The sequence below is a fragment of the Phyllostomus discolor genome, chromosome 4 (genome assembly GCF_004126475.2).
Source record: "Phyllostomus discolor isolate MPI-MPIP mPhyDis1 chromosome 4, mPhyDis1.pri.v3, whole genome shotgun sequence".
Lineage (NCBI taxonomy): Eukaryota > Metazoa > Chordata > Mammalia > Chiroptera > Phyllostomidae > Phyllostomus > Phyllostomus discolor.
Window position 1 is genome coordinate 132,754,980 of NC_040906.2, and position 72,089 is coordinate 132,827,068.

General features: G+C 35.7%; 1 protein-coding gene and 2 pseudogenes across 1 annotated transcript; all 3 read left to right on the top strand.

Moving 5' to 3' along the window:
• Positions 1 to 22,986: 22,986 nt before the first annotated feature.
• Positions 22,987 to 23,476, top strand: LOC118500235 (intersectin-1-like). The gene has a single exon (XM_036024313.1). The coding sequence runs from the start codon at positions 23,054 to 23,056 to the stop codon at positions 23,405 to 23,407; it is 354 nt and encodes a 117-aa protein (XP_035880206.1). The 5' UTR covers positions 22,987 to 23,053; the 3' UTR covers positions 23,408 to 23,476.
• Positions 23,477 to 23,756: 280 nt separating this feature from the next.
• LOC114495013 lies at positions 23,757 to 24,616 on the top strand (annotated as a pseudogene).
• A 130-nt stretch (positions 24,617 to 24,746) lies between these two features.
• LOC114495014 lies at positions 24,747 to 45,757 on the top strand (annotated as a pseudogene).
• Positions 45,758 to 72,089: the final 26,332 nt, after the last annotated feature.

The following is a 72,089-nucleotide window of genomic DNA, read 5'->3' on the forward strand; positions in this document are numbered from 1 at the left end:
TGTTTGCATTTTGGATAGTTTTTTTTTTCTTTTTCTTTTCTAATTGCTCTGGCTAAGGCTTCTAATATTACTTATCTCCTCCCACAAAGATATAAGCTTCAAGGGGTAGAGATATTTTTTCTCTATATTTAAGCACCTAGAAATGTTCAGTGAACAGACTAATCTTTTTGAAGTTATGATCCCTAATTATTCAATCTTGTTTTTCAATCAATGTGTAGATTTCCCCTTGAGAATGATGAAGGTCTAATTACCATGGACCAGAGAAAGACCAATTCTTTTCTGAATCTCTTATGGTCCATGTGAGACTCAAGTGCTAGAAGATTAAAAGAATGTTCAAGAGGAGAGATTCTTAGAGGTATGTATTAATAAGCTGAATGATGACTGAAACTAATGTACCCTTTGTGACACCATGGATAGAACTGGAACGCATTATGCTAAGCAAAATAAGCCAGGCAGTGAAAGACAAATACTATATGATCTCACCTTTAACAGGAACCTAAACAAAACAAAGAAACAAGCAAAATGTAACCAAAGACACTGAAATAGAGAATGGGCTGACAGTGACCAGAGGGGAGAGGAGAGGGAATTTCAGGGGAAAAGGGGAAGGGTTTACAGGAATAAGTATAAAGGACATGGACAAAAACTAGCAGGGGTGGCAATGGGAGGGAGGTGGGGAGGGCTGGTGGTAAAAGACAGAAAACCGTACTTGAACAACAATTGAAAAAAAAGAAATCTGAAAATATATCTAAAATTCCTATCAGTAGTATAATTTTTTTAAGTAAGACTACAACAATGTTTTATATCAAAGGAAATCCTCAGTACATACATGATTATCTTTGGAAATCTCAGGGAAAAAAAAGAAAATGTGACTTATAAAATATAGCATATACTCCACACTCATGAACACATTTATATGATAAGGATATTGATCAGCATCACCTTGGTGAGTGAAGAATTTATACAACCACAGCTAAGTGATAATGATAATAGCCACAAATAAACAACTTATATCATATTTACATATTAAGCAAATTCAGAGTTATATTATACATGAAGACTTCCTTATTTTTATTAATTTTATTAAAGTGCATTAATTTACATTTTTTTTCATTTCAGACAAAGTATTACCAGTTATAAAAGGAATAATTGGCTTAAGGAAACAAAACACAAAAACACACATATTTTCAAATCAAATCTATATTTTAGGCAGAAATATAACTGTATTTTATATTCTAAATGCTTCCAAATGTTTTTTATGAGATGCTACTTCAGTGACAAAAGGCACAGATAAAAGGACTTCATTAGACTCCTAGACTTCCAAAGAGAGTCAGTCTTGGTAGGAAGCTATAAACCTTGTATTGAATGTTACAGCAGGACAAGTGTTATTCTGAATTACATTTTCAAAAGCTGACAAAAATCTAATGCTGTCTCTTTGATCCAGAGTCACTCTTATAATTCTCACAAATATTTTCTGGATGGAAGATGATGTAGTGTGGTTAAAAATTTTGGACCAAGGACATAATGATTCCTCCCTGGCCTTCGGGTATTAAACATGAATTATAGAAAGTGATTATCCTTGTCACCTTGCCTGAAGTAATGATGTTTTGTCTTTTACAAAGCTATCAGACACCTGCTGTGTCAGAAACGAGGACTATTTCAGGTTATTATTAAGCACAGAAATGTAAGGTCTTGATTCAAATCATACTTTGAAGATCACTAAAAATGTATAAAGGTAATTTAGAATTTTATACAGCATGGTTTAGAATAAAAATAAAAAACAGAATGTTGTTTTTAGACATTTAATATGGCCTAGGGTCACTTTAGACAATGTCTAAGCAAATTATATTGCTGGCATGAGTCTACAAAAATAAAAAAAAGACTATAGTGACAAATTTAAATCATTTATACAATAAAAGGAAAAAATCTCTCAGTTTACTTAAAAAGGCTAATAGGAAACACAAGTAAGAAATATAACAAAAATTTGATATCATTGCTTTTATATTATTTATTTCTCTTTATATGAGAAATTACCTAAGAAAAGTGATGTTTGCATTCAATAAAAGATTTGTAGGGATTGGTGACTTGCAACTTACAATTATTTTTGGATATAAAATTGGCATGGCATTTCAATTCTTGTTTTTATTTTTTTCTTTTTTTAAAGATTTTATTTATTTGCTTTCAGAGAGAGAAGGGAGGGAGAAAGAGAGAGAGAGAGAGGAACATCAATGTGCGGTTGCTGGGGGCTGTGGCCTGCAACCTAGGTATGTGGCCTGGCTGGGAATTGAACCTGAGATGCTTTGTTTCGCAGTCTGTGCTCAATCCACTGAGCTACGCCAGCCAGGGCTTGTTTTGACTTACTTTCAACATTTCACTTAATTATTTTTCAATACCTTATGGAGATTCTATTGTATTATTCTGTTAAAAAAACAACTGTGGTATTTAAATGGGTTTCAAAATACCCCTAGATGAAAAAGGACAAATATCCTTTTAATAAAATCAATAAATACATGGTCATCCCTTACTGTGAAGAAGTATTTTTGCCTCATCCCCACAATGAAAAAAAAAGTTTTATGAAATGTCACAGTTTAGACTACCCATGTCTTGTTAAACATAAGAATTAAGTGATCCAGACACCATACATGAGTGTGGAATGATAAGGGACAATCCTGGGAAAGGAGAAATGAATATGTAATGCCTCCTAAATCTTTCTTTCTCTTCCAAGTGGAAATAGGTTTTGATATATGAAAATTTAGAAAATTATCACCAAGATTTTTTTCTGTTTTTTTTTCCTTTGAGAAATTAGCTGTTTCCATGATTAAAAGAATGATCCAAGAGAATTAATAAAACAAGAAATGTTTGCCCGAAACAGTATGACTCAGTTGTTTGGAGCTCTGTCATATAAACCAAAAGTTTTCAGCTTCGATTCCTGGTCAGGGCACATCTGTGTTACAGGTTCAATCACAGGTGGGGGCACCTAAGAGGCAACCAATAGGTGTTTCTCTTCCACATTGATGTTTAAGTATGTCTTTGGGTGAGGATCAAAAAAGAAATGTTCATTTTGAAACTGGACAATTAGTCATGAAAATGTTTCTTTCTTATAAATTGATCCATTTACTTGAAACCCTGTATTTTGAAATAAACAATACTTTATATGTGCAAAAGATGTAATTAAGTTAAGGATCTTTAGAGTAGGAAGTCATTATAGATTATCTGTGTGGACCCTCAGTACATTTATGTGTATCTTCATACGTGAGTGGCAAAGGGAGTGTTGAGACTGACATACAAAGGAGAAGACACATAGAGAGGAGAAGCTAAAGTTACCATGGAAACAAAAATGGGAGTGATGCAGCTGCACACCAAGAAACATCTATAATCACCAGAAACTTTAAGAACAATGGAATCTCCCTTAGAGCCTCCAGAGGGAGTGCAGCCTTGCTGACACCTTGATTTTGTACTTCCAACCTTCAGAACTATGAGAAATGCAATTTCTCGTACATTAAGGTATTCAATTGTGATAATTTTTAATGGTGATCCTGAAACTCTAATACACACTTTAGTGCCAGAAATGGGTTGCTGCTGCATAACAAGTACCTAAAAATGTGGAAGTGGCTTTGGATTGGATGTTAGAACTCACAAGGAAATGAAGAATATGGTAGATAAACTTTCATTTTAGAGAATGCCTATGTGATTAGAAACATAAGGTTGGTAAAATTATGAACAGAAAGGCTGTTTTGGTGGGAGGTCAGAAGGAAATGTGGAACATGTTATTGAAAAGTGGACAAAAGGTGATCCTTGTCATATAGAGGCAAAAAAACATGGCTGAATTGTGTCCTCTATTTGTGTGGAAATCACAACTTATAAGTGATAAACTTGACCATTCAATTGTGGAGATTCCCAGGCAGTGTTTAAGGTACAGCCTGGTTTAATATTGCTGCTTATAGCAAAATGCATGGAAAAAGAGGCAAACTGAGGAAGGAACTGTTAAGCAAAAAGTTGGTTAGGTTCCTAAAATCCTCCCAGGCTGAGAAGGAGTTGATGAAATTACTCACATGCAAATATGTGCAGCCATTCCGAGGGCAGAACATTAGGCATATAGGAGTGAGCTACAAAACAAGAGAAGCAAGCCACAGGACCAGAAGGAAGAATCTCAAGTTAAAGAGGATTATTGTTAGGTCCTGAAACCTAATGGAATTTGCCCTGCTGGATTTCAAAATTGGCTGGTACTGGTGATTCCTTTCTATCTTCCATTTTCTCTTTTGGAGTAAGGAAGTCTGTTATACTGTTATACTAGGCCTGTCCACCATTGTATTTTAGAAACAATTTATTTTCTAATTTCCCAGGTGCAATGAAGGAGAGGAATTTTAGCCCAAGATGGATAACATTTAGTATCTCACTCATACCTAATCTGGATGATTTAGATAATCAGATATGGATGATTAGATAATAGTTAAGGTTTGAATTGGTGTTACAATGATTGAGAACTTTGGGTATATTGGAATGGGATAAATATATTTTTACATGTAGGAGAGATGTGAATTTTGACAAGTAAGAGAGTGCACTGTGGTTTGCAAAAAAATATTTCATGTCCCAACCTTCAGAAACTTTGAATAATACCTTATGTGGTAAAATATGTGATTTTTGTTAAGGGTATTTAGAGGAAATCACCCTGGACTATCCCTATGGACCCTATACTTAATTAAATGTATTTCTATAGGAAATAGGCAGAGGGAGTTTCAGGACTAGACAGAAAAGAGGAGGCAATGGAACATTGGGGGCAAAGATTAGAGTGTCATGGCCACAGCCAAGGAAAGCCTGTGGTCACTGGAAACTGAGAAAGGACAGGGGCAGAATCTCCAAAGAGCCTCTGGTGGAAGTGCAATCACGTTAACATCATGATTTTAGTTTTCTGGATTTAAGGACCATGCAGGGGGTGGGATGGGCAGAGAAGGGCAAAGGGGGGAAAATTGGGACAACTGTAACAGAATAACAATAAAAATGATTTAATAAACAAAGAACCATGAGAGAACAATTTCCTGTTGCTGTAAGCCACTCTTTTGTAATAATTTGTCAAGGCATCCCTTAGAAAAATGGTCCAGATTTTATTGATCTCCGTGCTTGTGGGGCTGGCTAGACGAGTCTGACATTTCTGGGGCAGGTTGTCAAGAAAGGCAGCCTGGACATTCTGGGGCACGAGCTGGTGCTGCCATCCGCAGGAGGAGCATCTCTCAGGGAAATCTCAGCGCTGCTCTTGAAGTCCTTCCACTGGTTGAACCGGCACTGCCAGATTATTGAGGATGGCCTCCTTTACTTAAAGTCAACTAATTGTAGGTGTTAATCACATTTTAAAAATATATTTATAGCAGCACCTAGATTAGTTTCTGTTCAAATAACTGAGTATTAAGCCAAGCCAAGCTGTCCCCTCAAAGTGACCATCACACAGATGGAAGAGGTATAGATACAAAGAAGATATTATAAGTAGACTAAGTTTCAGAGTTTAGATGTGTTGGATGTATAAATGAAAATGTTTCTTCCTAGAGGACAAAGGAAAAAATAGTATTATTCTGATATAGAAAACAGAGAAAGCATAATGAAAAAAAAGGATATCTAAAGTATAGTTTGATATTTTTTATCACTTATAGCTCAAGCTTTGGTGACCCTGTACAAAGAAGTAGAAATATGTATATCTATACATGTGTATATATACATATGTGTATATTTGCATATATATGTACACACATATGTATACACACATATTTGTATGTGTGTGAAATTGTAGTGTTGTTCTGATGGAAGTACATGTGAAAATTTTAACTTTCTCCACCTTCAAATCAGAAAAATATGCAAATGAGACTCAGAAAAAGATATGAGCAAATAAAAGCCTACACAAAGTTCTGACATAAAATGGTAAAAATAAAGAATGAATAAGGATGTACTTATTACTAGAGAAGGGTCACTTTTTAGCTGTTTTTTTAAAACAAATCTTAAATATTCCTGTAACACAGACAAGGCACAGAGACCACCCTCTTGCAGTGCTGCCTGTAGTACCATCATGGGACTCTCTCATAAAAGTGTGATAATTTTTAATAATAGCTGGTGTGTAGAAAAGGAAAGTTTAGTCTTCACTCCTTGTATATCACTTTGTAACATATCTGCAATCCAAATATCCAGAAATAAATTAATGTAGCCAGTTTCTAATTTTATATTTTGTCCTTAACACATACACATAAAAGCTTGAGAGAAAAACACAAGAGTTCCTAGAATATGTTCAGATTCCACGATTAATGAGGGTTCATCAAACAGTATGTTTGCATTTCAAACTCTGCTTTTGTTTAGCACCCGAACTTTTATTAACAACTAGGGCAAAGCACATAGTGAGACTTAGGATGAGTGAGAGGTATACTTTCTTTTGTAGAGCATGAGAAGCATGATTCTGAAAGGGAATGGGAAAAAAGAACCTGCATGATGCCTTGACAACAGGAGAATTCTGATGCAGTTCAGGTTCAGGAGAGACTACAAATGAAATTTAAGGAGCTATAAACTTATTGTCTTGAAACTATGCCAATGTGTCTTTTGGAATTACCCTGTGGTGTATTTATTCCTCAGTACAGGTTACTGATACAGAGGATAGCAGATGTGAGAATCATGGCAAATGAATACAAGAAGGAGCAAATAAAATAGACTAATTTATACAAGAAGCAGAAATACAGACAAATTCCTGAACTAAGGAGGTTACAAATGACCTAGCATAAGAGTATGAATGGACCGGGGCTTTGTCATAATCCTTTCCTTCTTTAGTGGGGGGCACGTGCATCTGGTGGAAGGCTGGGCAGATCTGGCCAAGTCCTGAGAGAAATACGGTTTTCTATCATTTCTATCTATCTATATCTATCTATCTATCTATCTATCTATCTATCTATTTATCTATCTATCTATATAATGACTAGTAGATTGGAGACTTTGACAAAGGTTAGGAAATATCCCTGATAGTTCATAGGATATATTATTGGCTCTTTTTTCCTATCTACTATAATCATTGACATCATGAAGAATGGGAAACATTTTTTATTCCTTTGTTTTGTGAAGTCTTCTAAAAGTCAAACACATGCCCATATCCTCTGTGATCATGGCAAATTATAAATTGGACTGAATACACAAAGATGAAGCTGGGGCTTTTCCAAGCATGTATCTGACCCCTCCATTTCCAACACCCAGTCTGATTCCCTGAGCCTGATTCCCAAGGAATTTAGTCTGACTTAGGTAAAACATACTAAGTAAGCAGAGATAAGTGTTATCAAGGCTTCCATAAAGACACACAAATATTACCTGTGATGGGATAGGTACTCTGTGAAAATATGCTCAAAAGCTACAGCCTAGGAAAATAAAATCGTAAAACAGTCTGAACATAAAGTTTTCCAGCAGAAATTGAAAACTCCACTCACACTTCAAGAAATAAACCCCTTGACTGAAGTTTTTAAGAACTACCTGAGGCATAAAGCTGTTTACTATCTTGAATCAATGAAAAAAAATATGTATATTGTCTTGCCTAGAGTTTCCTGGCCAAACAGAGCAGTGCTGAATGAAGATGATGCTGCACAGGGTACAGACCCAGCTAAGATCCAGGGCTTTGTTAGTGCCTGTAGCTGTGCCATTTCATCAAATGCCTCCACAGATGACCACAGTCCTTCAGAACATTCAGAACACAGTCCACAGGCATTGTGGTTAATTGGCAGGTAGCACAATTCTTTAATACATTATTTGTGTAATTAGCCACAGATCAAGATCAAGTTTGGGAGGCACTGAGGATAGTCAAAATTAATCTCAGTGACTCTTGAAAATTTCTCAAATCAGACTTTATTTCTGACCTGCAAAATTCAGTTGACCTGGTCTCTAACCATAGAATCTTTTAAATAAAATAACAGGTAAAATAATTTTGAATAGGATTTTATTCTGCATCTTCACATTCACTTTGTTTTGTTCATATAATTTAAATACTTGCTTTGTGCAAGATATTCTATACTCTAGTTATATAACAGCAATTATCAAAAGAGACAAACATTCTTTACCTCAAGAAGCTCAAATGCTACTTGGTGTGCAAAAAAAATGCAAAATAAATGTAAATCTTGTACTATTTTAGAAGATGATACTATATATCACATCATAACAAAGGATGTAAGTAATAAGTACATTTCAAGAAATTATAATATAAGACATATTCAATACCCCAAATTTGGAAACACAACTTGATATTTGGATAGGTAGTTCTTTACTATCTTGAAGCTGATTATTATTACTCTGATGTCTATAACATAGATTTACACAGCATCAAGCCACTAAGGCATCATATATGTTGGAAAGTTATTTAAAATATTTGGATCCCACATTGGTTTATATGTTTAGTCTCATGTATAATTCTAATATTAGAATAAAAATGGACAAATTATACAAATGAAAGCTCAAGTCTTCCTTAATCTCATATTAAGAATCTTATTGCCACATATTTGGTTTGTTTTAGGTAATTTGACAATGCAAGTAAAGAGCAGTCTTAGAAATAAATACCAATTCCTTATCAATCAACTAATGATTGGTTTTTAATAAATAGGAGCTTGTTCAATTTCTTCACTGTGTCTTAGCAACATGGTTTGTCTTTTCATGTGTGGTTGTAAGATTTCCTGACCCGTTACTCTATAATGCAGGTTTAGAAGTATTTCAGAAAACTTACATCCATTTCATGGTAATTTCTTATTCAATCTGCTTGTAAAATTTCTAGTTTAAATATAAGTCCACCGAATGTCAAAGCTTTTCTTGAGATGTTGAACACCTTAGTATTACAGACAACTCCAGGTAACTTCAGTGTCTAAGTAATTATGCTATTTCTCCCCTTAACTAACCTTGTCCACATCCTCTATGCTTTAAGGAATGTAGTTTAAATGAACATTGTTGACCACTTGAGTGGGAATCAATGTTTCATATGAACAGACAATGGGAAGGAAAGTTCTACATTTTTTGTCTTGGCCACCATGTCTTAGGAATGGCGTCAGAGAAACAGAACCATATTTTGAAACTTATGTTTGATTGAATGTGGATCTCTGGTGGATTCTCTTTTTTAAATTATTTTTTTCAATTATATTTCCCCTAAACTGTTGATAAAACTTTTCATATGTTTGAAGCATCTTTGTATAAGTTAGAGAGCAAATATATTGATAGATATATTAAAGATCAGCATTTTGGGAACTCATCCTTTTGAATTAATGCCATAACTTGTCCATTGTAACCTTCAATAACTCAATAATAATAACAAACTAATGAAAATAAAACCTGATTATAATCCTTACTAATATTAAATTTACCTTCACGTATTTTTAACATTCCAGTTAGTAATTTAAACCTCAAAGTTAAAACTTTAATTATTTAATTAATTTCAGCATTATTTATATAATTAATTAAAAGGTGTAGTAAATTACAAAATATTATAAGAAATTTTCATCAGGTTTTTTAAAAGGTATACTTATGTATTCAATATTGTATATATAATGTATTTGAAATGGGCATTTTAAAAATTTAAGACATTTACTGGTTTTACACTAAAGATTTGATAAAGACACAAAGTGATTACTGAATTGAGACAAATGTAAACTGCATTTATTTCCAAACTGTAACTGTGTATTTTAATAAGATGCAATTCTCACAAAAAGTGAAAAAAATATGCTAAAATTATTTGCTCCTTTGTTCCAAACATTTGAGACTTAAATATTGTATATGTGGTTCAGTAGAAACAGCTGAGGTTGTATATGCAGATAGATTCTTGATTTATAATTAATTGAGAAAAATACAGTGTGTCACAGAGGAAGAAATAATTATTTCAGGAAAATCTCTATGAAACACAATTTTGGAATGTAGAATAAGGAATAAAATTTAACTTAACATTGTTACTTTTCAAAGCTTGATAAACTATACATAAACTCTGCCATGTGAAATTATAAAGTTATTTAAAAAGAGTTGGGAATTATTTTTAAAATTCTCTGTGGATACTTATCTTTGTACAGATAAACCTTTGAGAGTAGACTTACCTAAATAGTTTACTCACTTTTTGTTTTATTTATTTATTTAAATTTTATTTTTTCAGTTAGAGTTTACATTCAATATTATTTTGTATTAATTTCAGGTGTACATCATAGTGGCTAGAAAATTATATACTTTACAAAGCAGTTCCCCTAATATTCCAAGTACCCACCTATCACCACACATAATTAATACAATATTGAATAATTCCCCATGCTGTACAAATTATACTTTTTAAACAGGCAATATATATTTCAAATATATTTTATCATTGCCAAATACTTGAATATTACATATATTAAAATGTTCTGTAAATATTACTTTTTCATCCTTTTCACTTGTTAAGCCATTTCCAATTTTCTTGGTCCGATGTTTTTAGAAACTTGTATTGCTTCCAAATTCAGCGTAAAATTACTCCAACCATTTGCCTTTGAGAACATATAGTTTTATTCTCTGGAGAACTGGAATAGTCTAATTATTTTTCCCTCATAGCTCAAAGAAGTAAAGAGAGAATATATACATTTGTTTTCTATTTAATATCTCAAAAGATAGAGATTTTGTTATTTCCACATTATTGATTATGTGTAAATTGTAAGCTGTTTGTACATTCAAATTGCGGTAAATGATTAAACTGTTTTCTAGATAATGGAAAGAGTGATTTCTTTTCTCAATTTTATGACCATACAAGTGAAAGCAAATTTTATGATATGAAATATCCAAATGATCATACTTTCTCCAATTATTTCTGCTAATTAATAACCTCACAGTCACATTTTTGTTGAGTTGTAAAATATTATTTCACTACACACAGTAATAAAAGACAGTTGAAGAAAACTAATTTGATAATGACTGGAATATTTTTTGTGTATATGTGCACACATGTGCATGCTTTAGAAAGAACAGGGAAATAGTCCAGGAGATAGTAGAAAATTTGTAGCTACAGCAGTTCTAATTATTAGGCAGTTTCTATCTTACTGTTGGCATGTAATTGGTATAGGATTTATATGACAAATGAATACTGTTTGGGGCTAAATGTTGTTCCCCTAAAATCCATCTATAAAAGCCCTAACCCCTAGTGCCTCAGAATATGACTATATTTGAATATAAGGTTTTTAAAAAGGTGATTAGGTTTAAATGATGCTATTAAGACAAGTCACTAAGGGTGACCAGTGTCCTTATAAGAAGAGGAAATTTAGACACAAAGACCAGGTATGGACACAGAAGGCTCAAGACAGACACCTCTAGGTAAATTATGAAGAAACAGACCTTGATTGCAATTTGTTCTTGGACCCTATCCTCCAGAATGTAGAAAAATAAAATCTGTTGTTTAAAATGAAATTTCATAAGTTTGATTCTGGTCAGGGCATATACCCACGTTACAGGTTTGGTCCCTGGTTGGTGTACATATAAGAGGCACCAATCAATACATCTCTCCCTCCCTCTTCTTTCTCCCTTTCCCTCTTCCCCCTCTCAAAAAATAAAAACAAATAAAAAACAAACAAACCAAAAACGTAACAAAACAAACAAGCCAAAAACACACACACACACTAAGTCTGTAGTACTTTTTTATGTCAACCCTAACAAACAATAGAAATGCTGATGGGAAGTAAGAGCAGATCTTGGTATCTATGTGCAAATTATTTTTCTTTGAGCAAAAATTGTATCTCCTCTACTGCCTAATCTACAACAAGAACAATCTATTTTACCCTTCAAAAAGTATAGAACAAAATAAAAGAAGATGCTTTCATAGTATTTCTTCAACATCAACCTCATTAAAAAACATAAACGGTACAGAGAATAAGAAGCATAAAAGGTAGGCACAAAATAGACAGGGAGGTTCAGAATAGCATAGGAAATGGAGAAGCCAAAGAATTTATATGTATGACCCATGTACATGAACTAAGGTCAGGGGGGGATGCTGGAGGGTGGTGAAGTGCAGGGTAGAGGGAAAAAAAAATGGGACAACTGTAATAGAATGATCAATAAGACACACTTAAAAACAACATAAAATTTGACTTCTGACTTTCTTGGAGCAAAAGAAAATAATCTAGATCTTTGGTCTCTAATAAGTTTTTTAAAATCTTAGTAATGTAGTTCCTCAAGTTCCTCAAGTAAAATCAAGTAGTTCCTCTTGATTTTAACATTAAATTATTAATTATTCAAAGTTTGTTTACTTGGATATTAACAATACATGAAGCTACTCAGTCTAGAATCAACCTGACCATTTCTCTTGTTTAGAAAAGTTACTAATTTACAAAAGAGAGAAAAAGAGAAGTAACAAAAAAAAAATACTCTGCCTTCCCACCCAGGGACAGTCATGAATTTGTTTTAAATCATTGTAATTATATTTCATATTTCTCTTCAGACTCTTATGTCATTAAATGTAGACAAACAACCAAGTTCTAGAAAGGCTTATTTGCTGAGGTGAGGTCTCACCTGCTTTTTAGTGTTTTCTCTGTCTCCATGCCCATGTGTCCTAAAAAGGGTCATGGGGCAACAGCATTGAAAATATTTTGGTTGATATTAGAAATTCTCTTGACTTTGATAAATGAAAACCAATATATATTGACAACTTTTCATTTTTGCTACTATTGTTGTTTTAAGATTCTTGAGTTGCAAACTTTTTCAGTTTCCTTTGTTTAGTTTTAAAAAACTAATAATGCAATAACATTTCCATGTTAATCATTATTTCTGTGAAATACAAATTTTTTAATGTAACAATTAACTTAATCTTTAGCTGGTGATAACTTTGGGTTACACGGTTTAGATATTTGTAAAACTCCATCAAATGATATACTTCATAAGATCAGTCAGTGTATGTAAATTTTACCTAAAAAAATATTGAACTCAAGTTAATAGTATTGTTTAGCGTTAAACGGTTAAACGTGTTGTTTAATGTTGAAATGTACTGATATTTGCAATATACCATACTTTGAAATGCAAAAAATAAGATGGATGGATAGGCCCCTCTGGCAATCCCTGTTAACATTCAGTTTGTGGCCTACATTTTTAGAATGTTGTGTTCGCACTCTCTTTGTACCCTCATGTCTGGAGATGATAACAGTTTTTAAATGTTTCAAGACCTTCTGTGCCACCATATGCATTGCTGTGTTTTATTTCGAAATTTCCACATGCCTCTTGCAATAGCCCTATATTAGAATAACAAATTCTATTTGTGTGTTTCATGATCTTTGCCAGTACCCTGACTGAAAAAGTCATTGGTATGAGGTAGTGTTTCAAGAAACTTCCCCTATAGATGGGATTTTCAGATTGGATTGTCCCACATTTAATGACCTGTAATTGAACTCCTTACCTAAGTGGGACACTCATAATGCATACATTCATCACCCTTGATTTACTGTGTTGGAGGACAGGAACAGAGTATGGCAAGTTGAAGGCAGAACAACTCTCTACAACTATTAATCACTGTGGTAGCCATGGCAATTACACAAATTGTGGGTGTTGTGGTCCTTTTGACTGAACTGAAAATCTTAAAGGAGGACAAAAATAGAGACTGAATGTTCATAGTTGATCCTTTGTTACTTTTTGTTTTGTCTTCACTAAACTTTAGTAAGGTTTCTGTCCTTCCTGCTGTCTCCTGAACTCTGTTCTCCCAAGCCTGAACAAGCTCATAAAAAATAAAAATAGAATATGCCCTTTTTATTAGTTTGTTCTGCGAATCAGTTCAACACAGGAGACCCTTTGCTTGTCACACCTGTGATCATCCCCTCTTGCTTGTCCAGCTGCCCTTGAGAAGATTCTGTAAATCTCTGCTTGCCTGTCTTTTACCCTATTGAAAAGGGGAAAAGGAAAGAAACAAGGGAAGGAAGGAAAGAAGGAAGGAAGGAAGGAAGGAAGGAAGGAAGAGAAGTAACAAACAAACAAACACAAACAAACTTACTGTTTCATTTGGAGATGCTTGTGAAGTTCTGAGATTTGAGCATTTTCCCTATTTCAATAGACTTCTCTGAATAAATCTAGTCTAACTCAATCGAAGTCCAGATTTATTTTAATTTGAGAGTTTCTGGTGGCATGACTTGAGCAGAGTGCCACACCCTATTGTCTTCACACAAGTATACATGCCAACTTCTTAGGCCTTTTTTGTGCTCCCTAGTAAGGAAAATGGAGGTACATGTTATTGACTCATAACTCCTAATCCAGTGCTGTGGATATTTGTCTGTACAGCATGATAGGGAGTTGCTTTAATTCTACTTAAAAAAGCTTTCCCGGTTCTTTTCTGTGGGATCGGTGTCTTTCTCGTTCTTTTCTGTTTGCACAGGACTTTTCCTGGCCCTTTGATATTGACTGAGAATTTTCCTGAATGGATGTATTCTTGCTTCTTTTGAGGGGAGGTTTAATCCCTGATTCTTTTTGTTGAACAAAAGGAGTACTCTTTCTAGATTTTTTCTGGTCAAGAGAGAAGTGTTCTTGATTCTCTTCCAGTGGGGATTTCCTCTTGACTCTGAAGGAGGCATACCCAGCTCTTTTTGTGAAGCCTTTCTGTTTTTCTTACTCCTTTTCCAGGGATTGTTCAAGTGAGACTTTCAGCTTTTTAATGGGGGTTGCACAAGAGGCCTGATGGAGGTTATAGAAGAAACTGCTTTTTCTTGTCTGGCTCTTTTCCTATTTGATCTCATTCCCTCATAGGTCCCTCTCTGTTACTGGGTAACCTCCTTCTACCCTCCAGCATAGTGCATGTTTCGCTATTATGTCACTAATTCTGCTCTATACCTTGAAGACGAGAGAAATCTTACCAAGGATAATTTTGAACTGCAATGGCTACTTTTGGGCTATTGCAACCTTCTCAAGATTTTTACCCTTGAAAAGTCATTCAGTCCAATGGGCCCAGAATTTTTTCTTAAAAAAAAATGACCTGCTTCCTTCACTTCACATGATGAAGACAAAAAAAATGCTTCTCCCAATCAGATTTCAAGCAGACTCTTCAAAAACCTCAACATACCTTATCTGCAGCTGTTCAGTCGTTTAAAGGCCATGTATCTTCCTCCACTACTACTCTTTTTTTCTTTTAAATCTAAACATTCTTACCCTAACATTTGTCTCTTTTTCCCTGTTGCTCTTTCACATATGTTTTTGTCTTCCTTACCGTAATGAGCTTTACTTAATAAGCTTTACGCTGTATTTGTTCTTCCTTCTCCTCACAAAAGGTGTTTCCTCTTTAATAATGCATCTATCCCTCCACAGACCCCAGAAACTGGCATTCCTTCACTCAGCTCATAGTACTCTCTCACAGTCCTAATTTAACTGCTGGCTCTGTGCTTCTTTTCATTTCCAAATGTCAAGTTGTCCCCAAATTTTTACATCTGTCACATTTTTAAGGGAATTCTTTGTGTTATCACTTGAAGACCACTTTACTTCTTATTCTGGACTTCAAAAAGAACCTTCTTCAAGTTCCATACTTTTCAAAAAAGACAATCTATGTTTATACCAGAATATAACTAATGAGCTATTTTATAGGCCTAAGTATTTACGATTATACCCACTAACACAAATACTGACACTATTTTTACAGGAGCCAAGATTATATATCCCTTGCTTTGTTAAATGCCTCTAATAGAGGAGATAATACTAAATATAATTTAACCTAGTATGCTTGGGACTGACAACCTATAAACAATAATTGATCATATCCTACTCCTAACTGAATCGAACAGTTATTACTGTGAACTGCGATTGCTCCCATAGAGACATTGTATTTTTCTTCACCGTGCTTATTAGTATCTGCCAACTAATTGGATGGAATCTTTTTATCTAACTAGTCTAATTATTTCTTATCAAAACTTTAGCCAGACTTCCTTATTTTCTTGCTTGAACCACTCTATTACCTCTGATTTGAGTTTTCCAGGCACTAGATGAGCCAAAATGTCAACTAAAACATGTTACAACTACAAGCTTAGGCTCAAAGTCTTAGCTCTGTAAGGAGGCCTACAGGCGTCCCTTTGTCACCAGGCTCTCAAGAAGAGTGTAGAATTAAGGGCAAATCAAAGCTACATGGATTAAAAATAATTTAAAAAAACATAATGTTAAGATATCTACAAATAGTACAATTAACAAATTTTTTTCTTGTATCTCATTGAATAAAATATTGTTAATATAGTATTTCAAAAGGACACAGAGAATACTATATCTGTAAGATATTACTTTTTAATGTAATAGTCATGAATCTTAATAGTTTATTTTATTTTATTTTTTTTTAAGATTTTATTTATTTATTCTTAGAAAGGGAAGGGAGGGAGATAGAGAGAGAGAGAGAAACATCAATGTTCAGTTGCTGAGGGTTATGGCCTGCAACCCAGGCATGTACCCTGGCTGGGAATTGAATCTGCGACACTTTGGTTCACAGCCCACACTCAATCCACTGAGCTATGCCAGCCAGGGAATCTTAATAGTTTAAAGGATACAATCTGAATTAAAATTAAGAAAATATTTTGCTTTGATTTTTTTCATGTTTCAATTAAAATATTACTACCTAAAAATAAAATTTTACTACATTCTTTCCAATTTGGGTGCCTTTTATTTCTTCTTCTTGTCTGATTGCTATGGCTAGGATTTCCAGTACCATGTTGAATAAGAGACGTGAAAGCAGATATAACTGTCTTGTTCTAAATCTTAAGGGGAATATTTGTAGTTTTTGCCCATTGAGAATGATGTTGGAAGTAGGTTTGTCATATATGGCCTTTATTATGTTATGGTGTATTTCCTTTACTCCTATTTTGCAGAACATTTTTATCATAAATGGGTACTGAATTTTATTAAATACTTTTTCTGCATCTATTGATATGCTCCTGTGGTTTTAATCATTTATTTTGTTTATGTGGTGAGTCACATTTATTGTTCCAATCTTGCATTCTTGGAATAAATCCCACTTGATCGTGGTATATGATCTTTTTGATGCATTACTCTACTCAGTTTGCTAATATTTTGTTGAGGATTTTAGTATCTATCTTCATCATTCATATTAGCCTGTAATTTTCTTTCTTTGTAATGTCTTCATTTAGTTTTGCAATTAGAATAATGCCAACCTCATAAAATGAATTTGGGAGCCTTCTCTCATCTTGAATTTTATGATAAAGTTTGGTAAAATGTTTCATAAAATTCACCTATGAGGCTATCTTGTCCAGAGCTTTTGGTTACTGCTTCAATTTCACTAGATGTAATCTGTCTATTCAGATTCTGATTCTTCCTGATTTAGTTTTGGAAGAATGCATGGTTCTACGAATTTATCCATATTGTCCTGATTGTCCAGTTTATTGACATATAGTTGCTCATAATATTTTCTTATAATCCTTTGTATTTCTTAGTGTCAGTTGTTATTTCTCCTCTTTCATTTCTGATTTTACTTATTTGGGTCCTTTCTCTTTTTTTCTTGATGAGTCTGATTAAAGGTTTGGCAATCTTGTTTATCTTTTCAAAGACGCAGATCTTGGATTCACTGATCTTTTGTTGGTTTTTTTTTTTACTCCATTTTGTTTATTTCTGCTCTTTGTTATTTCCTTCCTTCTACTCATTTTGGGCTTTGTAATTCTTTTCCAAGTTCCTTTAAGTGTAAAGTTATATTTTTTATCTGTGTTTTTTTGTTGTTGTTATTTTAAATAGGCCTGTAATGCTATGAATTTCCCTGTTAGAACTGCTTTCCCAAGTCCCACAGGTTTTGGATTGTTGTGTTCTTATTTTCATTTGTTTCAAGGTATATTTGATTTCATTTTTGATCATATAGTTGACCTGTTCATTGTTTAATAACATGTTATTTAACTTCTATGCCTTTCAATGGTCTTTGGTGTTCTTTTTGTTCATAGCATTGTGGTCATAGAACATGCTTGATATGATTTCATCTTAAATTTATTAAAACTTGTTTTGTGCACTAACATATGATAGCCTAGAAAACATTTTATATGCACTTGACCAGTATGTGTATTCTTACGCTTTGAGGTAAAATTCTCTGAAGATGTCAATTAAATCCATTTGATCTAGTATGTTGTTTAAGGATGTAGGCTCCTTGTTGATTTTCTGCATGGAATATCTATCCATTGAGTAAATGAGGTGTTAAAATCCCTAACTATGACTGTATTTCTATCAAGCTCTCCTTTTCACATCTCCTCGGTGTCAAGTTCATCAAGATTTGTAGATAGCATGATATTGTACATAGAGAACATCAAAGATTCCACCAAGAAACTACTAGAATTGATCAATGAACTCAGCAAAGTAGTAGGATACAAAATTAATATCCAGAAATCAGTTATATTATATATGCCATTAGTGAAATAACAGAAATGGAAATTAAGAAAACAATCTCATTCACAAGTACTTCAAAAGAAATCAAATGCCTAGGAATAAATCTAACCAAGGATCTAAAATACCATATTCAAAAAATTATAAGACACTGAAGTAAGAAATTGAAGAAGATACAAATAAGTGTAAGCACACAAAGTGTTCATGGATAGAAAGAATTAACATCATTAAAAAATGCCCTTTGACCCAGCAATTCCACAGCTAGGATTATATCCTAAGAACCCTGAAACACTAATCCAAAAGAACCTATGCACCCCAATGTTCATAGCAGCACAATTTACAATAGCCAAGTGTTGGAAGCAACCTAGGTACCCATCAGTAAATGAATGAATCAAAAAAACTATGGTACATTTACACAATGGAGTTCTATGCAGCAGAAAGAAAGAAGGAGCTCCTACCCTTTGCAACAACATGGATGGAGCTAGAAAACATGCTAAGCAAAATAAGCCAGGCAGTGAAAGATAAATACCATATGATCTCACCTTTAACAAGAACCTAAACAACAAAACAAACAAACAAGCAAAATATAACCAAAGACACTGAAATAAAGAACAGGCTGACAGTGACCAGAGGGGACAGGAAAGGAAATTTTAGGGGAAAAGGGAAACGGTTTGCAGGAACAAGTATAAAGGACACATGGACAAAAACAAGGCGGGGTGGAAATGGGAAGGAGGTGAGGAGGGCTGGGGGGTGGGCTGGGATGCGAGTAGGAGACAGAAAACTGTACTTGAACAACAATGAAAATAGTAAAATAAAATAAATAAAATAAAATAAAATAATAAAATAAATAAAATAAAAAGTTAATCTGAAAAAAAATGTCCATACTAAGCAAAGCAATCTATAGATTCAATGCAATTCCTATAAAGATTTCAATGAAGGCCCTAGCTGATGTGGCTCAGTGGATTGAGTGCCAATCTGTGAACCAAAGGGTCACTGGTTCAATTCCCAGTCAGTTCGCATGCTTAGGTTGCAGGTCAGGTTCCTAGTAGGCAGCAAGCAATAGGCAATCACACATTGATGTTTCTCTGCCTCTCTTTCTCCCTCCTTTCCCCTCTCTCTAAACATAAATAAATAAAATCTTAAAAAAAAAAAAGATTCCAATGATGTATTTCACAGAACTAGAACAAATATTTCAAAAATTTATATGGAACCACAGAAGTCCCCACATAACAACAGTGATCCTGAAAGAGAACAAAATTAGAACCATACTACCTAATATCAAACTATACTATAAGATCATGGTGATCAAAACAGCATGGTACTGGCATAAAAACAGACACATAGATAGATCAATGGAACAAAATATAGAGCCCAGAAATAAACCCACACCTTTAGAGTCAATTAATATTTGACAGAGGAAGCAAGCACATACAATGGGCTCAAAGTAGTTTATTTAATAAATCATGCTGGAAAAATCAGACAGATATGTGCAGGAAAATTAAACTAGACCACCTTCTTACACTATACACACAATAAATTCAAAATGGATCAAACATTTAAATATTATATGCAAAACCACAAAAATCCTAGAAGAAAATATAAGCAGCAAAATATCAGACATTGCTTGAAACAATTTTTTAACAAATATATTTCCCTGGGCAATGGCAACAAAAGAAAAAATAAACAAATTGGACTTCATCAAAGAGTTTTTGCATAGCAAAGGAAATCATCAAAAAAATGAAAAGACAACCCACAGAATGGGAGAACATATTTGCCAATACATCTGATAAGGGGTTAATATATAAAATTTATAAAGTACTTACAAAATTTAACACCAAAAAAAAGCCAAACAACCCAGTTACAAACAGGCAAAGAATCTGAAGACATTTCTCCAAAGAGGACATACGCACGGTCAATAGACATATGAAAAAGATCCTCAATGTCACTAATCATCAGAGAAATAAAAATTAAAACCACAGTGAGATGGTTTTCACAGAGAACATTTAGTGCTTTATGAGAAGATGCACTTATTTCAACACTTTGATATTATTTCATGTTTTTATACAGAAAGAACATTTTTTTTTCTAAATCTGTGTGTAGCATGTGCCAGCAGACAGCACAAATAGAGAACTCATTTCTCTCGAGGGTAACTATACTAAGGACATAACCTTCCACACTTTATGATGAACTGCAAGTTCACATTAAGAGGCAAATCTTTCATTTCAAAATGTTAATCCATATAGTACTTAATAATTGAAGCTTGTGTGATTTAGAGTTCAGAAATGAATTAAGTACAAAAATAGATTCTTTCCCTACTTTTCTTTGATTATGTCTTGGATTGATTGTTATTCATTTTACAATCTTTCCCTCTGGGAGTTTGTTCCAAGAGAGTCTGAGAATTATCAATAACTACTGGATTCAATAGCATTTCTCCTTACTTAAATTATTTTTTGTTGATTAAAATGTTATTAGTAAAATTGAGATTTATTTGTACTTTATATCTATGAAGATACTTTAAAATATGTTTAGAAATCTATACAACAAAATGTAATATATTCCCATAGTGGAGCTTGGATTTGAATGCAGGGAGTTGGCTCTACAAGTCCTGCTCTTAGATATTGAATTAGAAATTCTGCTATTATAGCAAGGCAAATGAGACTTGGTAAATTAGAGATGTACTGGAAATGTCAATATAAACCTATGGTCTTTATTTTTAGGAAGAGATAATTTCTCTTCTCTGTCCTTATAATAGTTAAAAACTTCTCATCTCTTTTATCATCTTTCTGGTTTCTAGTCATCATGTGGAACAAGGTAATGTTCAGCCTTCATCATCCAGTTTTGTTTTCTTAAACTTTTATATCCTAAAGAGGATCCTTAGTATGGTATCTGTTTCATTTGCTGGTCCACGTAAAACTCAGGATGATCTGAGGCACCTTGTTAAATAAAGCATGGGTGTATCTAGTGTTTTTGTGGGTAAATATAAAAAAGAATACTATTTCACCCAGGAATGCCATTTATAGTTATATTCCTGCAAAACTTTCATGCACACATGTACTAAAAGATGTATAAACAATGGCCACAACATTATTATTTTTATAGCCCCAAACTGGTCACACCAAACATCCATAGAAAGTAATATGAAAAATAATTGTTGGTTATAATAACTAGAATTAGAGTCTGGAGTTTACTCCGGGACTCACAGAGAGGCAGGCAGGTGGGATGGTGTGTGGCGGGCCATGGGCTCCTGTGTCTCTACTGGTGGCAAGAGAGTAGCATTGATATGTCACTGGGGTGGTAGCACGGACCTGCCTGGAGATGAGGCATTGATTAGCAAGGTAAAAGTAACAGAACCACGGCTCAGTTTCCAACACCTTTTGGTGATATCTGAGTTGGTGGTATCTGAGCCATAACTGTAGAAGAGGGAGGAAACACCATCAATGGTCCAATAGTTTATAGCCAATATCTGTATTTATTACTGGTGATCAAGCTAGAAGCTTCTTTTTCCAATCTGAGTTACCTCAACCTGTTTTAGCACAGATATGGGCCCTGGCCAATATGAATATTGATAGGATAGTGGATCAAGTGGAGTTTTCCATCTCCGTGAAACATCAAACTGAAGATGTGAGGATATCAGCGCCCCTCTGCACTTCCCCTGTCATGAAACAGCAGCCAGTAGCTATTCCCAGTGCACCAGTGTTTGGTATAGGAGGAATTTCTAGCATGCCACTGCTCCCAACTATTGCTCTAGTGCCGATGGGACCCATCCCTGGTGTCAGGATGTCCCCATCCCCCAGTACCTTCTCTCCCTTCAGGAGCAGTGTCTTTCCTGGCCAATAATGAGGACCCTATCATATAACCTTTGCCTGTATTTGCTCATCTTGCAGCCACATTACCAAAGAGTTCTTCTTTTAGTAAGTAGGTCTCATTGAGAGTCACAATTAAACTCTAAATACAGAAGGCACAATCATTTGATGTACCTAGTGCCCCGGAGCTGGCAGAATGGGCTATTCCCCAGTCATCCAGGCTGAAATACAGGCAGCTCTCTACCAGTCATGACAAAACTATGAGTGGACACTTAACAGATCCCCAAGCAAGAACTATTCTTATATAATCAAGTGTACCACAGGCACAGCTGGCTTCAGTATGGAATCTTTCTGACATTGATCAAGGTGGAAAAATGACAGCAAAAGAGTTTATCCTCGCTATGCACCTAATTGATATACCTTTGGCCAACCACTGCCACCTGTCCTGTCTCCAGAATATATTCCACGTTCTTTTAGAAGAGTCCGACCAGGCAGTGATGTATCTGTCAAAAGCTAAACCTTTGCAGACCAGAGGTTACCAGAGGAACCAGTTTTAGAAGATGAATAGCTAGAAAGAAATTACCTGTCACATCTGAAGATAAGAAGCATGAAAACTTTGAGCAGGGCAATCTGGAACTGGAGAAAGGAAAATAGGCACTCCTGGAGCAACAGCAGGAAGAGTAGAGTGCCTGGCCCAGCTGGAGCACCAGGAGCAGGAACACAAGCCACAGGTGGAGCTGGAGAAGCAACTGGAGAAGCAGTGAGAGATGGAGCAGCAGTGGGAGGAGAAATGGCGCAAGGATGTGAAACAGCAGGAGTGGGCAAAACAAGAACTTGAATGGCTATGACAGATTGAATGGGAATGAAATCAAAGACAAGGACTATCAAACCAAAGAAACAAAGAACAAGAAGACATAGTAATACTGAAAGCAAAGAAAAAGACTATGGAATTTGAATTAGAAGCTCTTAATGATAAAAAACATCAACATGAAGAAAAACTTCAAGATATCAGATGTCGACTGACTACCCAAAGGCAAGAAATTGAGAGTACAAATAAATCCAGAGAGCTGAGAATTGCTGAAATCACCCATCTACAGCAACAGTTACAGGAGTATCAGCAGATGCTGGGAAGGCTTATTCCAGAAAAGCAGATACTCAGTGACCAGTTAAAGCAAGGTGAGCAAAACAGTTTACACAGAGATTCACTCCTTACACTCAAAAAAGCCTTGGAAGCAAAAGAACTGGCTTGTTGGCAGCTCAGAGACCAACTGGATGAAGTTGAGAAAGAAAGTAGATAGAAACTATAGGAGATTGATATTTTCAGTAATCAGCTGAAGGAACTAAGAGAAATACATTATAATCAGCAGTTCTAGAAACAAAAGCCCATAGAGGCTGAATGACTGAAACAGAAAGAACAAGAGTGAAAGATCATTGAATTAGAAAAACAATAGCCCTGGCTGGCATAGTTCAGTGAATTGAGCGCAGACTGAGAACCAAAGGGTCCCAGGTTTGATTCCCAGCCAGGGTACATGCCTGGGTTGCAGGCCATAACCCCCAGCAACCGCACACTGATGTTTCTCTCTCTCTCTGTCTATCTCCCTCCCTTCCCCTCTAAAAATAAACAAATAAAATCTTTAAAAAAAAGAAAAAGAAAAAGAAGAAACCCAAAGGCAAGCTCAGAAGAGGGACTAGTAATGCCTCGAGCATGTACAGCAGGATGATGAACATCAGTGGCCAAGGAAATTCCATGAGGTAGAAAAAACTCAAAAGGGAAGAGTGCCAGAAAGAAAGACAGCAAAGACCTAGGCAAAGAGGAAGTGAGGAACAAGCTGGGCCAGCTTTTCCCACAACACCAAGAACCAGCTAAGCCAGCTGTCCAAGCACTCTGGTCCATTGCAGAAAAAGGCCTACTCACAATTTCTGCATAGGAGAATGTAAATGGTGCATTTTCAAGCACTGTGTGCCTTTGAGTCCAGAAATCACAATGAGATCACAATCTAGTTGAGAGATATAGTCGAGGTGGATGAAAGCCAGACTGGAGAATGGGATGGCTAGGAGGAGAATTGAGGGGAAAGACAGGGTTGTTTCCTGCAAACTATGCTGGGAAAATCCCAGAAAATAAGGTTCCTGCTCCAGTCAAACCAGTGACAGATCTGACCTTCACCCTTACACCCAACGTGGCTGTGAGGGAGACTCCTGTGCCTCTGGCAGTGACCTCTGCTGAGCCCTCCACGGCCCCCAACACCTGGGCCGACTTTAACTCCACGTAGTCCACCAGCAGGAATGAGAAACCAGAAACAGATCACTGGGATGCCTGGGTGGTCCAGCCCTTGCTCATAGTGCCAAGTGTTGGCCAGTTAAGGCAGAAATCGGCTCTCACTCCAGCCACGGCTGCTGGCACCTTTCAGTCTCCTGTTTTAGGCCAGGGTGAAAAGGTGGAGGGGCTACCGGCATAAGCCCTGTATCCTTGGAGAGCCAAGAAAGACAGACAACCATTTGAATTTTAATAAAAGTGATGTAATCACCATCCTGGAACAGCAAGACATGGGGTGGTTTGGAGAAGTTCAAGGTCAGAAGGGTTGATTTCGCAAGTCTTAGGTGAAACTCACTTTGGGGTCCATAAGGGAATCAACAAGCATGGATTCTGATTCCTCCCAAAGCCCTGCTAGCCTAAAGAGAGTAGTTTCCCCAGCAGGCAAGCCAGCTGACTCCGGAGAAGAATTTATTGCCATGTACACTGATGAGAGTTCTGAGCAAGGTGACTTAATATTTCAGCAAAAGGATGTGATTCTGGTTACCAAGAAAGACTGTGATTGGTGGACAGGAACAGTAGGACACAAGCCTGGAGTCTGCCCTTCTAACTATGTGAGGCTTAAAGATTCAGGAGGCTCTGGAACTACTGGGAAAACAGGGAGTTTAGAAAAAAAACCCTGAAATTGCACAGGTTATTGCCTCTGGAACACAGCCACCAGTCTCGAGCAGCTCACCCTGGCCAGTGGGCAGCTGATTTTGATCTGGAAAAAGAACAGGTAGAAAGTGGGAAGGAGAGCTGCAGGCACATGGGAAAAAGCACCAGATAGGCTGGTTCCTGGCGAATTATGTAAAACCTTTAATCCCTGGGACAAGCAAAATCACTCCAATTGAGCCACTTAAGTCTATGGTGTTCCCAGCAGTGTGCCAGGTGATTGGGATGTAAAACTACCCTGCCCAGAATGATGATGAGCTGGCCTTCGGCAATGGCCAGATCAACATCCTCAACAAGGAGAACACTGGTGGAGAGGGGAAATCAATGCATAAGCAAGGCTCTTCCCATCCAATAACATGAAGCTGACCGCAGACATAGACCCAAGCTAGCAATGTTGTCCATCCCTCCATTCAGGCTTGAAAGTCCTCAGAGACTTACTATCCCATGTCACTGCCCAGAGGGATGATGGGAGATGCAGCCTTGATCATAGGTAGAAGAACTCACTGCAAAGCAGTGTACCTCATTTTACTATAGTTGCATGTGATGGCAATGTTGAATTATTACTTGCAGAGATAGAAGCAAAAATTACAAAAATACACAGGGTAGTAGGTCCTTTTGTGGCTTTCCTAGTGACTCAAATTGACTTCCCCTCGCCTTTGCACAGATGCTTTCAATCGTTTTTAAATGATTTTTAAGTATATATTTTAGCCTTTTAATAAAATAATTAAAAAACTACTTTGCTATTTTGGTTTTGCAAAAAGACACACTATCAAGGAATGTTGCATGTGCTATTAAAAATGTTCTAATTATCCATAAAAAATAATAATTAGAATTAATGGACTATAGCTTTAAAAAAACTAGAGTTTAAAAAGCAAGATATGAAATAATGGATGCAGTTATATATAAATCAAATACAAATAATACTTAATGATATTACTTAGAAATGTATTCATGAAATACAAATAAAGAAAAGTGAAAAAGTTATTACCATAAAATGAGAAAATGGCCATTTCTAGAGGTAAGAGTGAAAGCTACAACTAGGTAAGGACACAACAGCAGATTCTAGGTCCTAGCAATTTTCTTTGCCCTATCTTGGGTTGATATGGGGTGGTTTGCTTTATAAATAACTTACCCATTTTTCACTTTACACATTAACTTACACAAAAAAGTGAGTTAAAATTCACTTACACATTTTTGCACTTTTATACATGTTTTCTGGCACCATAAAGAAAAACGCAAATTTAAATTGTGCCCAAATTACAAAGTAACCTGAAACTCAAAAACTGAAATTAGCCATCAAATGTTAGTAGAAACAAAATAACACTAAAACCGAAGACTTTTCCATTAGATAAGCAAAATTTTAAAGAGGTATACAATTTTAAAAAATGAAGTTAGGGTGCTTTAACACCCTGAGGGGGAAAACACCCTATCCTACCTTTCTAAAATCACACGATACCTACTTTCTTTCAGATAAAGATTTTTCAAAGCTGACTTATTCTGAAGGCTTATTCACTAATTAACTTTGACATTGCATCTACTTTGCTGCACTGCATATAGCTTGTGCTAGAGGTGACAGGACAAAGTACTACAAAATGAGTTGTTTAAAGAACAGATATGTATTGTCTCACAGCTCTGAAGACTGACTACCCAAGATGAAGATGTTAGTAAGTTTGGTTCCTTCGGAGAACTGTGAGAAACAATCTATCCCACCCTCTTCACCAGTTTCTGGCAATCTTTGTATCCTTTTACTTGTGAAAGCATCACCCTGATCTTTGCCTCCATCTTCACTTGGCATTCTCCCTGTATCTCTCTCCAAATTGCTCTTTTTTATGAATACATTGGATTAGAGTGCACCCTAATGACCTCATTTTACCTTCATGGATTTATTTTAACTTCATCATTTATCTCCAAATAAAGAGTGCATTCGGAAGTATTGGGGATAAGACTTCAACGTATAAATTTTGAGGGGAAACAGTTCATCTTCCTTTTTCTTTCCTTCCATGTCTTTCATCTAGAAATCCTTTCTTGTTTGATTCCAACCCAAATTTAATGTTTTTTTTTTAATATTATTTCTCCTGCTACCCACCTGTGTAATTATTAGCCTGATGCACCTGAGTAAAATTTTGTGCATGTTAATTAAAACAATTAGCGATATTTTTTACTCTCCACTAAATCTTTAGGGTTTTTTTTTAGCATTTACCACTACAAACTGGAAATTATTAAGGACTCTAACGTTTCTAGAAAAAAACAGATCTGTGGTTGAAGAAAGTGTACAAGCACTTTTGCAGGTAATTAACATCTTAAGCTGAACTCCCATTCTTCACTGTGATCTTGGTCTCACTTTGCTCTTGTCTACTCTTTTTAATGAATTTGTATATGCTTTCTAATTGAAATGTATCTATTGGATATCTTTATCTAGTGCATGTTTATGAAAATGTAAGAAACTGTACTGTTTGTGTTGGTGCTATTATTGTTTGAAAAAATGCTCATAAAACCTAAGGATTTACCTTGGAAAAGTAGATTTAATTACAAAGATCAGTGTATCATTATCAAAGACTGTTAACAAACTCTTCTTGTCAAGTCTTTATATTCATGTTAAATGGCAATAGGCTTCCACTGTTACATGTAATACTTCAATGCACTGTCAGGATTCCTTCTATTCCTTCTATAATTCCTTCTATATTTATAAGTAAACAAAAAATAAAGAAGTGGATTTTAATTACATATATTTAAACTCAGTTAGCACATCCACCACATCTTTGCAATAAACAATATTATCTCTTGTCTCAATGTGACTGGTTTCCATTTTGACTTGTTAGATGAAGCTAATTGTCCTTTTGGGTACTAAAAATTCCACCAAAGTTAAAGTTTTTATCACAGTTCTTATTAGTATTATTTAAACTAACATATGCTTAATTGTGAAATATATCAATAAACTGTCATATTTTAAATTCTATGCAATGCTTTATTTTCTCCCAGTGCATTCATGAAATATTTTTGATTTAGGTTAATATTGCAATTCAGAATCTTATTTAAATTACTGAAACTACATTAACTCTTGTGTAAAAGTCATATTAAAAAGATTTATTGTGCCCTGGCTGGTGTATCTCAGTGGACTGAGCACAGGCTGTGAACCAAAGTACCACAGGTTCGATTCCCAGCCAGGGCACATGCCTGGGTTGAAGGCCACAGTCCCCAGCAACCACACATTGATGTTTCTCTCTCTCTCTCTTTCTCCCTCCCTTCCATCTCTAAAAATAAATAAATAAATCTTTAAAAAAAGATTTATTGCTATGGGGTACCTTATTGCTCAGAAATCTTTTCAAATGGATTATATGAAAGTAAAAATTTATAATATATTTTGAATTCTGTAAAGATCAATATTGGGTCCATAGCTAAAATACAAGTGTTTGTTTTCCCAGTATTTCTCAAAATATATCTTGGGTTAATTAGTTGATAAAAGATGGATAAGAGTGGTCAGTAAAAAATTAGATTACTTAACAAAGGTCTGTGGCCTCCAGGTGACATTTATTACCTATCTGACAGGATATATTTCTTTCTTCATTTATATTCCCAAATAAAAATAATACAGACTTCTCTTCAGTTCATGCCTTCTATTATTGCAATACTTTAAGACAGGATGATAATATAAATGAATGTTGCTGTTTAAAATAAAATTTAAAGTTATTTTTAGATCTTATATAAAATATAATAAAACATCTTTCCCCCAAATTCCCATTTTGCTCATTATGCTTAAAATGCTCAACAAATGATGTAAGTTCTATTTGTTAGCTATAAATTTCTTAGTATGTTTCCTTAAAGTAAATTGTCCTCAACATAAACAGTAATGTGTAAAGTTTACTCTACTGAATCCTTGATTGATTTTAAAAGGCATCATTGAAAATACAAGTTTCTTTAGGTTATTTTCTGAAAGGATTTTTGTTAACCTGTTTTTTATTAATAAACATTATTCTATAATATTAAAAACCAGATCTAAAATATTTATAATCTCATTTAAACAGAAATTTTCTATTAAAATTATGCCTACAGATTCTTTTGAATCTAGTAATCATTTGCCTTATGCATTATGAGTCTATTTAATACTTCATAAAACGAGACAGAATCTAAACCATGATATGAGGAAGGCACTCAAGGTATTCTGGAGCAAAGAATTGAATTTATAGAGGTATATCCTATTTGGAATTTAATGTAACAGTAAGAAAATCTGCTAAGGAGATCAAGCAATAGAAATATAGCCTCTCCTATCCCTCCAGCCCCACTCCCCATTTTAAATTCTGTCACCTAATTAGATACTGGAATTACAAATATGAGTCTTCATAAAGTTATTACAGAGGCAAATCTTTAAGGTCAGTCACTGTAATACATTGGTTTTAAAGCATATTTAAACAATTAAAAAGAAGTTACAAATATTATTTTAGAAGATAAAAAGCTATATTTACTTTTTGTGCCTTTTGGGAAATAGTTTTCCTATGATCTATATCAGTAATTTTTAACTGGTGTGTCATAAGAATTTTTAAAACGTGCAATACCTGACTACACAGTTAGGAACACTGACCTCTCTTAGAGTGTTAAATAAAATAAAAATGACAACAGCCAACAAAACAATCACAGCCTGGTGTGAATAAATAAAATTATACCTATTTTTTGTCAGATCAGAAAAAATATATATTGTTTGGTGTGCTGCAAAATTTTAGTATTTAGTTTATATGTGCCATGAAATTTTTTAAAAAGAGGTTGAAAATTACTGATCTATAAGCACTAATTGACCTGAAAAATTAGTGTAATCCAAAGTGATTAATTAGTACTTGGACATGGTCTATTTTATTTTAATGTATATCATTCAAACATGTGACTTTCATCAAGTTATTTTTACTTTAATATATTTCTTAATCCTCACCCAAGGACATGTTTGTTGATTTTAGAGAGAGAGGGAGGGTGGAAAAAGAAAGACATTGATATGAGAGAGAAACATTGATCAGTTGCCTCTCATATGTTCCCTGACTGGGGACTGAACCCACAACCTAGGTATGTACCCTGACCAAAATTGAACCTGCAACCTTTTAGTGCATGGATGATGCCCCAATCAACTGAGTCACCTGGCCAGGGCTGGTTATTATCCTTCTATTACTTCACTTTCCTAAACATTCCTTGATGTTGTAAGGGACAAATATAATTGTAAAAATGCTTTATAAATTCCAAGTACTAGAGATAAAATTGCCATTATATTATCTGATGAAGATAGCAGTTTCTATCAGATTAAACTGTAATATAACACATTATCATGATATAATAAAATTGACTTCAGAGCAAGATAAAGCAAGTATTCTTATCCATTTTTTTGTATATTTAATCTAAATACAAGATCCTGAGCAATTAAATTCATGAACTTGATTGTGGGGATTATAATATCTAGGATTGTTGGTGTATAGAACAAATGAATATATAATATCCTGTTGGTTATGTTGAGAGAGTTTGATAAATACCCAGATTTTATATCTACCCTCCTGTATTTGTATCTATAACATTTAGGACAAAAGATCTTTTTTCTAAATATTGTTTAAGGTTTTTCATTACATATAACTTTGAGTCACTTTGATTGGTTCCTTTTTGTTCTTATTTTATTATTTTTAAAAATATTTTATTTAGTTAATTTTAGAGGAAGAGGAAGGGGAGGAGAAAGACAGGGAGAGAAAAATTAGTATGTGATTGCCTCTCCTGTGCCCCCTACTGGGGACCTGGCTCAAAACCCAAGCATGTGCCCTGACTGGGAATCAACCAGGGACCCTTTGGTATTCAGGCCTGCACTCAATCCACTGAGTTACACCAGCCAAGGCTGTTCTTACTTTATACTTATCTAAACTAAATTAACGTCTTTCTTATGCTAATGTGTACTAATGGCTTATTACAGTTTCTTCCTAAATGTATTTTTAAGTTTTGATTTTCCACTCCAATTAGGATTTTGAGTGATATTACCCTCAGACAAATATTGAGCTTCCAATTTTGATTCTGCTTTTGTTTAATAAAGTAATATCACAGGCATTTGTTTTTGTTGTTGTCGCAGCTATGTAATTAGGAAGCCTATTAGAAAATATCAATATTATATCCTTTAGTTCTACTTAACAGGATTCCTTTGTCAGCTATTGTGTTGTTTTCACTTCTCTTCATTTACTTCTCTTCAATATACCTTTGTTTGTGAATGCAAATCTAAAGAATATTTCATTGAAACAAGCTTTCCAATAATTCTGGGCGGACAATCAGGCATTTCAAGAAAATAAAAATGTTGTCCTATCCATCCCCAACTCCCACATTCAATCCTTCCACCCATTGTTTTTGTCCATAGGCCCTTAATACAGTTTCCTTGATTTGACCCTTCCCCTTCTTTCCCCATTATCCCTCTCCTTTTTCCTCTCCTGTTGGGTACTGCCCTGCCTGGTCTCAGGAAGCTGTAACCCCCAGTGACTTAGGCTGAGTGAAAGACCTCCGGACCAGGAGCCACTAAGGAGACAAAACTTATTTTGCTGGCATAAACACTGCCTGTTCTAATAATGCCTGTCTTCCCTTTTGCATGGTCAGCAGTCAATGACGGGTAGTAATTCTCTAAGAAAGAGGATGAATCTAAGACAGACTTGATCACATGGGAATGCTCTAAGAGAAGAGATTTGGGGATGTGGAAGTGAAGGGGTGATTGACATCAACACCTGCCCCCTCGACTTTGTCAAAGCCTGAGTCCTTGTGAGAAATCCAAGTCTCCTGGCTGCCTCTGTCTCCTGCCCTTCTCAGGCCTGCAGGGGCGATACAGCCCAGACCAGAAAAGGCGGACCCCTGGGCTAATCAGGCCTGGGACATAAAATGTACAAGATCCTGTGAGATCTGTTTGCTGGAGGATGTTATTAACTTGAAATTTAAAGGCACAGACAGGAAACCTTTGGAACCTGTAGTCCTTTGATATGACAAAAATTTCAAACTTTGCCCAGAATCACAGCAGGGGTTCTGTCTGCACCTTTGTAAGCCACCTACTCCTTTTGATCTTTTCTGCCAGACTGTGAATCCACAAACTAAGTCTATTTTCTCAATAAAATTCTGCTTGGGAATGGATACGGGGTGCCCTCCAGGAGAGAGGGTGGTCAAAGGTGCTCTCCATGAGAGACAGTGGCCCTTCTGTCCCTACTCCCCCACAGGACCTGGTTGTCTCTGTGTATGTTTTTCTCGTGTTTTGACGAGCATCTGCAGCTGAGATGAATGGCCAGTATCCTCCACACTCTCTGGTCACTGTCCATTTGTTGTTTATTTCCATGTCTCTGGTTCTATTTTGCTCACTTGTTTGTTTTTGTTGACTAGATTCCACTTACAGATGAGATCATATCGTATTTGTTGTTCACTGGACTGGCTTATTCCACTTAGCATCAGTTCTCTCTAGTTCCATCCATGCTGTTGAGAAGGATAGGAGCTCCTTCTTTTCTTTCTGTCACATAGTATTCCATAGTAAATGTACCACAGTTTTTATTCCACTCATTGTACTGATGGGCACTAAGGCTGTTTCCAGCACTTAGCTACTGTAAATATGCTGCTATGAACATTGGGGTGCATAGGTTCTTTTGAATTGGTATTTCAGGATTCTCAAAGTATAATCCCAGCAGTAGATTCACAGGGTGAAAAGGCGGTTCCATCATTAGTTTTTTGAGGAAATTCCATACTATTTTTTACAGTGGGTACACCAGTTCACATTCCCAGCCAACAGTGTACTAGGGGTTCCATTTTCTCCACATCCTTGCCAGCACTCGTTTGTTGATTTGTTAACAATGACCATTCTGACTGGTGTGACATTGTATCCCATTGTGGTTTTAATTTCCTTCTCTAAGGCTCTTAATGCTGAACATCCTTTCACATGTCTCTGGCCCTCTGTATGTCCTTCTTGGAGAAGTGTCTGTTCAGGTCCATTTTAAATTGGATTGCTTGTCTTCCTAGTGTGGAGTCATATGAATTCCCCATATATTTGGAGATCAAACTCTTGTCTGAGGTATCATTGGCAAATGTATTTTCCCATATGGTTGGGTTCCCTCCTTCAATTTGCTGATTTTTTTGGCGATGCAGAAGCTTTTTATTTTGATTAAGTCTAATTGTTTATTCTTTCCTTGGGTCCTTGACTCTAGAGACATGTCCGTGAAAATATTGCTGTATGGAATATCTAAAATTTTTCTACCTATTTCTCCTCTAGGAATGTCATGACTTATATTAAGTCTTTAAATATGGAGTTAAAAATAAACTCCATCTTGAGCTTATTTTTGTGTATGGGTGTAAGTTGGTGGTCAAGTTTCTTTCTTTCTTCCTTCCTTCCCTCCCTCCTCCTCCCTCCCTTCCCTCTCCTTCCTTCCTCTTCCTTCCTTTCCTTCCTTCCTCCTTCCTTCCTTCCTTCCTTCCTTCCTTCCTTCTCTTCCTTCCTTTCTTTCTTCCTTTCTTTCTTTCTTTCTTTCTTTTCTTTTTCTTTCTTTCTTCTTTCTTTCTTTCTTTCTTTCTTTCTTTCTTTCTTCTTTTTCTTTCTTTCTTGCTTTGCATGTATCTGTCCAGATCTCCCAACACCATGTGTTGAAGACGCTATTTTTACTCCATTGTATTCGTCTGCCCCCTTTGTCAAATATTAATTGACCATAGAGATTTGGGTTTATTTCTGGGCTCTCTATTATCTTGCATTGATCTATGTGTCTGTTCTCATGCCAGTACCAGGATGTTTGATTATAGTGGCTTGTTATATAGTGTATGATATCAAGTATTGTGATCCCTCCTACTTTGTCCTTCTTCTCAAAATTGGTGTGGCAATTAGGGGTAATTTGTGGTTCCATTAATTTTTTGAAATATTTGTTCTATATCTATGAAATATGCTATTGGTATTTTAATAGAGATTGTATTGAATCTATACATTTCTTTGAGTAGTATGAACATTTTGATGATGTTAAATTTTCTAATACATGAACATGATATATGCTTCCATTTATTTTTGTCTTCCTTAATTTCTTTCTTCATGTTGTGTAGTTTTCTGAGTATAGGTCTTTTACCTCCTTGGTTAGGTTTATTCTTAGGTATTTTGTTTTTCTTCATGCTATAGCAAATTGGATTTTTTCCCTGATTTCTGTTTCTGACGTTTCATTGTTGGTATACAAAAATGCCCTTGATTTCTAAATATTGAGTTTGTATCCTGTTGCTTTGCCAAATTCACTTATTAAGTTGAGTAGTATTTTGATGGAGTCTGTTGGGTTTTCTATGTACACTGTCATGTCATCTGCAAACAATGATGTATTATTTCCTCCTTTCCAATTTGGATGCACTTTATTTCTTTTTTCTTTTCTGATCACTGTTGCTAGAACTTCCAATACTATGTTGAGTAGAAGTGGTGAAAGTGGACACCTTTGTCTTACTCCTGGTCTTAGTTGGGAAGCTTTTAGTTTTTTCCCATTGAGTATGATGTTGACTGTAGGTTTCTCATATATGGCTTTTATTATGTTGAGATATGCTCCCTCTAGTCCTACTTTGCTGAGTGTTTTTAACATAAATGGTGCTGTACTTTATCAAATACTTTTTCCTCATCAATTGATATGATCATATGATTTCTGTCTTTCCTTTTCTTTATGTGATGTATTATGTGTATTGATTTGAAAATATTGTACCATCCTTGCATCCCTGGGATGAATCCCACTTGATCATGGTGTATGATTTTTTTAATGAATTATTGGATGCAGTTTGCCAATATTTTGTTGAGGATTTTAGCATCTGTGTTCATCAGCAATATTGATCTGTAGTTTTCTTTCTTTGTTGTGTCTTTATCTGTTTGGGGGATTAGGGTGATTCTGGCTTCTTAAAAAGAGTTGGGGAGTCTTCCTTCTTCTTGGGTTTTTTGGAATAGTCTGAGAGGGATAAGGGTTAGATCTTCCTTAAATATTTTGTAAAATTCTCCTTTGAAACTGTCCAATCCGTGGCTTTTGTGTGCTGGGAGGTTTTTTTTTTTACTTACTTCTTAATTTCACTAGCTTTTATAGGTCTGTTCAGGCTTTCTGATTCTTCTTCATTCAGTTTTGCAAGATTATATGTTTCTAGAAATTTATGCACTTCACCCAGGTTTTCAAATTTCTTGGCATATATTTGTTTGTAGTAATTTCTTCACAATCCTTTGCATTTCTGTTGTGTCTGTTGTAATCTCTCTTCTTTCATTCCTGATTTTATTTATTTGGGTCCTCTTTCTTTTTTTCTTGATGAGTCTGGTTAAAGGTTTATCAATTTTGTTCATCTTTTCAAAGAATTAGCTCCTGGATTTATTAATCCTTTGAATTGTTCTTTTAGTCTCTATATCATTTAATTCTGCTCTGATCTTGGTTATTTCCTTCCCTCTGCTCTCTCTGGTCTTTGTTTGTTGTTGTTCCTCCAGTTCTTGTAGATGTAGGATTAGGTTGTCTATTTGAAATATTTCTATCTTTTTAAGTAGGCCTGTATTACTATGAACCTCCCTCTCAGGACTGCCTTCACTGTGTCCCATAAGTTTTAGATTGTTGTTTGTTCATTTTCATTTGTTTCTAGAAACCTTTTGATTTCTTACTTGATCTCATTATTGACTCATTCATTGTTTAATAGTTTGATATTCAATATCCAGAAATTTGAATATTTCTGAGTTTTTTCCTTAAGTTGGTTTCTAGTTCCAAGCATGTTTCTTTTAGTCCAAGAACATGCTTGATGTGATTAAAATATTCTTGAATTGTTGTGACTTGTTTTATATCCTATCATGTGGTCTATCTTTGAAAATATTCTATGTACATTTTGAAAAGAAAGTGTATTTTGCTTCTTTGGGATGAATGGTTCTCTATACATCAGTTAAGTCCTTTTGATCTAGGCCATTGTTCAACGCCTTAATATCCCTTTTGATATTTTGTTTGGAGGATCTATCCATTGCTGACAGTGGGGTGTTAAAATCCATACTATAAGTGTGTTGCTGTCTATATCATTCTTGAAGTCCTCCAAGATTTCCCCTATATATTTGGCTGTTCCTATGGTAGGTGCATATATGTTTACAATGGTTATGTCTGTTCTTATATCTTGAGATAGGCCTGTAATGCTATGAATTTTCTTCTTAAGACTAATTTCATATGGTGCCATGAATTTTGGATTGTTAGCTTCTAGTTTTTATTTGTTTTAAGTATATTTTGACTTTTCCCTTTATCTGATTGCTAACTCATACATTGTTTAATAACACTTATTTAGCCTCCGTGACTATGTGTGTTTTTCAGTTTTTTTTCCTTGTGATTTATTTCTAGTTTCATACCATTAAGACCAGATAAGATACTTGATCTGATTTTAATCTTCTTAAATTTATTGAGACTCATTTTTTTTCCTAATATGTGGTCTATCCTAGAAAACATGCATGTATACTTAAATGAATGTGTATTCTGCTTCTTTGGGGTATAATGCTCTGAAGATTGCAATTAAATCCATCCAGTCTAGGTGTCATTTAAGGTCACTGTTTCCTTGTTGATTTTCTGTCTGGAAGATCTATTCTTTGATGTCAATGGGGTATTAAAATCTCCTGTCAACCTCTTCCTTCATGTCCATCAAGATTTCCCTAGTGCTCTATTCATGGGAATGAGCATTGGTATAGCTACTATGGAAAAAAGTATGGAATTTCCTCAAAAAAAACTAAAAATGATACTGCCTTTTCACCCTGAGATTGGACTACTGTAATTATACCCTGAGAATCGTGAAACACCAATTCAAAAGAACGTATTCACCCCTATGTTCATTGCAGCATTATTTATAATAGCAAAGTGCTGGAAATAGCCTAAGTGCCCATCAGTAAATGAATAGAATAAAAAACTATGGTACATTTACACAATGGAATGCTACAGAGCAGAAAGAAAGAAGGGACTTCTATATTTCACAAAGCATGGATAAAACTAGAGAATATTATGCTAAGTGAAAGAAGCCAAGCAGTGAAAGACAAATACCATATGATCTCACCTATAGGAGGAACCTAATGAAAAAAACAAACAAGGCATGGAAGAAAGTAACATACTGACAGTGACCAGAGGGGAGAGAGAGAGGGGATGGTGATAAGGGTAGAAAGAAGGAGAATGGGCTAGTTAAGGAACATTTATGAATGGCCCATGGACATGGACATCAGGGTGGGGGTTGACTGTGAGAATCAGGAGTGGGCTAGGCAAAGGGGAGTAAAGGGAAATAATTAGGACAACAGTGATAGGACAACAATAAAATATTTTATTTATTTATTTATTTATTTATTTATTTATTTATTTTAGAGAGAATAGAAGAGAAGGAGAAAGAGAGGTAGAAAAATATCAATGTGTGGTTGCCTCTCATGCAACCCCTACTGGGGACCTGGTCCACAACCCAGGCATGTACACTGACTGGAAATTGAACTGGTGACACTTTGTTTCACAGGTTGGCACTCAATTCACTAAGCCACTCCAGCCAGGGAACAATAAAATATTTAATTAAAAAAAGAGCTCCTTATATATTTAGGTGCTTCTGTGTTGAGTGTGTAAATTTTTACAAAGGTTATGCCCTCCTGTTGAATTACTACCTTTATCTTTATAGTGCAATTCTTTGTCTGTTATCATGGTCTTTGTTTTAAATTTTATTTTGTCAGATATAAGTATTGCTTTCCCAGCTTTTTTTTTAATTTTCATATTTATTAAATATTTTCCCATCCTTTTACTTTATCCATTAGAGTTCTTAGCATATTAATCATAATTATTTTTTAAATCTTTAATCTGATAATTTCAACATTACTGCTTTGGCTGGCTCTGATGTTTGTTCTGTGTCTTTAAAATTGTGATTATTTTTTGCATTTTGCTATATCATAATTTTTTCTTGATAGTTAAACATGATGTACTGGGTAAAAGGAATTGCTGTAATGGACCTTTAGTAACATATGGTGAGATGTGGAGAGAGGGAAGCATTCTATAGTCTTATGATCATATCTTCATCTTTACTGGGCTTATATCTCTGGACTACAAACTTCACAGGCATTCTTAATTATTTTCGTCTTCCTTAAGTTGAATGGAATGATGGAGTTGAGTATTTCTCTTCTCTGACATCAACTGACTCTCTCATAATACCCAGCAGGTTAGGCTTTTCCAATAAGAAAGGCCATTTTAAGAAGAACAGAGTGCCTTGAAGTATTTAAAAATGGTTTCTTTCTTCTCTCTCCACTGCAGACACCAGGAGATTTTTTTTTCTGGTATTTACTGTTGGAGCCAAGGCAAATTCTTGGAAGGAAATAGCATGGTATTGTAGAGGGAGCCCCCCATGAGTGGATTTCTCTGGAATCTTTAACTCTTAGACATGTCTTCACTGAGCCTTTAGCAATTGAACAATTATAGTTTAGGTCTTCTAGTTTGGCACTGGTCCCCAGGAGGTTTCTGCTCACAAATCTTTGTTCTTAAAAACTGCAACTGCTTATGTTTACCTGTCCTGTCCATCTCTGTAATTCTGGGGACAGTAGTCTGCTCTGTGTCCTCCCTCTCTTATGGATACAAAAGCCGTTGTTGATTTTTTAACTATGTTTAGCATTTTATTTTTTTTAAACATAGTAGAGACTTCCAAGCTCTTTATATGTGGATCCAGAACCCATAAAAATTTTCTTAGTTATAAATATGTAATACATAATTTTCTTTCTATAAAAAGTAAGTATCAAATCTCATCTCTATCTTCATGTATATGTATAAACCAGGCTAGTGTGTATGTATATGTACTGTCAATTCTAATTTAAAAGAAGTTTTAAAATAAAAGATTCCTTTATTTAATAATTAATATCATGTAATGCAATAGATAATACTAGTTTGAAAAGAAAAATTACTTTATAGCACAAATTTAAAAAAATAAAGGAAGAGAAAAAGAAAGAGAACTTACTATTTAAACTTTTCAGACTTCAGATAATACTGAAGCATATGGAAATAACAATAAATGGATACATGGAAAAGTAGGTAGATAATAGAGAATAGCTAAATAAGTAGAAATAAAAAATGATATTAATATAGGGAAAATCATAGCCACAGGAGAAAATAACTGGAATATTCTATTCATTTATTTTTTATCTTCATACTATATTATTTTGGTCAATATATTTTTCCAGTGCTTTAAATTTTAAATAAAACTATTTGTTCAGCATATGAAAATTTCTCTTCATTACTGTCTATATTACAACATGAAGTTTTTTTTTTAATTACAAACATATTTTTAATGGAAAAGTTTTATTGAAGCCATCAGCTCATTTTACCTAAATCTGAAAATAGTTTCGATAAACAAACAAACAAATAGACGTATGTCTTCAAAATAAGTGAATGGCAATTTCTTCATAATTTATTATTCAGGACATTCATTTTAAATATTTAGTAAATAAGACTTGCAAAGCAAATGTTTTATTTCAAAGAATATCTTAATAAGGGTTAAAGATGATTTCTCTATGCCATAGGTAAAAGAATGTTTCATCTGTTTTTTAGGTAATACATTTGTAGTCTTTATTGATTATCTTAAACTGTTTTATATAAAAATACACAGAGATGCTTGAAGTAAAAGATATTTCAATTTATATGAGATTTTTTTCCTCTTTTCCCAGGATATTTCTAAGTTCTCTGGAAGGAAAGAATTTAATTTAGTGGTATGAAATAGTGTAACTGATTGAGGAAAAACCTGTTTTCCCTGTTCCAATTTGTACCACAAACTTCTATATTCCCTTATCATCTCAAACTTGCCTTTTTTATATTCTCATTTTCCATTGCTGAGATCAAATTGGTGCATTTTGGGAAACACGACACATTAAATCCCCACAGTTATCCTGGCTTGCTTCCACCATCTTTAGTTCTTCAGAGTATATCTGTAGTCACTTTGTGATTCTGGCTCAAAGTTTTACCAATATGTGAGCCCGCAGTCCTCTTCTGCAGTCCCCACATTGCCTCAGTTCAGGTCCTCTTGTGTCTTACCTGGAAGAGATCAACAGTCTCCTGTTGTGATTTCCTGGTGTTAAATCACTTAACTCAGGTCCCTTTAATAATGTTTGGAGTGAAGAAGAATATGAAAAAGAGTATGTAGAGTGAGTGAAATTGGGGTGGTATTTTAAATGGTATAATCAATGCAGATTTATCTGATGAGGACATTTGACAAAAATCTTGAGGAATGAACATAAATGAACTTACAGGTTCTTAGTGAAGTATATTCTAGGCCTCAGGTTTAGGATTCCACAAAGGTCTCAGGCAGGGATCTGCTGAGCATTTAAAGAACTCAAGGACACCCACCACTATGGCTAAAACAGGATGGCTGATGAGTAGTAGGAAATGAGATCAGAGAAGAGAGGACAGGGAAGAGAAAATCATCAAAATATTGAAAGAGATGATATAAGTTTGTGGTTTTACTTTGAGTGATATGAGAAGCCAAAATGGGGATCTTAGTACAAGATGGCATAATATAAATTACACATTAATATAATCACTATGGCTGTTACATATACTGGAGGTGGGTATAAACAGAAGAGACAATATGAGAAATACTTGAATTTTCTCTCTCAGTCTAAATGTATTTGATGAGAAGGAAAGCTTATGTGGTAAAATCTTATGTGGTGAAATCCCAAGAGTTACCTTACTAATAATATTTTATGAGTCAAGTTATTCAGAGGAGAAAGGCTAGAACTATGCCTAAGTATAGTTGTGATAATATGCTAAATATGGTATAGAGCTTGAGATTTTCAAAGGAAATGAAAAGTTTTGTCTTCAATAAGAAATCTTCAAAGCTACAGAGAACGTCTATAAGAGGTCATTTGAGCCAAACTGAGGACATGCTGGGAAGCAATATCTCAAATGCTCCAGAGAATGACAATTTTGCAACTTCTTTATATATTTGGAATTGAGGAGAGAAAGTGAGGAAGAGTGAGTGGAGGTGGGAGAAATGCAGGGAAGTCTCTACGATTCAATTATAGGATAGTTAACAGAATTATGTACTTCCTTGAAGGCCTCCAAGAGCTCTGGAAAAGAGACTCACTTCTGGCATTCAGAAGGTGTGTTAATCTAGAGGCTCGAGAACAATGGACAAGGCTTGCTTAAGGCAAAAAGAAACCTGTTATAGGCCTGGGGCAAGGCTATCCACCATGACCTGCCCAGTTAAGAATTTATGATCAGATCACCCTGTGAAATTACTTCCTGTAAGATTTATTAGAGTTGTTTTTGGGTAGGAGTTCAGATAATAAAGGGTAACCTTGAAAAATTGCTGTGCAGCTCTGGATGGAGTAGCTCAGTGGACTTAGTGTGGGTGTGAACTGAAGGGCCAGTTCGATTCCCAGTCAGGGTTGTGGGCCAGGTTCCCAGTGGGGGCCATGTAAGAGGAAACCACACGTTGATAATTCTCTCCTTCTCTTCTCCCTCCCTTTCCTTCTCTAAAAATAAATAAATAAAATCTTTAAAAAAGAAAAAAAATTGCTGCTTCTATGGTGACCTTCAATCTAAACAGAGCAGGGTTGATAGGATTAGTGGCATTGGTGCCTAATGCAAATTGTGGTTTGAGCTTGTGAGTAGTAGTGAAACAGAAAGGATAAAGGAAGGAGGTTTTCCAAGTGCACAAAAAGTTGGATATACTCCCTCAACAGCTCACTAAAGACTATGTAGAGGTGAGCTAGAGTGAGAGGTGGGTCAGTCTCTTTTGAATCTGAGGGCTTTTGTGGATCTTCAGCTCAGTCACTCCAATAACAATATCAAGACTGGCAAAGCAGCTGACTCAGAGCTCTCTTCCCCTCTCTTACCTGCCAGTTCTTAATTAAATTAGTAGGCTCTTTTTGTATTTTCCATTCTCTGGATCTAGTTGTTTCCCAGGACTCTAACTATGTTTTATCTTATTGCCTGTATTATTTTTATGAAATTACAAAATAAATTTTCATAAGTGGTAGGAAAGCTTCTGGGCATTTTTCATGTACAATATAAATATATAATATTATCCCAATATATATATTTTAGAGGGCTGATGGAAATATCACAGACATATATGGCTAGTAGAGATCATTAAAAATCAGGTGGACCATATTTTTTTCCTTTAGAAAAAAATTTATACCCAAATCTTACCAGATGCCTCATTTCTAGAAACACCTGGAGATTCTATGACCTCAGTATAAATATATATAAATATATGATCTGCAAGAAATGTCTTATTTTTATCTAAATTCTCCTATTTAAATTTATTAAGATCTTGACATGAACTGGAACTAAATCAATCATGTTTATGTTGAAGAACTATGCTGTTTTCTGATTCATATTAACATCACATATAGGTAGACTTCTCTGTGCAATAAATCAATGCATATTCTTGGTGTTAGGATGATGTGAGGGGAAGTACAGGAGCTATGATGGACACTAGCTAGATACTCACCAATCCTGATTCCTCTTGCTCTGGTTACAATTTCAGCCTCTTTACACTTGGATTAGAAAAATTTAACTAGGTATTTCACTTTTATTAAAAGTAAAAAATAAAGAACCACAAAAACAAACTTGACAGTTTCATTGCATTCAATTTTTCTCAAATGGAGTAAACGAAGCTCAGAAGGTTTAGGTGCATACATTTAACCATACTTTTTAAAGTGCACACTTGCAATTTCAAAGCAAGTAGCTAGTATTAGATGTTAGGTTTCTTTCTTGGTTTTTTTTTTTCCTGTTTGTTTTGTTTTGTTTTTTTACTGAATTTTTAGAGGAAACAGGGAAGAAGAAAGAAAGAGAGGGAGAGAGTGTGAGAGCAAGTGGGGGGGCAGGTGGGTATTGATTTGTTGTTCCTCTTATTTATGTATTCATTGGTTGATTTTTGGTATGTGCCTGATGGGAGATCAAACATGCAACCTTGGTGTATTGGGACCATGCTCTAACCAACTGAGCTACCAGCCAGGGCAGATCCTCAGTTTCTAATAATGCTGTATTTTTTATCAGCATCCCATAGTGTTCTATATGTTTTATGAGCTATATTTTAGATAAAGCTTAAAAACTAGTTTCAAGAACAGTATTGCAAAAACAACTCTGATCATAAGGAATCATCAATAAAAGAGAAGTATAAAAGAATAGAATCTTTTGAGGAAAATGAAAACGTAATAAGTATTTTTTACAAAAAGATACACCAAAAACAGATGGAGTACATCATAACCTGACAATGGTTCAAAATGAAGAAAAGCCTTAATTTTTTTAATACTTAGGCAGAGATTTTCAAAGGCTTCAAACATAAAGGAAATCTGAAAACAGGAATATCTATGGATTGTCTTTAGAGTAACCTATTTATAGATTATCATCCCGTTTGTGTAACGCTGTTGATATAGAAAACCAATGAAAACCCTACAGATATGGTGTTCTCTTGGCGTGAGGTGCCTTTGAAGTTAACCATAGTTTAACAGCATGAGTGTGAAACAGCATCAGAGTGGTGCAGTCTCATTATAGAAACATAGTCCAAAAATGAGTTTACAAAAAATGGAGGAACAGAGCATTTTCTTACACATCTGAGTTTATGAAATACTTTGAAAAGTACTTGATATCTACAGACTGGCTCGGCATGTCTAAAAGATAGCACAAACCTTCCGAGTAAAAGCACTCTGACGTTCTAAAGATATGGTTTGTACCCAGAGATAATATTTTGAATAGTCTTTTTTTTATTCTTCACTTTCTCCTTGTTATTTTTAGTCATTGCCATGGATTTTCATTTTATCTACTCATCAGTAAATTATCAACTATATATTTTAGCTTCCATATCTCCAAATTTATATGGCTGACTAGCTTTTGCAGCATAACCACTTGGATTCTAGTAGGCATCTCAAACTCGTTGTTTGAAAAATAAGCTCCTCCAGTTACCCTAGCCGCCATTCATACAGCAGCTTCTGGGCTTAGGTGTTTCTGTACAGGGAGAGCAATAGATTCAGAAGCTGGGTCCAGCACTGGTCTTTGCAATCTACGGAAAGTGCTCATCAGTGATAGCTTGGAGCCTGCTGCTGGAAGATCCTGCAAGATGGAGGGCTGCAGGTGGTGGAGGAGCAGAACATGAACAAAGAGGCTGATCGCGAGCTGCAGGACCTGCGAAGGCCTTATTGTCCGCTCGACTACCAAGGTGACTGCTGATTTCATCAACCGCAGCAGAGAATGCTCCATGTGGTGGGTCGGCCAGCACGGGCATGGACAACGTGGGATCTGGAGGCCGTAACCAGGAAGGGCTCCTGGTCATGAACACCCACAATGGGAATAGTCTCAGTGCTTCGGAGCTCACCTGTGAGATGATCCTGTGTCTCCCCTGGCAGATTCCACAGGCGACGGCTTCCATGAGAATGACAAATGGGGGTTGCATGAAGTTCAGTGGGAACTGACTCTGGGAATTCATTGCCTGGGCATAAATAAGACAGATGGTGGCCACCTGGATGTCAGTCCTTTGGGATGAAGATTGTAGGGTATGACCCCATCATTTCGCCAGAGGCCTCGGCCTCCTTCGGGGTTCAGCAGCTGCCCCTGGAGGAGATCTGGCCTTCCTGTGATTTCATCACAGTGCACACCCCTCTCCTTGCCCTCCTGACAGGCCTGCTAAACAATGGCACCTACACGAGTGCAAGCAGGGGGTGCACATGGTGAACTGTGCCCGCAGGGGGATCATGGAGGAGGGTGCCCTGTGCTAGGCTCTGCAGTCTGGCCATTGTGCAGGGGCTGCACTAGACATGTTCACAGATGAGCCACCATGAGACCGAGTCTTGGTGGAACACGAGAATGCCACCAGCTGCCCTCACCTGGGCACCAGCACCAGGGAAGCCCAGCAGTCACTGCAGGGATGAAATCGCCATCCAATTCATGGACATGGTAACGGGGAAATCTCTAATGGAGGTTGTAAATGCCCAGGCCCTGACCAGCACCTTCTCTCCACACACCAAGCCTTGGACTGGCCTGGCAGAGGCTCTGGGGACATTGATGAGTGGCTGGGCTGGGTCCCCTAAAGGGACCATCCAGATGGTAACACAGGGACCAATCCCTGAAGAATGCCGGGAAGTGCCTAAGCCCTGCAGTCATGGTCAGACTCCTGAAAGACCTTCCAATCAGGCAGGTTGTGACTTGGTGAACGGCCAAGTTGCTAGTGAAGGAGGCTGGCCTCAATGTAATCACCGTCCCATAACCCTGCTGTGCCAGGGGAGCAAGGCTTTGGGAGTGCCTCCTGACTGTGGCCCTGGCAGGTGCTCCCTACCAGTCTGTGGGTTTGGTCCATGGGCACCACACCCGTGCTGCAGGCACTCAGCGGAGCTGCCTTCAGACCAGAAGTGCCTCTCCACAGGGGTCAGCTCCAGCTCCTGTCCTGGCCACCCCTCCCAACCTGCCCTGCGGCCTACCATGATTGGGCTCCTGGCAGAGGCAGGCATGCAGCTGGTGCTCTAGCAGGACCTCAGTGGTGTCAGCTGGGGAAACCTGTCATGTCCTGGGCATCTCCTCCCTGCTGCCTGGCCTGGACACCTGGAAGCCAGCAGTGACCAAGGCCTTCCAGTTTCACTTCTAACCTTGGGACTCATCGGGCCAGCCTCCAGGTTTTTGTGACCATCAGCGGGAGAGCACATGCTTGGGGCTGATACTGCTTATGCGGTCTGACCCCTGTAGCACAGCAATAACCACCTAATAAAGAGCCCAACTTGGAAAAGTAAAAAATAAAGAAAGAAAAATAAGCTCCTGTTCTCCCCACCTGACCCTCAAGTTAATCACAGAGGAAAAAAAAAAATTACAGTTCTTACTTCCTTGGGTTAAATGGCCATTATATCACCCTACAACATCTCTCTCATACCACGTGTTCGGTGTGTCAGAAATATCTCTTGCCTCTACTTTCAAAATATAACTTAAATCTGCTTCTTAACTAGCTCCACTGCCAGCATTCTGCTTCAACCACCATTACTTCTCTTTGAATGATTTTAGTAGACCCCCAAACTAGTTTTATTATTTCTTTTTTTCCAGGTTTTTAAAACTTCCTATTTGCATATTTTTTAAAAAAGTGCATTCTAAATATTAAAACAATTTTAACAAAAATAATGGCACTCTGATTAAACTGCATTTTACAACCTGTAGGACACCTTGGACCAGCCTAGTTTCTCCTCTAGATTTCCCTGTGGACCCACCGTCTTATCTGTTCACCAGCATGCAAGTTCTTTTGCTTCCATGCCAGCTAGACAGGCAGATGGGAGAGGCAGGTGTGACCTTCCTTGTTAAGTAGATCTCTGTTTCAAAAAGGGGCAGCATAGTCATTACACTGATCCAACCATTTTACCATCTTACAAAGTTAAACAGCTAAAAGAAGTGAAATAAGAAGGCAATGTTTGTGGAACGTACAGTGCACATTGGCACTGCGGTCCTCACTACAATTCGCCTGCTTGTTTCTCCTGTTCAATCCTTTCTTTTGAAGACAGATATGTCTCCCCTGTTTCTGTCTTCTTCCAATTTCAACTTCTTGAATTTCTTAGTCTCGGCCATATTGGGTTTATGAGACACAGCTATGGAGCAAGCAGAGGCGCAGCTGCGTAAAAGAGAGGAGTCCTATCTGCTCAATGGACCGCTGCCAAGTCTGGTTTTACTATATCTAAATGTATCCCCATTAAATATCCTCAGAGGAGAAGTCATAATGGTCCTGTTAGCAATTCGTATTATGCCACTCACGTGTTCAAAATCTTTTGATGACTTCCATTTGCATGAAGAAATAAAAGCCAAATTCTTTACTTCCATTGGCCACAAAACCTTTTAGCGTGTGGCACCTCTTTTCTTCTCTGACTTTAAAGCTCACTACCCCTCCTCTCATTCAGTCCACCTTCCTCATATGGACCTTTTGCCATTTTTTCCCATACAATATACACTGCCACCTTTCATCCTTTGTTCTTGATGTTTTTTCTGCCTAGAATGCTCTTTTGCTAGATGTACATGTATGTATGTCCAGGATTCAACAGAAAACTGATGATACACTGAAACGAAGTTAAAGTGAGGAAGATTTCTTTAGAAAGGGGACTCATTTTAAGATTTGGGTGAAGCAGAAGAAACACTTCAGCAGATGTGAAGAAATACATCATATTTTTATTTCCCTTATTTAACTAATAGATTAAATGATTTTATTAATATGTATTACATCACTCTCCCAGGGGCAGGGGATGGAGGGATCGAGTCAAATCAAGCTAGGGAGGGCAGAAATGGACTTTTTAATGAGGACGAAGAGGAGGAGAAGGAGGAAGAGTCGTTGTCAAAGTATTAGCAGAATACCTGGTATTAACAGTAGTTGTAAAGTAAGGCTTATCAAGCCTTTCAAATGCACCAGGTGTTGTCATGTCAGGTGCTTTACATGTATTATTTTACTTACTCTTCACAACAACCTGTGATACAAGGACATTTTCTCATTTTAGAAATTAGGACATTGAGATTCAAAGAAGTGTGATCACACAGGTAGCAATTAGTGTGGCCAGAATGACTTACAATAAGGGAAATGGATTGCAAAGTCCTCCGTCCTCCTTGATGCACTTTGCTGTTTTTGGTTGACACTAGTTAACTTTTCTCTCCTTCTACAGAGTAAAAATCTTATTTTCATATGTAGGGTGTTAGATGCCCTTACTAAAATTTAGCCTCCTACAAACCCTCTGTATTAGCTGATGAGGGCTACTCCAACAAATCACGACAAACATGGTAGATTAAAACAACAAAAATATATTCTCTTACAGTTCTGGAAGTCAGAAGGCCAAAATCAAGATGTCAGCAGGGTCACACTCCCTAAAAGGCTCTAAGGAGGGTCCTTCATTTTCTCTTCCAGTTTCTGGTGGCTTCAGTATTCCTCAGTCTATGACAGAATAATAGAAATCTCTGCCTTTAACTTCAGGCGGACTTTTCCTGTGTCTCCATGCATATGATTCTGGTTTCTTTGTCACTATTTAAAATACATACCTTGGATTTAGGGACCATTCTAATCCAGTATGATCTCATCTTTGTCATTTAATTACATCACAGCTCCCATTTCCAAGTCAAGTCACCTTTTGAGGTTCTGGGTAGATATGAATTTTGAGGGAACACTATTCAACCTTTTGAACAAGGACTGGTCCTTAGATTTTTTAACAAAGTCTACTTAGTTCCCCATAAGGATTGAACTCCTGAAGAAGAGACAGTCAAACTTAACAGCTTCAAACTATTATACTACCTCCTAAATTCCCATGCTATTGCATACAATATACATTAGATATATTCCTTTCTATTAACTCTGGAAGTAAGATTGATTGACACTTTTAAGAAGCAAATCACTCTGCCAAGGTAGCAAATTAATATCGATATTTAATATTACACAGTTAATACTTAGCACTTGCATTCTTTTAACAAGGAGGGTTAGATATCTTTAAAAAAAAAAAAAGAAACCTTCATCCATAAGGTCTACAAAGTGTTAGATGATTTTTCCAAACTTATGGATAATATTGTAAGAGAAAGGAAAATTCTCAAAGGCCAAAAACAAATCTGAGTCATGAGTTCAGAAAGGCTAAGTAAACTCCAAAACTGGAGTATGCTCTCAGGGCAGAACTTATATTTACATTAATGGAAAGAGTACTAGAGGCAAAGACAAGGGCCCTTGAAAGGGGAGAGAAAACTCTAGAAAACCCTGTGGGAAAATGGATTCCCCAAATTCTATACCTCTCTTCTAAAGAATGAAGTAACAAGATTCTATGCCACAAAGTAAATGGAGAGAAAAAATATCCCTTGAAAATTCATAATCATAATCAAGCCCTCAAATATACATCAAACTTTCAGAATAAATTAACTAATTTTGATATAGTACATGGGCATTTAATTTATGAGAAACTACCAAAATAACTAAAAGCACTGAAAATACCATTTAATATTGATGTATGTGCAAAAATTTTATGCAGCAAAATAAATACTTAAAAATAAAACAAATCAATCTAAATGTTTATCAATTATTTTGCTCTCTTGTTGGATAAATTGTAATACAGAATTAAGTATCAAAAGGGTATATGATACTGTGTTGCTCTAAGAGTCCTGAGATTGAAGTTCTCCCTTTCCAAGCAAAAAACAAAAAAGAAAAAGTAATCTAGAAAGATTAAAAGGAACAATCTCATGGTTCCCAAAGTTGACAGAATTTCACATCCAGACAGTTGTATTAGACAGTAGGCAGAATTTATGGAAAATAGAAATAACTACTTGACATATCTAAACTAAACGGGACAATGGACAGTCTCAAAATAAATGTTTGTGGCCACGCATGGTCTAAAAGCAAAACAGAGTTGAATAAGACAAAGAAATAGGGATAATAGATAATAGGTGCTAACTTTTGTAGAATGATGACTAGGAATAACCTGGGTGTTCTCTAATACCTTAATGTAACATGTGGCATTAGCACAATGTAAGAAAAGGATAAAGTCTAACTGTTCGAGAGACTCCAAAAATAATTAATGTTAATCTTGAAAAAGGAAAGTATATAATTATATATATATGTACATGCATGTTACATATATACTTACATGTATACATATATATGCATATATAAAATCAAGTTTTCTTTCTAGAAATAAAATATATATTTAAGCCTTGTATTTATTGTAGATATAAAATCCAGATATCTAATTCCCATTTAAGTTGCAGATGGAGATTTCTATACAATACCTGACTATATGTATAACTAAAAATATGTCTTTAATATCTTGCTAGTACAAGAAAAAGCTAGACTCAGAAAAATACCTATAATTTGTTAACATATAGCAGGTATTTGTTTGGATTTTCTTTAAAACAAAATTAGAGACAAAAATTAAATACAGGTAGATTATGTGAGAGATGATCCTTGGAAACACCGAAATGTAGGGAAAGTGAGACAGAGCAGAGGGAGAAGTCAGTACATGGTGTACTATGTTAATGACTCTGTTATAGATAAGGCCAACTAGGTCTCAGTCCTGTGGGAGACCCCCTGAAATTTTCTGAAGTGTGCCACAGAAGATCCCACTGGAGGGATGACAGAGAGGAGAGGTATTTTATGGACTCTTCCCCAAAGTGTGAGAATACTCCTCCTCCCTGCCCAGTAATTTCCAACATGACTTGGTTACCATCACAAACTTTCATGTTGATAACACAAGACCTTAGGTCAGAAAGGAAAAGGACACAAGGACATAAAGAGCTGAGGTGAGAAGTCGTCAGTGTGATGGACTAAGCGTGACAGCAGTGGCCTCCTGTGAATGCTGATCCCATGGACTATAGGGACTATCGGCATCAAGAGGAAAGATGGAATGAAAATACCTGCATATGCAATTGGGGTCAAAGCTGTTTTCTTAAGCATGGAGACCTATGTGGAAGGATATATTTAATTTTTCTTTATCCTGTTGGAGAAGGGGTTAGAGAGTGGCTAATATACACAGGTTGTATTAGTAGAGATTGGTTATTCAGAGAGAGGTTAGTGAATGGCTAATGTAATAGCCATTCATTTTAGGAAAATATTTTTAGCACTTTAGTAGTCCACTGATTAAATAAATTTAGTAGTATGTTTAGGTTTCTAAAATTCACTGAGTTAATTAGGCAGCATCATTGCATAAGAATAAGAACTGCAATAAAGCAATTCAATGAAGAATTATTTGGCAGATGATTTTATTACAATGTGATGGATAACCAAAATCTTACTTGAATTTTTGAAAGATTTTCCTGGTTACCTAATCTATGCATATATATTCAACTGTTAAAGTAATATTATTTAAAATGTGTTAATCTTTGTGCCTGGCTCACATGGAGAAAAGAAGCAATCCAGAGGATAGGATCAAATAGTTATCATTTACCCTCAAAATCAAAAGCTGAGCTTTGCCACCCATAGACTTTGTATATGAAGGAGAATCAACAAAAATGCCTTGGATAAATGAGACCTACATTGATTAATATGTGCTTGACTAAATAAATGAATGAAATTATTCAGTCAATAAATTTTACAGGTGCCAAAATCTGAAAATCTGGAAATAACTGTATTTCATAATAAACTCTCATATGTTGTTGGGAACCGCCCTGCCTGGTTTCAGAAGCTATAACCCCCACATGGCTAAGGATGAGTGAGAGACCTTCGAACGATAAGCCACTAAGGAGAGAGAGCTTATCTCCCTGGCAGGAACTCCACCTCTGCCTCCTTTACTCCACCCTACCTGGCCCCCAGTGTTTGATCGGTTAGCCAATGATGGGTAAGATTCCTCAAGGGAGGAATGGCCTAGGACAGGCACAATCACAGGGAGCTCCCAGGGAAGGACTTGGGGGGGCTATAGCAAAAGGGGGTGATGGGCTCTCACCCCTAGGCGTTGGCATAGCCTGAGTCCTCATTCTGTCTGGAAGAAGTCTCCTAATCTCTTGCCTACCTTACTTCCCATGCCTGACTTAAGCCTGAAACACTGACAGAGGGTGGTACAGCCCTGTGCTGGAAAGGGCAGGTTCCCCAGGGTGATCAGGCCTAAGAAAGAATATATAAAATCCTGTGAAACCTGCTCTGCTAAGAATGCTCTCACTTAAATGATAAGGGTCCAAGCAGGAAATGAGTTTGTTTCCCAAAGTTTTGTAGCCTTTTAGCTAGCAGACCCTGACTCAGAATAAGCCCTCGTAGTTCTTTGTATGCTATCTATTGTTTGATCCTTACTGCCTGACAATGATGAATAGCTTTACCTGTACTCCTGTACAAATTGAACGCAGTAAAAGCTGTCAAGGCAAGGGTTGGCACGCTCTTCCCTTGAGAGAGTAGCCTGCCATCCCTTTTCCTCCACAGGACTCGATAGTCCCTGTGAATTTGTCTCATATTTCATCCATAATGCTGTGGACATACTGCGGGCTGGTGCCTGCGCCAATATGTGTAAGCTATTATTTTTAACAATGAAAATTTATACTATTAGTCAAATGTAAGTCTGTCTCACACCAAACTCTCAGTGGTCTAGCACAAGGTTTTTGTCTGGCTCACATAAAAATTCAATGAAAATCAGGTATTCCTTTTGTCACATTCCTCCAACCTATGACTTAAGGATTCAGATTTCTCCCTTCCATGGTGTTGCCTCACCATTTTGAAATCCTTTGTTTTCAGCCAGGTGGAAAGGAGATAAAGACAACATGGAAGATAGCCCAGATTAATTAATTAATCAATCAATTAATCAATCAATCAATTGATTAATCAATTAGTGCTATGACTGAAAGTGAATTCATCACTTTGGCAAATGTATCACTAGCCAGTATCTTATTACATAGTCCCTATCAAGTGTAAAAGAGATTTAGCATTGTAACCAAAGCAAGTGGAATCAGATTGTGAGCATCTAGGTAGTCTTCATTGCAGCTACTGTACTTCCTCTACCACCATCCCAACAAATATGAGGCTATTTACTGCAGATACTATTCTATCTATATGTGTTTTTTTTTAAGTATTTTATTTGTTTATTTTTAGAGAGTGGGGAAGGGAGGAAGAAAGAAAGGGAGAGAAACATCAATATGTGGTTGCCCTTCATACACCCCCTACTGAGGACCTGACCTGCAAACCAGGCATGTGCCCAGACTGGGAATCAAACCAGTGACCCTTTGGTTTGCAGGCCAGCACTGAGTCTACTGAGCCACACCAACCAGGGCAGGTACATGTGTTTCAAATGTGAATAGCATTATTCTTGAACATAGCCATATGATTTAATTCTGGATCATGTCAAGGTATTAATAAATTTAATTATGTATGTGGTGATATAGATGATACAGAGTAGATGTATATGAAGCAGACATTTCTCGCAGAAGGGAAATATGCATATATATTTATAGTGAGGCCATAGAACCTGTGTCTTAAAAAATTAGAGTCATCTGGTAGATTTAGGTATAAATTTTTCTAAAGGAAGGAGAATATGGGTTGGATGACCTTTAGTAATTTCCACCAGCTATATGTCTGTGACATTTCCATTAGCTTTCTAAATTATATCCTAGGAACATTATATTTTATGTTTTATGGTGTTTGTAAAATATGTCCAGAAGCTTTCCTACCATTCCTGGGATTATTGTAGAGTTATAATCATGCTGTTATAAGAAACAATACAGAGAGATCCCAAGTATGTTTTAACCACTTTCCCCCAATGGTGATACTTGCCACAGTACAGTATAATATCACAGCCAGAATGTTGACATTATTACAGAAAATGGAAACAGAAAATTTCTGTCACCACAAAATCCCTCATGTTGTACTTTAATAGCCACAACTATGTTCCTCCTGTCCCACCTGGTTCTTACCCACCAGCAAAAATTAATCCATTCTTCAGTTCTACAATTGAGTCATTTCAAGAATGATGTATAAATAGAATCACACCATATGTAAACATTTGTGATTATCTTTTTCACTCAACCTAAATCTATGGAGATTAATCTAGGTTGTTGACTCTATGAACTGTGCTTTTCTTTTTGTTGCTGAATAGCATTTCCTGGTATGGATATACTACAGTTTGCTCAGCCATTCACCCACTGAAGATTCATCCACTGGAGGACATCTAAGGTATTTACCCATTTTGGCTGTTAGAAATAAAGCTGCTATATACATTTATGTTGCAGGTGAGTCTGTGTGTATTTTTATTCTTTGTAATATTTCCACAGGAGTGTAATTGTCTAGTTTCATGTTTAGTGTTTTAATAAACTGACAAACTTTTCCAGAATGGCAATACATACACACAGCAATGTCAGAATGACCCAGTTTCTCTACATTTACTCCAACATTTGGTGCTTTCACTGTTTTTTACTTCAGCCATTCTAATAGGTATATAATGATATCTTACATAATTTTAATTTTAATTTTCTAACTGACTAGTTTCATTCTTTGTTTTTCTCCTGTTCTTTATATAGTCATCTACTCTAACGTATATTTGAAAATATTTTCTCCTACTCCATAGCTTGTTTTTTCCTCCTATTAATTAGTACTTTCACAAAGCAAAACAATTTTTGTTAACAATTAAAATTTTGATAAAGTATAATTTATCAATTTAGGGGTTCTGCTATTGGTAGCAAGACTAAGAACTATTTATTTAAATTTAGATATCAAAGATTTATTATAGTATCTTTTTCTAAAAGTTTTATGATTTTACATTTAAAACAAATCATCAACCATTTTGAATTAATTTTTCTGTGGGTATTGAATTTTGTCAAATGTATTTTATATATAAGTTGATATAATTATATGACTTTTCTTCTTAAATATGTTAATAGTATGCATTGCATTTATTAATTTGTAAACAAAAAACACACTTTAGTCCTAAAAGGAAACTTGGTCATGATACATAATTATTTTATGTATTTCTAAATTTTATTGGCTTATATTTTGTCAAAGACTTTTGCATTTATACTTACAAAGAATAGTGGTTTGCCTTGTCATTTGTTTATGTTTAATTGTGTTTTGGTGTCATAAAATACTATCTTTATAAATGAATTGGGAGTGTTACCTCCCCTTCTGTTTTCCAGAAAAGCTTGTGTAAAATTCTTTATTAAATATTAGCACAATTGTCCAGTAAAAACATCTGGGCTTGGAAATTTTGAGGGAGAGTCTTTGAATTTTAAACTTATATTGTAGCAATTGCTAATGCACTATGTGAAGGTGTCTATGTCTCTGCATCCTGAGGATATTTATCATGACCATCTTTTATTATTTCCATTAATGACTTCATCATGAAAAGATAGTTTTGTTAACATGACTTTGATTATTAATGAGCTTGGATATTTTATATGTCAATATTTTTTATTATTTTCTGCCAGTTTTATATTAATTTTCTTTATCCATTTTGTTAAATTATAAATATTACCTAATTTATTTATATATACCAAAATTATAATAGTTTGCTTTAACTATACAAAATATTCTTTTTTCCCCATGACTTTTAATTTATATTACACTTTTCTGGCATAAAGGAATGTATTTTTTATTAATTTAGTTAAATTTATTGTTTATTCTACTTTAAAATTTTCTTTTGTGTTTAAAAAAGTATAAATGACTGATATGTAAATAATATGGGAATACCTCAAAAACATTATGCTTACTTGAAAAGGCAGGCACAAAGGAGTACAAAGCATCTATTTATATGATAGTCTAGGAAAGACAAAACTAATCCATAGCGACAGAGGCAGATCATTAAACACATGGATCTGGGAGTAGGGGCAGGGAAAATTGAATGAATATCATGAGGAATATCTGAGGGGTGCTAGAAATGTTTTGTATATTGGTTATAGTGCTGGTTACAAAGGTTTACTTTTGACAAAAGATAACCATCTGTTTGCATTTTGTTGCATGTTAATTATATCTCAATCAAGTTAATTTTAAAAGGTAAAAAAATTATTAAGCAGCTAAAAGTTCTGTAAAAATAACATTCACTCTATTTATAAACGTGATTTCATTCTTTAATACATGGAGTTTTATTTGAATGAAGGTTTGGGCTTAAAATATAATTTCTGTTTATCTCCTAATAGTTCAATTTCTACTCATTGCTTATTGAATAATCAATGAAACTATTAGGAGTATTATTTTTAATAAGCAGGCTTTTATAAGTTATATTGATATATACCAAATTGAACTTTAAATGTCTATAGATTCTCTGACATTGGAAAAATTTAGTGTACCAAAGAGATTATTTTTGGAGGCTGTTGTTATGGGTATATCTTTCTTTGGATTCTTAAGGAACTTCAGGATATACAAAGGATTAATAGTTATGATCTGTAGCTGATATAATGATAATTGATAGGTACTATGATTTTCTAATAGCATTTAATACTGTTTTTGACACTTGCTTGTCTGTGGAATTTTTGTCATAATAGCCACTGTGTCCTTACATATATTTCATAGATATTAATGAAAATTGACATATTATTTGCAATTATATCTTTCAGCAAAGTGTAGAATAAGAGTTAAATGAAAACTAGTGTAATCAAAATATATTTTTATCACAGAATATTATGAATCCATGTGGATATTAAAATCAATAGCTTATTTTCATTCTGCAGATTAATCAACAAAAGGTGTCCTTTGAAAATACAAACAATGGTGAGGTTGATTTAATAGAGATTTCCTCATATAAATCATTCTAGCAGGGGGAATATCTTTTTATAAGCAAAACTCAGTGTTTTAGAAAACTCTCGGCCACAATCATCATTTTAGAATAGAATTGTGTTCCTTAATTCAATGTGAGTCAATTTTAGGAAGATAAATAAGTTAGGACTTCCATTAACTATTTATAAATAATTTTAATAAACAAGTGTATATGAATATATACTCAATTTGCTTTTACAGAAGTAATTTTATATATCTGATATTTTTTACTGGAAATTCATTATATATTTTCCAATATATAAGATATGTAGAAATACTTCTACAAATAACTCTATATAACTTTCAAGAGTATTTCATACATCTTTTTGATGAAAAGTGATATTTTTAAGTCCTAAGATGTCAATGAGGAAAGCTTGGTGGTTTAATCTTTGTAATGTTTTATAATAGTGGAGCAGTTTTCTTCCTTCTGTACTCTTCTCACTCTACTCATCATTTCCTATCAATAAATATGATGAAGAATAGATGGTCCATGAGTCGCGCAGCCTGAAATAGATTATGTGAGAATCTGCTCAATGGTTTTGTGTCCAGAGCTATATGAGAACCTTCTTGTAATGACTAGAGAGGTATTTAGGGACTAATTCAATAAATACATTCAGGTCCTTCAAGTCCAAGAGTTTCTTATGCCAAATTGGTAAAATAATACATGTAGAATCTGAGATTTACTTTAATATTTGGAATTATGTGTTTTTCTTCAATATAGTACTTTTAAGAATATTAACATCTTTCCATATGATTATTTGGTATAAAGTTTTCAATCCTTTTCTATTAAGGTAAGCAGTAAGTTATAGTGAAAGTGCACTGAGCTTGAAGGTGGAGGACCTGGCCTTTAATCCTTCTTCTGCCATTTGCATCAGTGTGTATTGTTGACATCCGTGTTCTAGGCTCCATGTTAACCTCTCGGCATTGGCAGTGAGGCAGTAGGGCATTGAAACCTACACATGCTTTAGAATAAAAATCATGTCTTTGGAGTCAAGATGCAGCACGAGATTGGGATCTTAATTTTCAAAAATTTAGTTTTTTATCTACAAAGTGAAAGTAAAACTCAGTTCCTTTCTCAGAAAAATGTGTGTCATATAGTAAATGTTCAATAATGTTATGCTGGAGTGCTGCTTTTAAATTTTATTTTCATCTTTAAAGAACTTTAAGGAATTAATCAATATAATAATATTATTGTTTCCTCAGAGAAACACCATTCCTAAAGAGGCAATTATTTTTCATTCCAAGGGAAAAAGCTTTATTTTTTTTAATTGAGTGTAATATGGGATTTGGAATTATCCTGCTAACATCATCTTTCATACTAACTAATTCTAGTATGAAAGATAAGGCATATTTGAATGAAATCTAGTCTATTTTATGTAAAGTTCATGATAAGTCTTTGTTAATATGCTCACTTGAAGACAGCAGATCTTATAAGTGAGAAAATTAATTGTGATTTAATAATATTTTCAACATTTAATGACATTACAAAAATTCATTAAGACCTAACTAAAGTTTCTAAAAATATAGTACCACATACTTTATCTCTTGTGAAACATCAAAGTACTAACAACTGGTTATGAAATGTTTCATTATACTTTAGAGGCTTTATAAAATTCTAATTTGAATATTTTTTCTTTTTATGGATTTTTTCAAAATATTTTATTGTTTATGCTATTACAGTTGTCCCAATTTCCTCTCTTTGCCCCCCTCCACCCACTCCCTCACCCCACTCCCATAATCAAACCCCATTCCATTCATTGTCCATGTTCATGGGTTGTTCACATATGTTCTTTGACTAATCCCTTCGTATTTTTATGTTAATGAATTTGTTTTTTATATAATTTCTCTCTAAAAGATATTAGTCTAATTTTTAGTATATAACATGTAGAAGTTTCTGTTAGTTTTGTAGAATATACTATGTGCATAGAGTTTTTGAGAAATGATCATCACATGTTTAGATTTTTATTGCCAAACTCATTCTTGTATTTTATCTTTAACCATTCTTGTATTTTATCTTTAAGATTTTGTTTGTTCATATTTTGGTACTTTAGTTTGATAGCTAATATAATCATTTTAACTCCTAAAACAATATTAACTGCCACAGTATTTGAAATAAAACAAGTGTTCAATGAATATTTATTGAATAAATAAATAAGCAACTGATAAAATAAATAGACCTGTGAATGAATCATTTTTAGAGCTGACAAAAAAAATAGTTCCACTATCTGTCAACATAAAATTTAAACCACTGGATAAAATTGAAAACATTTCTTTTTCCTGGTTTTTAACCAGAGTGAAATATCTGAATGTTAAGGTTCTCTCCCCCTCTGCCTGTGCATACTAAGAAGATAAATGGAAACAGTACTTTTCTCTTTTGCCTTTCTCCTATTTCTGACCACAAAAGCTGTCACAATGATCTATTAATATTGTGGATTTCTTTCTTCAGTCTAAATGACAAGGTTGCTATTTTTGAAATAAGTTCTATCTTTTTGTAACAGACACAATGAATGATTAAAGGTTTCAGCACTGCAAATTACTAAACCTTTCTCTAAGAATATAAGCGATCTTAAAGTTGACTTATCGTGATAAAAAGTAGAAATTTCACCTCATCTGTCTACTCAAAATGCACAAAGTGTAATATGAAGGGTCATAATGAAAGACAGAGGTTATTATTTTTTTATTTCAGTAGAAATTTCTTTTATGGGACAGAGGAGTACATTATCTCAAGTCCAACTGTTAAGAAGGAACAAGATGAATCCAGTGAAGGAAGTACAATCCCTTCGATCTTGTTTTACATGAAACTTCTAAATATGTTTTTTTCTATTTTTCTTTTGCTTTGTTTTATGTTTCAGAGCTGAGGTTAAATAAAAAATCACTGTCTTACTAACACATTAATTCTTCTCGTAATTAAACATTTGCTCTTTTTTTTCCCTAAAAAGAGTAACATCTTAATCATATGATATGATGATGATGGGGTAACTGTATTTTAAAACAGCTGAATTTAAAACTTATTTATCAAAAGTACTATTACTCATGCTCAAACTCAAGTAAAGATGTCAAATTGTGTCATGGGTACAAGTTATACAATGGACATTAATCTGGTTTTGTTACACACAATTTCATATTTCTTATTTTTTCTATGTAGATTTATGTATACTCATACCTTGTACAAAATAGCATCTTGAAAAGATGAGCTAAATAAGAACATGAAATATTTGGGTACTTCTGGCCAAGATGCAGGTGTAGGTAGATACATTGTGCCTCCTCACACAACCAAAATAAGGACAACAACAAATTTAAAAATAGAAAACAACCATAACTGCCAGAAAGTTGAACTGTATGGAAGTCGGACAACCAAGGAGTTAAAGAAGAAATATTCATCCAGGCCAGTAGAAGGGGTAGAGATAGGCAGCAGGGTCTAAGAAGACTCACAGACAGGTGGTGACTGGAAGACTGGGCAGTCCGGCATTTGCATGCAGATAAACCGGGAGGAACAGTGAGACAGACCATGCAAACTAGGGTTCCAAAACGGGGAAATAAATCCTCAAAACCTCTGGCTGTAAAACCTGTGGGAATTGCAGTGGCAGAAGAAACTCCCAGCCTTACAGGGGAGTTCATTGGAGAGACCCACAGTGTCTTATAATATACACAAGCTCATCCACCTGGGAATCAGCACCAGAAGGGCCCAATTTGCTTGTGAGTAGGGGGAAGTGACTGAAAGCTGGCTGAGAGCTAAGCAAGCAGCATTGTTCCCTCTCAGATCCCTCCCCCACATACAGCATCACAACACAGTGACATGGGTTGCCTCCCCCTGGTGAATACCTAAGGCTCCACCCCTTACAATGTAAAAGGCATGCTGAGACCAAAAAAAAAAAAAAAAAAAGGCCAAATGAAAGAACAGATCAAAGCTCCAGGAAAAAAATACAACTAAGTGATGAAGAGATAGCCAACCTATCAGATGCATAGTTCAAAACACTGGTAATCAGGATGCTCAGAGAAATGCTTGAGTGTGGTCACAAAATGGAGGAAACTGTGAAAGCTATGCAAAGTGAATAAAGAAAAATATACAGAGAACTAACAGTGATGGGAAAGAAACCAGGACTCAAATCAACGGTTTGGACAAGAAGGAAGAAATTAACATTCTACCAGAACAGAATAAAGAAACAAGAATTCAAAAAAATGAGGAGAGGTTTAGGAACCTTTGGGAAAACTTTAAACATTCCAACATCCAAATCATAGGGGTTCCAGAAGGAAAAGAGGACGATCAAGGAATTGAAAACTCATTTGAAAAAATAATGGAGAACTTCCCCAAGTTGGAAAAGGAAATAGACTTTGAGGAAGTCCAGGAAGCTCAGAGAGTCCCAAAGAAGTTGGACCCAAGGAAGCACACACCAAGACACATCATAATTACATTACCCAAGATTAAAGATAAGGAGAGAATTTTAAAAGCAGCAAGAGAAAATGAGACAGTTATCTACAAAGGAGTGTCCATAAGACTATCAGCTGATTTCTCAAAAGAAATCTTTCAGGCCTCAAGGAGCTAGAAAGAAGTATTCAAAGTCATGAAAGGCAAGGGCCTCTATCCAAGATTACTCTAACATTTAGAGTAATCTAAGTAAATGACAGCAAAACTATAATTTAGAATGGAAGGGCAGATAATGTGCTCCCCAGATAAGGTCAAGTTAAAGGAGTTCATCATCATCAAGAACTTATATGAAATGTTAAAGGACTTATCTAAGAAAAAGCAGATGATTAAGACTATGAGCAGTAAAATGACAGGAAACTCACAACTATCAACAACCAAAACTAAAAGAAAAACAAAAAGAAACCCAGCAAACAACTAGAAAAGGAACAGAATCACAGAAATGGAGATCAAATGGAGGGTTATCAGCAGGCAGGTGGAGGGGGGAGAATGGAAGAAAAGTTACAAGGAATAAGGAGTATCAATTGTAGGTACAAAATAGACAGGGGGAGGTTAAGAATATTATAACAAATGTAGGAGCCAAAGAACTTATATGTATGACCCATGGACATGAACTAAGCATGGACAAATGTGGGTGGGAGGGGGGTGAGAGGCAGAGGGGAATAAATGGGGGGAAAATGGGACAATTGTAATAGCATAATCAATAAAATATATTTTAAAAAAGAACATGAAATATTTGTATAACCAGTTTGCTTTTTTTAACTAAGATTTTGAATCTTATATCACTAAAATGTAATAAAAATATTTAAAATAATATAAAAATGTACAAAGTTCTTTAAAATAATTTTAACAATATAATTATTTTCTTCCAAATAAAATGTTGCTCAGACACTTGATATTAAAACAAAGTAAGCTGAGTTACTATGGTTGAAATAGGAAGTGGGAGGGTTCATTGTGACCTAGCTTCATCTGCTTGTCCTCATCTACCTGTTGGATATTTAAATCAAGAGACTTTGGAAATGTAGTAACTCAAATGAGCTTTCATTGTCAGATCCCCTGCTAGGTAATTTATAGTTTATATTTCCAAGAAAATGAATCAAGTCAAGCTTTAGTTTTACTCCCTTGAATTTGGACAGACCTATGATTTGCTTGACCGACAGAATGCAGGAGAAGTGATGCAGTGATACTTGGTAAATTAGGCCTTAAGAAACATGGAGCTTCTACACTAACTCTCTAAGATTATTTCCCTGCAGCCACAGCAACATGATGCGTTTAGAATGAATGAGGAGAGAGACAGAGAGAGAGAGAGAGAGGGAGAGAGAGAGAGAGCGCACACCCAACAGTCTCAGTTCAGCCAGGCCCCAGCTCACCCACCAGCTAAATGCAGCAGCAGGATAGAGTCCAGGCAGGGGGACTGCTTTCCTGTTTGCACATGACTGAGAGGTTCCTGAGCCATGGCCTGGGCAGATTTGCAGGTACATTTTGATACTGGACTTGTGTGAATATTAGGATTAGTCAGTGTGACTAAGATGATCAGTGTGTCTGCATTTTGAGGTCCACATATATATCAGTCAGTGTATCCAGAGTATTATTACCTCTAGGGATAAAGGCCTAGAATAGTCTATAAAATAAACAGGTAATTATGACTACATATAGTCATATATATGGACTGCTCAATTTAACCAGAGAATCAGCATATCAATAGAGTACCTTTCTGTGAAAGAAACAAAAACTTTGCCTCATGCTGGCTTAAGCAGTAAGAACAATTCATTCATAGAAGTGTGTATCCGAAGTTACACACTTTAGGGAAAACATCAGGACCAGTGGATCCAACAATTGAAAAATATTTTAGAAGCCCCTATTCTCTCTAAACTACCATCCAGAATGTTACTTTCTTTCTATGGCTGATCGCCTGATGACCATAAAATACATGCCAAGAACAATTGGGACTCAATGCCTCATTTACAGAGAGTGGGACTGAATTATTCATTGATGCTCTTTGTCAGGGTTAAACCTTGGAGTTTGGATGGGGTCCATTTCCCTTGAATCACATGGGTTGCCTAAACAGAATGTGGAGACAGATACCTGAGAAGGAGGATAAGAGATGTGAGGAAGTCAAATAATATTCACAATAGCCTATTTGTTCAGGTTCTCAAAAGGTCTACAGTGGTCAGGATTTCAAACTTATCATTCTGTAGAATGGCCAGTCTATTCAGTTAATCATTATTTCGAGATTGCTTAGTCTGTCTCGACCCAATGTCTCACACATACTCTTTTTTATTTTTTGTTGAAGTATAATTGGTATATAGCATTGTATTAAATTCAGTTATACAACATAATGGCTCACTATTTGTATATTTTGTGAAGTGATCAATCACCACAATAAGTCTAGTTAACTTGTGTCACCATGCATGGTTAATTTTTTTCCTTGTGATAAGAACTTTTAAGATCTACTTTCTTAGCAACTTTCAAATATTCATACAGTATCATTAACTTTAGTTACTATGCTGTACACTATATTCCGATAACATTATTTTTTAAAAGATTTTATTTATTTGCTTTTAGAGAGAAGGGAAGGGAGGAAAAAAGAGAGGGAGATAAAAATCAATGTGTGGTTGCTTTTTCTGCATCCCCTACTGGGGACCTGGCCCTCAACCCAGGACTTGTGCCCTGACTGGGAACTGAACCCTTGACCTTTTGGTTTACAAGCCAGTGCTCAATCCACTAAGCCATACCAATGAGGGCCCCATGACCTATTATGTTAAAACTGTGAACCTCTCTCATATATTCTTGAGTATAGATGAAGTATTATGAGTGGATTCTGAAAGGGATTTAAAGGTGAGAGACATATGCTAGAATAAGTTTAGAACACAAGCTTCATAACCTACATTGCTCTTTGATTCAGGGAACTCAGTTCTTTTAGTGATCAATTCTGCTAACCTTATGAAATCAACTTCTGCATCTAGGCTTTTACTGAGTGATGTGGTGCTTTCTGATGCTAGGAAAAACACTTGAGCTTTCTAAACTTTAGATTCTTCATGTGGAAAACTGAAATAATATTAGCACACATTCATCATTTTTGTTTAATTTTTGAGTGAGTTCATGCATATAAAGACTTATTAAGAAGATTGTTTAGCACAGATTAACAGTTGGATACATGCTAGTTATTACTTTGTGCTTTCAATCTCTCTCTCTCTCTTATACAACCACACACAGTGACACATACATAGAATATTCAGATACATCTTCTCAAGGTTCAGATTTATATTGTTTCCACTCCATCACTGGCTGCTGTATATTTATTGACAGGATTGACTGAGTGAAAAGCCAATTCAGCTGAATCTGGAGAAGCATAATAAAAATTGTGACCAGCTGAGTCTCAGAGAAACATGGCACTTTGTATAGAGAGATAACACAATTGGCTTAGTCAACTGGAGTAGAAACCTCAGAGTGATTATTCACCATTCCCTCTTCTCCACAACCAATTAATTCCTAAGTTCTACTGATTTTCATTCTGTAAACTCTTTTCCATCTTTCCCTGTTCTTTGATTTTCAGTTCTATTTTCCTAGTGATTATCTACATTAACTCTTTCCCAATCTATCTTATTGCCTCGGCTCCAGGTTTTTTCAAATTCTAATTTATTCTTCAGATTATTAATAATGCCATTGCCTTTTTTAATTCAACATAGCCCTGTTGTAAGTGGGATGATACACTATTTAAACAATTAAGGTCAGTTTGGCTTGCTGAATCTTAGTAGTTATTGTTTCCACTTTGGGAAACTGGATATGTATGTCTCCACTTTGCTCCTAATTTTATTTTGTTGAAAGATTATTTGTGAGTGGGCTCTGCCTGCAGGCCCCCGCCCCCAACCCCCAGCTGCCATGAATAAGAATAAGTCTACCAAGACATGATCTGCTTGGGGAGGAAAGGTGTCCGATCTCTGAAAGGACAAGGGCCAAAAGCTTTTTCCTCAATGGGCTTTTATTAGGTTTGTTTGCACAGGAATACAGGTAAAGCTCATTAATCATTGTCAGGCACTAAGGATCAAATAATAGATAACAAAGAACTCTGAGGGCCTCTTTTGAGTCAGGGTCAAATAGCTAAAGAGCTATAAAACTTTGAGGAACAAACTGACTTCTTGCTTGGACCCTTATCATTTAATTGAGAGCACTCTAAACAAAGCAGGTTTCATAGGATCTTACATATTCTTTCTTAGGCCTGATTTTCCTGGGGAACCCACCCTTTCCAGCACAGGGCTGTACCACCCTCTGTCATTGTTTCAGGCTTAAGTCAGGCAGGGGAAGTAAGGCAGCCAAGAGATTAGGAGACTTCTTGCAGACAGAATGAGGACTCAGGCTATGTCAAAGCCGAGGGGTGAGAGCCCATCACCCCCTTTCTCCATAGCCCCCCAAGTCCTTCCCTGAGGGCCTCCATGTGATCATGCCTGTCTTAGGTCATTCCCCTCTTGGGGAATCTTACCCATCATTGGCTAACTCACCAAGTATTGGGGGCCAGGCAGGGTGAAGAAACAAGGAGCAGAGGCGGCACCCCTGCCAAGGAGATAAACTTTGTCTCCTTAGTGGCTTCTGGTCTGAAGATCGCTCACTCATCCTTAGCCATGAGAGGGCTATAGCTTCTGAAACCAGGCAGGGAGGTTTCCAACAATTATTAATATATATAGAAAAAAAACTGCCTTTATACATAGCTACCAATCATGATACTCTCACAACATTAGAGTCTTATAAATACAGTAAAAGTACAATAATACATCACATAACAGATATGAGAAGGGATATTCTCTATAAATAAAAGTAATAAACATTGGGAAGTTAATGCAGTTCTAACTCAGGCATATTTTTTTTTTGGCTAGGATCATCAACTTTTATCTTCTGAACTCTTTGTAATGTGAATATGGACTCATATCTTTGAACATAAGTCACTTCTTTGTTTACAACATAATGAGATCAGACAAATATACATTATTATACAGAAATTGTACACAAAATAGGAGAAGGTTAAAGCAAAGATCAAAGAAGTATATTGCTCATTATCAAATTGCTCTTGGTGGAAGACATAAAGAAATGCAAATTAGTGTGCTTTATTATTGTTTACTTCTGGAATTTTCACTGCATAATTTTGAATTTATTGTGATGAGTTTATAGTTGATCCCACAGCTGGATATAAACCTTTTCCAGTTTAAAAAGGTTTAATCAAATCATTTCCTTTTTAATGATTTCAATAGCTCTCCATTAATTATAGCATTGCATATAAACAAAGAGAGCTACCATTTATACTCTTCAGAAATATGCTACATTTTTTAATTTTTAAATAAAATAAAGTGATTAGTGGACATTTGGTATTGTCTGAAACATCCAGGAGCATTAATAGTCAATGAAAAATGGTCCTTGATATTTTGTTTTGTTCAAAACACCCACACTTAGAAAATGTCCCTGGGTTCAAATAACCCATAACATTTATTTCTACTTTAGGCTTACAGGATTAATACATAAAAAATACTATCATGTTTTATTGGTTCAATTACTTTCTTGTGGCTGTACTAACAATAATAACCATTCTTGATTGGTAGCATGGCTGGTAATGGCACATAGGATTAGGTAGGTGGGTCATGGTTCAACTCTTGCAGATGAGCAAGATTTATGTTAACTACAGACCGAACTTCCCCATGGACATTTTGGACAGGACCAAATGCCAAGGACCTTTTAGCATGGACCAAATGTCTCTGTAGATGTTTTGCACAGGACCAAATGTCCAGTAAGGAATAAAACTACTAGATTTTTTTCAAGCATTTCTCAAACTTTTCAGTACCATAGCTTTAGCCTATTCATAAATTCCTTCCTTCTCTAGCTCCCAGGACTGCCTTTTATGACCTAAGGCCAGACTCAAATCTTACTTCTCACTAGCTTTACTTTATGCCTCCAGGCTGTTTTTTTATATCCACATGCAACTTTTGGGGGAAATTTACTTTTTAGGCATAAAAAGTTCACAGTTTCATTTTAATATGAACATTTCAACAAAAAATTAAAAATCATAATCCCATTGATGAAAGGTGATCACTTTATTAATAAGTTGTATACTTATAATTATTTTTAGTGCAAAATATTATGTAAATATATATGTATACACCTATTTCTCTTATAAAAATTCTAAGAATATAAATCTGGCTAAGAACTTGTGTGATTTTCCAGGGAAAACCACAGACAATTGTAAATGCTTCATTCTTCAGGAAAATGGCCCTCTCTACACCAGACTTGTTGAACAGTGATTGCATTGCAGTCAGTGACTCAGGCTGATTAATTAAAACTAAGAAATATATACTAGCTCAAAGGAAGCAAACATATTAAAATTATTAATGCATATTTTAAAATATGCTTCAGAATAGTTGAAATTTATTGTTAGATCAGCTTGTTGTGTGAGGCCTGTGATGAAGGTTTCCAGTCTTCAGCTCTATTCAGCCATCCTGGCACTTCATGCTTGCTTGCCTTTATGCCACTGAGCAGGGCTACATGACTAGTCCCAGTTAATACCTTATGGCACAGGGTACCTATACTACTTCCAGACTATAGCATTTTATTGGCTGTGATTGCCCCTTCATATTTCTATTCTTTCTCTGGGAAAACATGGTCCCTCCTTGCCCTGCACTGAACATGATCAGGAAGCAAAATTTTACATGATAATTCCAGAGCTTTTATTAATTCAATGTAACTTTGCCACTATGATTACTATATTACCTCTTTCACTGCATGAGTGTCAATCTTTGTTATTATAGAGATATAAAAATAAGTATACAGGTGACAGAGAGAGTTTAATCTTGACCATTTTATAATAAAATATTTAAATGACATCCTTTAATATTGGAAACATATTTTAACATTTTTCACTTAACGTTTATTATAAGTGCAATAATATAAATGTAAATACAGCAATACCTACTTTTAAATTATAGATTTACATTCATGAGTTTGCTCTTTTTAATTATTTTTATATGCATTGATTGTTAAAAATTTCTCTGCATAGCCCTGGATGGTGTAGCTCAGTGGATTGAGTGCAGGCTGCAAAACAGAGAGTTGCCAGTTCAATTCCCAGTCAGGGCACATGCTTGGGTTGCAGGCCAGGTCGCCAGTAGGGGGTACATGAGAGGCAACCATACATTGATATTTCTCTCCCTCTATCCTTACCTCCCCCTCTCTCTAAAAATAAATAAATAAATAAAATCTTTAAAATAATTTTTAAAAATTTCTCTGCATAATAATTATATCATGACATTTGCATGTCATTCCATGACATTTGCATGCCATTGAATTTTTTTCAAATTTGACTTTATCTTATTTATTGTAGGCATTTAATGTAAAAGTGGCTTTAATATACAGTCAAGAGAGTCTTGTTTTTGTTTTCTATTAGTCATTTTATTGGTCTACATTATTTCCATAACAAAATACCACAAGCTGGCTCAGTTCAATAGCAGAAACTTATTTTGTCACAGTTCTAGAGGTTCAACATCCAATATCAAGTTGTTTTGGGAGTTGGTTTGGGGTAAGCCCTTTCTCCTGTGCTTGCAGACAGTGCTTATTTGCTGTGTCTTCATTTAGTGTTTTCCCCATGTGCAGAGAGAGAAAATAGAAAGAGAGAAAGAAAGTATGCTTTGGTGTTTCTTCTATTAAGGCCCCATTATGAAGACTTCATTTAACCTAATTACTTATCTAAAGGTCCTATCTCCAAATATACTCACATTGGGAATTAGAAACTAGACATAATTTGGGGGAAACTAGCCCATAACAGTCAGCTCTCTGGTCCCCCAAATTCATTTCCCAAATTTTCTTTATTTTAACATATTCAAAATTCTTAACCCAATTACCATTCATTTCAAGTCCAAAGTCTTATCTAAATATAATTTAATTTAGATATGGGTAAAACTCAAGGTATACTTTATCCTGAGGCACAAATCCTCTCCAGATGTGATCCTGTAAAACTAGACAAATTATGTGATTGCAAAATACAATATAATGGCAGGACAGGCATAGGGTAAACCTTTTTATTTCATTCCGAAAAGAAGGAATCAGAATTAAGAAGGGGTGATGGGTCCAAAGCAAATCTCAGAGATAGGAAGGCAAATGCTATTAGATTTTAAGGCTTGAGAATAATCAAGGCTTGTTGACTCTATGATCTACCCTTTGGTCCCACCGGTATGGCAGTATGACTCCCAAGGCCTCAGTGGTAGATCTGTCCTCTTGGCTTTGAGTAGAGGCCCTATGCCCCCAGTTAGTGATGTCTCCCTGAAGCACAGGGCAGAAGCAGCCTGGCCCATGGAAAGCAAGCAGGTGGACTCACCCTCTGAAAATCAAAATCAAGGAGTAAATGTCCTCCCAGGCCTGTATGCTCTGTGTCTGTGGTGGGAATATCAGCCTAATAATCTCTGAATCACCCTGAAAGTCCTTCCTCCCTTTTCTTGAAGGAAAATTCATGTTTGCAGCCGGATAGCTCTATTGTCCTATTTTGTAGAATTCCAAAGACCTAATATCTTTCTTTATTTCATCTTTTCTGTTTTTGTTTTGTTTTGTTTTGTTTTGTTTCCAAATGGGCAGTATCTCTGCTGGTATAATCCCACCTCTGATCCTGGCTTCTTTTGAGATTGCTGATTAGCATCTTTTTATGGAGAGACTGTTCAAGCCCTAACCTTGGTGTTCTCTCCAGAACCTGTGTGTGTGTGTGTGTGTGTGTGTGTGTGTACACACACACACACGCATATGCAATGTGGATTGGCTGAGAATTTTGCAAATCTTTCAGTTCTTTTCCATTTTTGTTTAACAATTCCTTCTTCAATTCCTCTTTCTCTCATCTTTTGCATAGAAATCTGCTTGGCTAAGTGTTCTAGTTTATCACAAACATTCTATTTACCTCAAAACACTAGAACACAGTATAGTCAAGTTATTTACCACTCTATAACAAAGATTGATTTTATTCTAGTTTCCAACAGTATATATTCCTCATTTCCATCTGAGACCTCACCAGAATCACCTTAATGTTTATATTTCTACCATTGTCATACTTCATGATGTTCACAATTACAGAAGCTTTCTATTTACCTCTTTTCTTTTCTTTCTAAGCTCCCACCAGAATCACCTTAAAGGTCCATATTTCTAGTAGCAGGCCCTTCAGGGTAACCTAAGTCTGTCCTAGCATGCCCATTATAACCTCGATGGCCAATTCCACAGCCACCTACACATTTTTAAATACAGTCATAGCTCGGTACTCATTCAGAACATGTCAACCCTGTACTCATCGCATTTTGATGAAAAAATAATATTTCAGCATTCAGTGCTTGCTCTCCACTTGGCTCTCCTCACAAGAAAACAGAGATCAGTGCGTCAGTCTCACAGTAGCTGGTGAACAGTTCAGTACTTGTCAGTTTTGGCACTAGTCATGAGTTCTGGAAAAAAATAATGACAAGTACCAAGATACCACTGTATTTGTTAGGGTAGCACCTTATTCTTGGTACCAAAATCTCTATTAGTCTGGTTGTCCTGTCATATAAAAGTAACCCAATCTGTTTGGCTTAAAAAAACAGAAGTTTATTTCTTATAGTTCTGGAGGCCTGAAATCCCAGATCAAGCTGCTTTCAGGGCTGGTTTCCACTGAAAACTCTCTCCTCAGTTTAAAGACAGAGCTTTCTTAACATGTCCTGGTTACTAAACAGAAAGTGGGATTTTGCTGCCTGTTGCCACAACAAATTCTGGAGGCAGGGGTTTGATGAAAAAAGAAAGAGGTCTTTTATTCAAAAACCGCACAATCTGGAAGAATGGCAGGCTTCTGCCACAGAGCTCATTCCTTCCAAAACAACAAGAGGACAACTCAGACACCCCATGCCAGACCAATCTAAGGCTAGACCCAGAGTTCCTTCTCCCATTCAAAATACCATTCTTCTGGAATTGCAGGCAGCCACTGCACCATCATCCAAACAACTCAGCTTCTCTCCCCAATACTGTTGGGCCTCAGGCTCCTTCCTGAAGTCTGAGTACAGGGCAGGCACTGCCACCAGCTGCTGCATCCTGCACTGGTGGCCCGGGGCTGCTGCCAACCTCTGCAGCCAGCTGTGAATGGGCTTGGTTCTGCTAGCCATGTGGCCCAGAGCTCAGCACCCTTCACCTGGCTACCTAGCTACCATGGACCCCTAATCTTGCAAAACACCAGCCTACACATCCAGGCTGATGGGTACCAGAAGAAGTGCGTTTCTCCCTTCCCTCCATTTAAGTCTCATGCCTAAACTTCTGGAAGCTGGAAGAAGGTCCAGCCCCTCAGCCAATCCCGTCCTTTTCCCAGACTAGACTGACAGGGCAGCACCTCCCCTGACACTATGTTGACCTTTATAGTACGTGTGAGGCAGAGGTGGGTAGGAGGGCTCTTCACTTTTCCAAACATTTCAATAGCCTCTTAGCATCCTCCTTGCAAGGCCTTCCTCTGCTGTATCTCTGCCTGGGGGTGGAGAAATCTACTGAACTGCACCATGCTAGCTCGTTTACCCAAGCAGCACTGCTCTTGAGGGCAGTTCCCTCCCTCAGCTCTTCCTCTGCCCTGCGTTCTAGCCAGGTCTACCTGTTTGTTCCTCACACGGCCTTTTCTGTGCTTGTGGAGACCAAGTGAGAACTTTAGTGTCTCCTCCTTTTATTGGAATACCTGCCCTACCTGATGATGGTTCCACTTTAATGACTTTATTTAATCTTTTTAAATTTTTTTAAATTATACTTTATTGATTATGCTATTATAGTTGTCCTGATTTCCCTCCCCTTTGTCCCCCTCCACCCATCAACCCCCACCCTTCAGGCACTATTGTTCATGTCCATGAATCATGCATGTAAGTTCTTTGGCTACTCCATTTCTTATACTGTATATCCCTATGAGTATTCTGTAACTACCTGTTTATACTTCTTAATCCTCTCACCTCTTTACCCATTTCTCCACAACACCTGCCATCTGGCAACCATCAAAATGCTCTATGTATCCATGAGTCTGTCTCTGTTCTTCTTGATTGCTTAGTTTGTTTTTTAGATTCAATTGTTGATAGTTCTGTTCATAGTTTTGATCATCTTTTCCTTAAATAAGTTCCTTTAACATTTTATATAATAATGCTTTGGTGATGATGAACTCTTTTAGTTTTTTTCTTGTCTGGAAGCTCTTTATCTGTCTTTCAATTCTAAATGATAGCTTTGCTGGGTAAACAATCTTGGCTGTAGGTCCCTCCCTTTCATGACTTTGAACATGTCTTGCCAATCCCTTCTAGCCTGCAGAGTTTCTTATACATGCCATACTATTTGTAAATCACTAAAGGTAAAATGTGAAAATTAGGAAAAAACAATCTAATACTAATAGCTTTATTTTTCTAGTTGATAATATATACCATAGTTTAAGCCAGTTTTCCCAAACCTTGCTGATTGTGACTAATAGCAGCAACACTTTATTGGTTTATATTTAGAA

Bases quoted from the DNA above. Each gene is read 5' to 3' on its own strand.
- LOC118500235 (XM_036024313.1), top strand. From the start codon at position 23,054: ATGGAATTTGAATTAGAAGCTCTTAATGATAAAAAACATCAACATGAA.